At 41.3% G+C, this 52,327-nt stretch overlaps 3 protein-coding genes across 7 annotated transcripts; all 3 read right to left on the reverse strand.

Annotated features, from left to right (window-relative positions):
• Positions 1-22,098: 22,098 nt before the first annotated feature.
• Positions 22,099-34,656, reverse strand: smek1 (SMEK homolog 1, suppressor of mek1 (Dictyostelium)). Of its 3 annotated transcripts, none has more exons than XM_075458449.1 (15): positions 33,531-34,656; positions 33,371-33,426; positions 33,156-33,254; positions 32,412-33,029; positions 31,400-31,477; positions 31,181-31,297; positions 27,736-27,852; positions 27,511-27,642; positions 27,005-27,107; positions 26,755-26,913; positions 26,479-26,648; positions 26,106-26,245; positions 24,922-25,112; positions 24,049-24,260; positions 22,099-23,528 (listed from the first exon to the last, which is right to left on the reverse strand). In XM_075458449.1, the coding sequence occupies exons 1-15, from the start codon at positions 33,670-33,672 to the stop codon at positions 23,403-23,405; spliced, it is 2,460 nt and encodes an 819-aa protein (XP_075314564.1). In that variant the 5' UTR covers positions 33,673-34,656; the 3' UTR covers positions 22,099-23,402. The 3 variants fall into 3 exon arrangements, with proteins under 3 accessions (XP_075314564.1, XP_075314565.1, XP_075314563.1); XM_075458450.1 differs by having other exon boundaries at positions 25,009-25,112; positions 26,106-26,248; XM_075458448.1 differs by having other exon boundaries at positions 26,106-26,248.
• Positions 34,657-35,199: 543 nt separating this feature from the next.
• erh (ERH mRNA splicing and mitosis factor) lies at positions 35,200-40,093 on the reverse strand. The gene is made up of 4 exons (XM_075458948.1): positions 39,958-40,093; positions 39,399-39,486; positions 36,004-36,124; positions 35,200-35,922 (listed from the first exon to the last, which is right to left on the reverse strand). The coding sequence occupies exons 1-4, from the start codon at positions 39,958-39,960 to the stop codon at positions 35,820-35,822; spliced, it is 315 nt and encodes a 104-aa protein (XP_075315063.1). The 5' UTR covers positions 39,961-40,093; the 3' UTR covers positions 35,200-35,819.
• Positions 40,094-40,664: 571 nt separating this feature from the next.
• On the reverse strand, positions 40,665-50,367 carry paplnb (papilin b, proteoglycan-like sulfated glycoprotein). 3 transcript variants are annotated; one of them, XM_075459023.1, is made up of 19 exons: positions 49,602-50,367; positions 49,295-49,403; positions 48,001-48,110; positions 47,723-47,783; positions 47,527-47,629; positions 47,118-47,248; positions 46,275-46,592; positions 45,920-46,096; positions 45,680-45,830; positions 45,523-45,600; positions 44,836-44,992; positions 44,664-44,742; positions 43,862-44,086; positions 43,370-43,546; positions 43,130-43,280; positions 42,968-43,048; positions 42,306-42,453; positions 42,121-42,199; positions 40,665-41,698 (listed from the first exon to the last, which is right to left on the reverse strand). In XM_075459023.1, the coding sequence occupies exons 2-19, from the start codon at positions 49,349-49,351 to the stop codon at positions 41,363-41,365; spliced, it is 2,619 nt and encodes an 872-aa protein (XP_075315138.1). In that variant the 5' UTR covers positions 49,352-49,403; positions 49,602-50,367; the 3' UTR covers positions 40,665-41,362. The 3 variants fall into 3 exon arrangements, with proteins under 3 accessions (XP_075315138.1, XP_075315137.1, XP_075315139.1); XM_075459022.1 differs by having other exon boundaries at positions 49,295-50,367; XM_075459024.1 differs by having other exon boundaries at positions 47,723-47,746; positions 48,001-50,367.
• Positions 50,368-52,327: the final 1,960 nt, after the last annotated feature.

Here is a 52,327-nt window from a genome sequence, read left to right on the forward strand (position 1 = left end):
TGTTTTTACAATCAAACCTGAATAAACCATACACGCCACACCCACACACCCATACTTGCTTATCAAGGACAGCTGTTGTGAGAATTGTGTTATTGTGCTCTGCATTGCAGATCATTTTTAATTTCCCAGCAATACAAAACTTGAATTTTTTTTAGAGTCTATTGGTGACTGATTACATCGTCTCCATCTTTGCTTTCTTCACCTTTTTTGCTTACTTCTCTTGCTTCCTTCCAATGGTGCCCCTAATTTTTCTTTCTGTAAGCCACTTGTCTATGTTTTCCCATTTTATTCTCTTTGTTCCTTTTTTCTCTTTCCATTCCCTTTCTTAAATAATTTTCCTAAACCCATCAATATCCCAGAGCATCCCATTGTTTTTCTTTATCCTTCTCACTTACTTCATCATTCCATACATTACTTCCTCCTCCTCCTCCTTTCTGCATTAAATTTTCCTTCTCTCCTTTTTCTTTGTCCTTTTTCCCGCAGTCTCTCTCCTTCCCCTCCCTCCCTCAAACTCCTTCTCTTTCTCTCTCTTCCTCCCTTGTGTGTGTTGGTGTTAGCCAGTGCCAGACTGTTGTACAGAGAGACTGCAGGCGGTTGATGTTTCTGCCAGCCGTTAGACACACACACACACACGCTCACAGAGTCAATGAGGACAATGTGTCTGGGTTGAGAAGAGTAAAAAAAAAAAAAAAAGAAATGCATGGCTGGGCTGCCACCCTGAGGCGATGACGGGTATAGCGACGGGGGAGGTCAGCGAAGGGGAGACAAGAGAGGATGATGAAATACTGGTAGCTTTTCAGTAACGGTTGAGCCCAGTCGGAGCCGGGTGGGCGGGGCAAGCGGCTGTGAGCTCACTGGTACTAGCTCACGGCAGCTATTATGCAAGAGAAAGAAGGGAAGGGAGGGAGAGGGGAGCGATGTGAACAACAGAAGGTTCAATAGGGATGGAGCACTCGGTGAGATGATGTACAGAATGTCATCAGCATCTGTGCCATAAATCCCTCAGACTCATGCACACCCTTGAATTTTTCACAGCTCTTTTGTCTCCAAAAGTGCCGGCTTTTTTTCTTTTAGGTGGCAATCCAGTGAAGTCCAGTGAGCTTCTCCTTTCTGCCACAAACGGTAATCATCACAAAGACGAATGGTGATGTCCTGAGGCACAGCGGGGACCTTTAGCAGATAAATGGCTTTAATTAATCTCAGTGAACACAACTCCCAGATATGTTAATCAATGAAATATGATGAAAAACATCTTTAGCTGAATACATATGCAAATAGTCAACTGCGAGGCAAATTCATTCAAATTTGTATCATTTCTCAGTGTGGGTTCAAAGGTGGACAATTTTCTCGCATGCAAAGGAACACTTAAGGAAACGCAAGGTGATCCAAAGACGGTAACTCACAATTTATTCAAGGCTGTGCTTAAGTAACAGCTTCTCACTCGGTATCCATATTCAAAGAGTCATGAGAATGACAGTCAAGTGCGAGCCAAAGCTGTCAGGGTCAGCCCTGCAGAGACACTGATGGTAGGTTGGAGGGCTCAACAACGTGCGTCTCTGTGACAGTTTCTTCCGTCTCAGATGCACACAGCATCACAATGACACTCCTCTTAGGTCAGTATTGTTCTTCAGCTTTTAGATATCTGAAGAACAATCTGACATTACTGACATTCTTCCTCTGGTGAGATGCCATTTGAATTGTAAAACTGATGTGTGGAAAAATGTATTGACCCTGGAGTTGTTCCTGCACTCCTGTATCCTTTGTTTGTGCTTACTCTTCATTTCTATCGAATCGCTTTGCTCTTTAGCATTCCCCAACCTCCACCCCCTCCTGCACACACCTGCTTGGATACATAGAGTGCTGAGGTGACCTTCAGGAAAAAGAAAGTGGTGCACATGCAAATATTTATTTCCATGCAGAAAAGCAAGCAGGAGATGTTTTACATTTCACTTCTGCTTTTTTTTTGTAAAACTCGTAGTTTTCGTAGTAACTCGGTAATTTTCCTGCATATATAAGTTGTATTATCTCTTAAGTTGGTGTGAAGTAAGTTTAACATTTGTTTGTGTCAGCACCTTCCCAGAGTCCTGTCCGTCCAATCAGCACATAGCCTGTGAGGAGCATGGGAAAATCAGTGATGAATATGAACCTCAAAGGACCATCAATTACAATACAATCAAGGACTGAGAGGACAAAAGGGCAAAGACAAAAAAAGAAGAGACATTTTTCTTTTCACAGCCCTCTGAGAAGACGGTTTAGATGTGTAAAATTTTGTGCAATTGAGGCCGACAGGCCTCTTCAAGCCCAGTGGGGTACTTATAATTTGTTGGGGGAGTAAGGGAGGGAAGGAGTTACAGAACAATGGCATTGTCCCTGTTGCACTGGAAGCCTGAGCTGTCGCCACTGCCTGCCTGCCTGCCTGCCTGCAGATTGTTAGTAGTAATTTGCTTTATGTAGAGTGGAAGTAGGATTAAGGATGAATTGAGGCGTGTATTAATTCCTCTGCGGGGATCACATGCTCTTATCAGTCTCCAATCACAACTCCATCAGTGGGGGTTACATAACCCTTATGGACCATCACAGCGACCACCCAGGGCTGGTTTGCACTTTTGCCAAGTTGTTGAAATCACAAGCAGCTGCCATTATACATGGTAACGTCCCCGAAGAAACACAAGATCAATATGTTGTGGAGGAACAGATTGGGTCAAATCTAGTCCTGGTTAGTTCTCCTGAAATGTTAAAATGACTTATTTGCCTTTACCACAAAAACAGGAGTACAAGGAGTGAGTATGGTTCACTGGGATAAATAGCAGACAAACAACCATCTCAGCCTGAGCAAAGCAAAAACTTGATCCTGCATTCGGTTGGGAAGAGTTTGCACGCATTGCAAATAAATTCCCACAAGATCAATAACCGACGCTGTGTCCACATGTGTCCAGTTAACTGACATCCACCAGCTTCATTCAGTACGACAGCAGCAAGGGGAGAAAGAGATCGAGAGAGCAAGCAAAATAAAAATTAGACACAGCTAATGCAGCAGGACAGTAGCTTTGTATTAGTCATTGTGCGGTCCGCTGTGTGATAGCTTCCCTCAGGCCCCTGTGCCCTTCGTTGGCGGTAATTTGCTGTTGTCAAATTCAGTTCATATCAAGACTGTTTTACAGGCCACAACACTGAAAAGACTTCTACAGTTTCCCTATGCTTCCCGTGGCTCCTGGTCAGAGGCCCTGTGGAGGGGCTCAGGATGAGGCAACCTGGGGTGACAGCTTGGGGAGGGCAGCTTAGAGGAGCCCCAAAAGGTTCTCAAGCCAGAGCCCTGTGGTACAGCCAGCTGTGAGGGGCCTTGAGACAAGAAGGGAAAGGGAGTAGAGGTGCATATTTCGATGAAGGGTGCATTGTCACCAGCCATCATTTCTCATTGCCCCGTTGAGAGATAAGGGCTCGACTCACGTTTCTCTTTTCAGTTAGTGAAAACTGGTGTTGTAGACCTGATAATATCTGAAATATACTGCCAGACACACACAGCAAGTGCTCAGAAATGGGCTCATCAACTGCATCTTTTAAGAACATATTTGAGGAATCAGAACCTATGGGGATTTTCTTGTGTCTTGAAACATTAATACTTCAGGCCAGACGCACTTAGACTCATCTGTCCATTCCCCTGCATCCGGTCAACTTTGATCTTCCATTTTCTCCTCTGCTGGGATAGATATTTACATTGCATTACCAGTGAAACATACACTCATGGGGACCCATTTGCACATATACACCCCCCCCTCCCAATCACAGAGTGGTACTGAGACCTCCCAGTGGGGTCGTAGTGGTGGAAGACATCCTGCACAGCAGACCGCAGGGTCATCGTTATGATGCTCTATGTGGAAAAGAGCAGGCCTCATCACTCAAATTCAACTTACTGCGAGCAGACACAGGAAGATGAGAGTGATGTGTGTGCACAGGAGCAGAGGGATTAAGAGACCAAGGTCGAGGGGGGATATAAAATAAAAAGAGAAGGAGATGGTGGGAAATAAATAAAGAAGTGTGACAGAAAAAGAAACAAAAAGAAACAAAAGACAGAGGCCAAGACGGGTAGCAAAGAAAGGTGAGTTGCAAGAAATTGTGAGAAAGAGAGATGGGGTTAAGACATTAAAAGTCAGACAAAGGGAGATGATCCACTACCTATGCAGACTACAGCAGCAGGATCCATCTGGGGCCCCCTCCCCAAGCAGAGCACGCAAGGCTATTACTGTAATGTGTGCAACTGCCTGAATGACGTCATGCATCTATAGCACGTGCTGATGTATAGGACAAAGAGTGTGAAAGAGATAAACCAAGGATAGAAAGGGAGGCAGTGAGGGAGGCATAGAGAAGAGCTGAGAGAGGGGGGTTGGAGAACAAGAGAACGCACAATACAAATGAAGGAAAAGCATATGAGAGGGTTAAAGACAAAGAAAACAGCAAAGGGAAATTCATTTTTACGCAGGCTCCACCCTCAATTTACTCTGCTGCTTTGTTTACACCTGCAGGTGGAAAAGTCAAAAGTCATGTAATTTGGTGCTATATAAATAAAACTGAATTGAATCGAACTGAATTGAATCTTGAACACATTTAAAATCAGCACCCTTACTGTCCTCCCTCTCTCCCTCATCACACACATAATTCCTCTCCACAGTCCAGTTCAAAAAAACAACAATACACTTATCGCACATATATGCAAGTTGCTGCCTCCTCCACCTGATATGATTAGGATAATGAAGGCAGTGACAAAATGAGACTGCCAATTATCTGTGTCTTTAATCCTAATTGACTGGAGATCAGTATCACTCCCTAATGTGATACACAACACTGCTAAACTGGAGCACAAGCTTCAAATAAAAGCTTGTAGTTGAGGAATTTGGTGCAGAAATCATGTGGCAATCAAGCTTATCCTGTTTTTATGTATGGGAAGTCAATGAAGCAGTCTAGTGCACATTCCCATAGTTCTATAAGCACTGACAACTAGGACCTGTCCTATGCAAGCAATCTTAATTTATTGGCCACTGAGCAGCTCTGAACAGCTGGTGGTGAAGTGCCTTGTTCAAGGGCACCTTGATGGCACACTGCAGAAAACATATCACCTCTTCAATTAAGCAAAATATTGTGGAAGTTTAAAAAGATGCACAAAATAAGAGTCAGGATTTGCTTGACCTCAAAACTTAATTAATTAAATACACAACTATTTACAGACGGATATTCCGTATTTACTTTATCTTGCTAAAAAAAAAGAAAAAAAAATTAAGAAAAGCAAAAATCATTAACTGTATAAATCACTGAAACAGGACCAAAGTCATCTGGCTTATTAAATATGAGGGATACATAGTCCCTCAAATAAAAAACAACAACATGTAAGTTGTCTACACTTACACTATAATTTCTTTGGCAAAATCACTGTGAAACTTATTTGACTGATTGAAGATTCTCTTTATTTAATAGACCGATTAGTTTTCTAATCTGTGCATAATTAATTTAACGCTCAAATGTCTAAAGTTTTTAACTGTTGTGACAGTAAGTCACAAGATCAGGCGTGCAATCAGTCAGCAGGGATTTGATTGGCTGCTGCTTGTACTGAATAGCTGAACTGTTACTGAACGGCTTCTTTCTTCTTTCCTAAGTTGAGAACATATTGCTCACAAAGAACATTATCAGGGCAAAGCTAGTGCCAAAGTGGTTCTTTAAACTGGCAACAAGTTCTGAGCACAACTTCCTGTTAAGCTATTAAGCAGATAACATATGAAGCATAAATGATCAAAATGATCTAGCTAGATTGCAAAGTAGCCACATCTGTAACACTATCTGGATTTCCATCCAGATGCATCAAACATTATAACCACATGTGCTGGCATTTCCATTCAATGTTGATTATTAAGGGATAGTTCATCGATAACCAGAGAATAAGCGGCAGGTGGCACTAACTCTTCAGGCAGAACTTCATAAGAGGACACTGGCATAATCAAAAGAAATACAACCTGCGAATAAAGTCAAATGACGGAAAGCCAGGTGACAGACAATATAGGGCCTAAGGAATTTAGATTTTTGACCAACTAAAATTGCAACTGTGTTCTCTAGAAAGAGTACTCGTTACAGTCTGGCGTGCACTTATAATTCATGAATTCTTTATGTCATAATTTACACGCTGTATTTTGAAAATTTTCATTAAGAATATTTTTCAGATATCTATTATTTATAGGTATCAACTAAATCGATTCAAATTTGCAGTCAAACTAAAGAACTTTTAAAAATAGAAGTACGTCTCTCTACAATTAAGTCTTATGATCATTGTCTGTGTTAGCAGATGATACACAAACTAACTGGATGAAGTATATCATTGACATGTCTACAGCACACAGACACCGAAGCTCTTCATTTTGGGCAGGCATGGCAGGGGGCGACCTGAAGAGCCATGAAAAAGGGGGCCTCTTCAGTGCGACCACCCCAAAGAAAGCCCCGCTGCCTGCGCTGACACTGTGAGAGCTGCACAGGAATTTACCGTGACAGCGGAAACAGCCTCTCCTCAGGTGGACGTTTATAAAGACAGAGCCAGGGCGCGCACACACACAGATGCAGACCTTAGCAGTGAACCCTGCCAAGGCTCACCTCCCTCTAACCTTGGTGGCAGGATTCTGTAGAAATGTAAGCCTTTCCTCACCTTTTGATCCTCAGAATGTTCACAGTCTGCCTTGCACAGGACCGCCCTGTCAGCACAGTGTCAGATTAACTCACACACATTATCATATTTCTAATAGGGTGAACATGCACACTTATTTTTTAATCTGAAGTTTGGCTTCTTAAAAATGTGAAAAATGTAAGAAAACATTTTTGCAATGTGTTGTATGAAAGCAACTACTTGGTTTCGAGATGCCGTGTTTCTCGTGGGCACAATTAGTGGGGAGGAGACCCTTCCTATTGCAAGAGTAAGTATTTCAAGTCAAGGAATTGGACAGCCCCGTGACCCCTGAATTGGATGAAGTGTGTAGAGAAAATGGATGGATGGAATTGGAAAGCTTGGTACGGAACAGGATGGAGCCATTTAAATGCTGTTACCATCGCTTTTTAGAGACTACAAAAAAATGTCACAAAGCATTATAATATCCAGTTGCTGTTGTCAAACTACAGACGGAGGGTAGCAGCAGGGCCCCCTCGGCAGGACTCTAACCAGAGCACACCAGGTTGTATATTAGTCACAAAGTTGATCTGGTGTACATAAGGGTAGGACCACTCTTTGGTTCCAATCCAGATCAATCAGGAAGGCATGTCTGTGAAGAAAGCCTGAACTCCTGTGACCTGGCAGCGCTGGATAAAACAAAATGCATCCCGGGTCCACTTTCAGGTATTTCCGGAGCGTACCTTGCATTTAACGGTGAACCCACATATCAGCTTTCAGATTTTACGTAAGTGAATTTGTGTGCGTAAGATCACATGCATGCATACGTGTATACATACATGGATGCTTATGCACGATCCTCACATATGCACGCATGTCGCCAACATGTGTTTCTGATGAGTCAATATAGATCTGCATTTCAAATAAAGATAATGGGAAGCAGAGCAGGAGTGAATGAAAGAGAGAGCGGGCAAGGAGGGGGGCAGAGTATGGTATCTATAGGTGGGAGGGGGGGGACATTCCTCAGGCCTGAAGTAGTAGGTAAATTAAAAATATCCCCGGCTGCTTGGAGGGGGTCCAGGCTGGCTGATACACACCGCTCAGTCAGGGAGCTCGCTGCCGATCCAGTAAGCACTCACTCATGGCCAATTATGCTTCCTGTGATGTGTGTTCAACCCCCCCCTACACGGCCCCGCCACCCCACCTTTACCCCTCTAGCAACACCAGCCAGAGAGAGAAAGCTGTCAGAGAGTGGGGATCAAACCTCCAATCAAACACTGGCTGTCACACACCCAGGTGATGATTAATGGCTTATATTCTCTGACCCAGAGAAGAAAGGAGAACAGAGAGCAAGCTACAGATGGGAGTTTTCAACTCATTACAAAGCACAGTAACATGTGTTGAGAAGACCAAGCGTCCTCCCGGTGTTCGTGCAGCTCAGGAACTGGCACTGAATTTGGTGTTGGCAATTATGGTGTTGAGAGATGAAAGTTCAGTCCACTTAGAAAGCGAGGCTGTCAAGGTTTTCTTCGCTTCTGGGCAAATTAACAAATTAGATACATGGGGTTTGCCATTCACCTGTGTTCCGCTTTTTCAAAGAGGACCAGAGGTTCTCACTTCATCCCTCTCAAGCACACCAACACACACACACACACACTCACAGTAAGGGTCTTGCCACTGGCGTCCAACCGTGTTCTGCGGTGGAAACCAAACACTGGCCTGTTTTGACTGGAGGTGATCCTTGTTTCCGGGTAGAACACAGCCAGAAGCGGATTAATGGCTCTCACCCAGAGGGGGACGTTTACAGGAAAATCCTCCTGGCTAGAATTCGCCTTTTTCTCATAATGGATTTGAAAAGCAGAGTCACAGTCATGGCTGAGCCTGGGCAAAGCGTTCCCCAAGTGATAAAGAAGAGAATGTGGATGTGCATATCATCATCCACACATTTTAAAGTGCCTATTCTGGCCTCTAATCTTCACCATTACATATATATATGCCCAAAACCAATGTGACTATGACCAACACCTCAACCTGAAGTACAACAGAAGGCCTTTAAAACTTAGTTTTTGCTTTATTTGTTGTGTTGTTGTTGTTGTTTCTTGCAATGGTACTGCCAGTGACATTGGGTTTTAAAAATGTGAGGTCTACCATGTAGGAGGACCCGAAAATGTTGTCATTACATGAAACATTACTATACAATCTATTATCAAAAGAAGTCATTTGTTCTATTTCTAAATAAGTTTGTGCATAGCTGCACTCGCAGAAACTACTTCCAATGTAGGGTTTAGTATCTTGTCCAAGGACACTTTGGCATGTAGACAAGGGAAGTTGAGGATCCAATCAGCAACCCTCCAAATGAAGGACAAACCTCTTTGCCTCTGAGCTACAGAGGTACTACTAGCTTTCTAATTGTTGGTATCATCTTGGTTAATCTGCATTCACAGATTTTGTGCAGTTTCACTGTGATATCAACACGTATTAATCAACTAGAGCAAGAATGTCGATACTCATTTATTTACAAAAATAACATAAATCTTCCTGTCTCGGGAATATCTCTGTCAGATGATTATATCTTTGTTTTCAGTTTATATCATCAAAAGTAAGACTGCAAGCTCTGAATTAATAATCAAAACTCCCAAAACTGACTAACTAAGAAACAGTGGAGATGAACAAAGACCTGCTGTCTTGAAAACTAGCATCCATAAATTTGGGAAGAGGACCGCTGAAGCGAGGAGTGAGTTTGTTTAGCTTTTGCGTTAAAAAAAATAAATAAAAAAATCAACAGTCTGTCTTCAGAATGAGTTACTTCAGCTTTAATGTTCCAACAAATATATGACCCATGTCCAGTCATTATCCCCAGCATCAAGTCTTAAATCTCAAACGTATCTTTAAAAAAGTGCTGATAGTTCCAAAAGTTATGAACCTAAATCTCGCCCTGACTGACAGAAGTACAAAAAGAGATATATTACACACAAAAACACACATTTTAATAGAATCTACATTTGTACGCACAATCCTACTCTCTGACTCTCTGGCTTACACAACAGTACATGACTACAACATATACACATGTACTGCACCCTGCCATCGCATTATATTTCTTGCGTACCAGTGATATACAAACATGCACTAGTTGAATCTGTGTGACAGGTAAAGCTTTTATGCCACATTCCTCCTCTGTAGCGGGAAGACAGACCAGTTCCCTCTGTAGATAATCAATAGGGCAGAAACACTGATATTAAAGTTACACAGGATGAAAAAGAGAAAGGGAAAGATGAGAAGAAGAAGACTATAGGAAGAGGTGGGGCAGGATGTGGGGAGAACGATAGACGCAATAAAAGACATTCATATTCATTCATTTTTAATGTGATCTTACACTGTAATATCACATGTGGTACATAACAACAGCAGCCATTGATTTAAATGTGCTTGTAGGCCAATTTTTTTATGTTGCAAGTAAAGTGATGTTGCTTGTGTTTTAGTGATAACTGTTGGCAGTATCGGGAGAATGCACAGTAGATTAAAAGACTGAAAGAAGGGAGAAGAAACTCGGGAGGGAAACGAGTAAAGAAGAGATAGAGAGAGCAGACAGGGAGGAAGAGATGGAGACGGGGAGTGATGACAGTGATAGAGAATGAGCAAGCTCCTGGGACAGCACAAGAGGCGAGTCCATCGATCCAGGACAGTGAGCTGGCTCACATTTCACCTCCTCAGCATTAACACCGGCACTCTGCCACGGAACTGAGCCCTATATCCCGTCTGGACGGGGTCACCTCCACTCTATATGTGTCTGTTTTGTGTGTATGTCTGCAAATCTGCATCTGTGGGGAGACAGGAAAACAGATATAGATATATCTCTGATCTGTATTCTCAAATTTTTTTATCCCAGCAAGCGGCCCCTTTTTACTGCACTGCTGTACAACCAAATGGCCTCTATTTGTGTCATCCCCCAAGTCACATGCCGACCTCATCAGAGGGAACTGATAGCCTGAATGAATCATATCCATCCGTAAGTGGTGGGCTGTAAGGTTGGGCTTGGCTCAGCTCTCAAAGCCTTCCACTGTCATCTGAGAGGGGTAAACCATGTGACAGACGACCAAGCATGTGGCATCTCCATGACCCCTGACCCGGAAAACCTTTACCCTATCGGGTCCTGCTGTGGCTAACGGATGGCCCATAACCTCAGTGACCACTGACCACTGGGACTCTTTTGTGTGGGCGGTCAATCACATCAGAAAAGGCCACGCAAGGGTCAGATCCCAAACAGGTGAACTTTGACTCTACAGCAAGGGCTCTGGGTTGTGGTATTTGGGTTGTGTGTGTAGGGACACTGATAAGATTGAGACCTGCGGACCGATGACAGATAATGCTGATACAACAATAGCAATGAGTATATTTTTAAAAACAGACCAAACAGACAAGATAAAAGAAAACCAAACTACAAACTTGACCATGCAATTGTCTTCTGATAACCTCATATCAAACTCAGTGCTCGCTTGATATGCTAAACTTAGGACCAAAACTGCTTCACCAAAGAAAGGCAGAGATTTAACTATAAGGCAAACTCTTACCAGTGAGCCTTGAATATTGTAAAACACTTAAACAATATGTAGTTTTAAGACAACATAGGCATTCAGTCTTTTTTATTGATACATTTAACATTAGAGTCCAGAGTCAGTTGTATTTTAGTCCTTATTTGGTCCAGAAGCTCCAGGCTAAATGTTTGATGTTATTCACACTCCATGTGTTTATTTTGGCTCCCATTTTGAACTGGGCATTTAGTGTTAAAGTCACTAACAGAGAGGTTTTTGACTCCTAGTTTGATCACAAGCACTAGAAACCATTTTCCACGGCCTCTGAAGAGTTCACCGAGTTAGACAGAAGGCTTTTGTAGTATCAACATCAATTTCACAGCCATGCTGTTCGAAAGATCAAAGATATCGAAGAGTAGAAACTGACCATTATTAGACCACGCTATCACATCTAAAACAAAGTTAAAAAAATAAAAATAAAAAATTAAAGTTGAAGGATTTTACCTACATGTGCCAGACTGTCCTCGACTAAATTGATTTTGTAAAGAACCGTCGTGTTACTGACTGAATGTAACTGAATGTAAAAAACTCGATCTTGCTTGAAGGTGTACGGTCTCCATCCTCCATTCGCCTTATGAAGACTTTGTGGCATCTTAGATAAAAGACTTTTATGGGTTTATGGGATGCGATTATGGGTTGTACTTAAGTGTATGAACAAACAACCTATATTGAAGGACTTGTTGCCATGTGCTCATCTCCTGTCCTCCTTCAGTGTTTGTCATACTTATCAAACATTTTCAAGCTTGAATTAAGTCTTTTAAATGTCATTGTAATTTATAATAAAATCATAAATGAAAGCACTATACAGTTTGTAACAGCCAAAATACCATATTCTCATGATACAAAAGAGAGAAGCCAGAAGTTTTTTGTCAGAGCTAGAACTCCAGTCATCTGGGAAGTTGCTATTTAACCCTCATAGGGTCTTCGTGTGTGTGGGACCCATTTTCAGTTTTTAGCGTAATAAAAAGTATACAAATAATTATTTTTTCAAACTAAGATTCATTGGTCTTGGCTCATTTTCTGTGAGGAACATAGATCAGAAAAAAATTTCAATTACCCCTTCCTGTATACCCCCCCTTCACATTTATATTACATACAGGGTCATCGGGTCCACTGGACCCAGGGCAAGTGTGGAAATCATAGGTCCTGTGCACCCATATTTTCCCTTACTCCTCTCTGGGCCTCTGTGTGTGTGTGTGAGAGAGAGAGAGAGAGAGAGAGAGAGAGAGAGAGAGAGAGAGAGAGAGAGAGAGAGAAAATGGGCCCTTGGTGTGAGCACTCACAGGTGATAGACATCAGGTGCAAATTACCAATGTTGGTAATTTTGCAACATTGTTGCAAAATTAGAGCACCCAACACTGTCTGAACCCAGATTCCCACACATTTCACTTTGCACCCTTGGTTCACGCTTGTCTAGCGTGAACCAATCTTGAGGACCTGACACTATAAATAGCTCTGTCAGCGTGGTTCCATACCACAACTGATCAAGATGGCAAAGCGACTCTCTGTTCAGGCTGCCTTACAGTTGATAGTTGAAGAGACAGAGGGTTTTGATGGTGATGCAGAGGAAGCAGAACGTGAGGATCACCTGAAATGATCATGGACCATAATGCCACAAAGGGAGGGGTAGACAACCTCGATAAGCTGGTGACTGCTTACAGCTGCAAACGGAAGACCCTACGATGGCCTCTGGTGATATTCTTTGATATGTTGGATATCTCCTCGTACAACACCTTCGTCATTTGGATGTCACTGAGCCCAGAGTGGAATGGGGGAAAGCTGCAAAAGAGGCATCTCTTTCTTGAGGAATTGGGGGAAATGTTGGTGAGACCTCAGATTGAGAGAAGACGACATCTTCCAAGAACCCCAATCTCTGCAGCCATTGTGAGGAGGATTCAGGGTGAAGATGATGGTGCCACATCCTCCCAGATTACAGAACCACCATCTGCAGAGCCTGAGGTAAGTGTTTGATGGTGTTGCAGTATAATAATTCATGTTTCTGAGAGAGAGAAGTGTTAGTAAAGATCCTCATCTTTTCATTATTCTAGATGGCCGGCAACAACAAAAAGAAGCTCTGTGAAGTGTGTGGACCCAAGAAGTGAAAAACACAATATACATGCACCCAGTGCAAGAAGAACATATGCAATACACACACAGTGAAACTCTGCCCGTCATGTGTGGTATAGTCTGGTATGAAAATAGCCGTGTTCAATGGGGCTAATGTGTTGTTCAGACAGATGTTGTGTAAACTGACCTGACTAGGTTAAATTTCTAATGAAATTCAAATATATAATACTTGCCCCATTTGTACATTTGTTGATTACTTCCAGTTATGCCTGTTTTATGATGCATTTCCTTATTTTGTTACATTTTAATAAAAAAAATTAAAAAAAACGAGTGGCATTTTTATTCATAAATTGAATTTAACAAAGGTAAAAGGGAAAAAATGTAACATAATGTGTTGTTTTTAATACTTGCAATTGGGATGGAGTAATCATCTGCAGAGTATTTTAACAAAAAAAGGTTTGATTATGTTGAATTAAAAGCCCCAACATGCAATGGGTCCACCAGACCCAGCAGGACTCTCTGTGTAACAAAAAGACGAGGACCCTGTGAGGGTTAAGCAACTTTTGCATTGGCTTCATGTTTAAAACTTGGTTGTAACAACAATCTTTCATACACAATCTATGGTCAAGACATAAACTATATATATATATATATATATATATATATATATATATATTTTAAAAAAAACCATTCAAATTTGAAATCTTTAGCTTTCATTTCAAGTGACTGACTTTGCTTTGTGTTTAAATGTCTGAAAAAATGTTCTTGTGTCTTGAAAGTGTTGATGTGATATTCACTTTGACAGCTGAATTAGGCTCCAGACCCATGAGACCCTGAACGGGATTAGTGGGTAGAAACGCTGGATGGACAAACTCAAAGACCTGTTTGAGAGGTGTGCGATGAAAAAATGATCTTAAACTTTTGCTTATCTTAGTTAACGGTGTTTGTTTAACATACTGCACCTGGATGTTCTTTAAAACACTTAAATCTGCCACTACAGTGTCAAATGGGTTACCGAGAGATTAGAGAAAATCTACATTTGCCCCCGCCGATCTTTTCATTTCTTTCCAGGAGGAACCTGAGGACCAGCTAAGAACCTCTGGACTTTTCCCAAAACCGTTTGGGTTTATACCACCCCTGACAAACTTGACCACCCAGCCAGCCAGTGACATTTACAGTGAACAGTTTCAGACCATTAGCCAGCATCAGATCCTCAAGCTGCAGCACCTCCTGAGCAACATCAGCGATGGGGTCCAGGAATTTCACTGAACCCCAACGCTGGCACCATCACCTCCGCCTTTGCTGAAACAATAAATGCTTGGTACTGTAACAGGAAGAGGAATTATGGGTCCCCAAGGATTCTCTCTTGTTATTATTGCAACAAGTTCACATTAATTGACACAGGAAAAGAAATTAAGCCTGTTGAAATAATGGGAAACTGTGGTTGACAGTTCACATCCACTACCTGAGATTCTGTGTGTATGAGTGTGCAGGAAACAGCCAGATGTCTCAGCATGAAAACACAAACATAAAATTCATTTCATGTTTGTCTCGAAATGAGTCGCTGATTGAATCGTTTAAGAGGAGGGAAAAAAAAGGGCTCCTCGTGAAATTCAAAGACATCGTCCAAAAAATATCTTAATCCTCGTGACGTTACTAAGTCCTGGACAGCACAGAAGACAGTTTCATGGACTTATTGCTTCCACTCCACAGGCTGAACTTCTGAACTCGCACTGATCCAAAGTCAGAGAGTAAAACCACAAAGGACTCATCACACATGTACCCGAAACCTGCAGTCCTCTTGTACTGGGATGGCCTCAGAGCTCCAGGGACACATATTCAGCACTGCTAAACTAACATCTTACTGGTCCCGGGTCAGAAATTAAACACAAGAGAAAAGAGAAGCCACAGCAGGATTTCAGCCTGCGGCAGACGGCTTTCAGGGGAAGTTTATTTTTGTTCCGAGGCGCACGACTCCCTTACAATCAAAACAACTTTGCACAGAGCTAGACATGCGCACGCTGAAACATAAACACACACATTAGAAGTGAAAAAATACGTGCATTGTATACTTCATCTGAGAGCACGTGTTTGTATTTTTTGTCCTTTTTTTAAATTAAAACATGTTCATCAATTTCCTTCAGGATTCACAATTTCTAACTTTCTCTTGAGTGTCAAGTGTTTAAAAGACCATCTTTCTGTCATTTTCACCAACCATCTGGCTGGTCGAATGGACAGTAATCTCAAAGGTCACAGCAGTCACAGTTCGTCTGGACCCTGTCGATACCCCTGCTGCACTTATCTGTAATGGAAGACACTCTGTGAGGCTGACAGTCGTGTGGGGGGGTCGTGGAATCAGTGCTCCGAGAGAGTATGTTTTTGTATTTGTCTTTATATGCCGGAGAGGTGACTGCACTCAAATGACTGAAGTGTGATATGTGAGGATCACGGTTCGGGATTGTGCCCTTGAAACGCTAACTGGTCAAGGGTGCATCTGTCAGCGGTGCGCTGGTGTGAGTGTTTGAGTGCGCAATGAAAGACTATGTAAGTGTGTCACCTGGTTCTGGGAACTATTGCACCCCATGTCTTTGACACACTGACTAATTAACACAGTGTATACGGGAGTAGCATATCCTATAAAAAGCTTGCTGGAATGAGAGCAGGGTTGTCGTAGAAGTGATAGCATAGATGTTCCTGCTCTGGAGCCAGATAATAATGAAATGCTGGTGTCAGACGGGAGACGGGGGAATGAATTGGGCCTGTGGAACAGAGGGCTAATAATAGCAGCTGAAACTGTGCTATTCCCACCACTGACTGGGAAGCCATCATCAAACTTTTACACACATGCACACACACACAGAGGCTCGGGCAGACACACACCAGCTTGGCAAAGAGTTTGAACAGTAACCTGATCAAGCCACCGCAGAAACCAAAGCAATCAGAAATCAAAGCAAATCCAGCATGCGTACAGTATGTGCATGTATGTGCATGTGCAGAACAAATGTCAACGCGGAAAGATGTGTGTGTGTGTGTGTGTGTAGGGTGCAGGGCTAGTGAGCCAAAGATAAATGGAAGCAGAGTTTGGTGGAAACCACTTTTCCCTCAATAAAGCGAGGGAGCGCATGTCTCTAATGTGCCCTACCAGAGAGGATAGAGGGCCTTTCATTCAGCATGAGGAGATCTGTCTCTTCTCCTCCAGCCCCTCGTTTCCCCCCTCGTCTTCACTCGTAGAGAGCATCTGAAGCCCATTCTCTCCCTCTGCTCCCCTTTCCATCACCCACAAATATAACAAAATCTTTCTCCCCGACAAGACAAAAGGCTTTTTGCTCTTAATTGTACCCAGCTGTCACAGAGACGAAAGAGGTGCGGAGATTGGGAGAGGAGTGAATTTAGGGAAACGGAGTGTAGAGAAGAGGCGAAGAGGAGTAAGACGGGGAAGAGGAGCTGAAGCTGGAGAGAAAAAAGGAAGAAATGAAAGATGTGTTTGTTCAGTACCACAGGCTGACACATCTCTCTTATCTCTTGCCCAGCAAAACCATATGCCCCTTGGCCACAGAGGGAGGGCGGGAGGATAGAAGGATGAGGTGTAAGTGCGTGAGGAGGGAGTGGGGCAGTGAGTTGTGAGCTTATAATATGTCTTTGCAGGATACTGAAAATAATAAAAGAGGCACATGCCATGCGTAATATACAGAAGAGTTATTCAAGGTCAGCCAGGGATTGAGACAGAAATATAAAGATGAAAAGAAATGAAAGCATGAAGAGCGGACAGTGAACAGATACATGGCAGGGCACTGACTTGAACCAAAGGAGCTTCTGCCTCGACCCGCAGCCCTCGCGCTCCCCTACGGCTTCTCAGTTGCCCGTGGACCACACACGCCGCCTGGCACAACGTGGACGCCAACGCCACACGACAGAGAGCCACCGTCACAAGCCTCAGACACTCCAGCAGCAGGAGCCATCAGGCCCGCCTGCAGGAAAGGAGGAAGAAAATTGAATGATTGTGATCATACAGAGGCTTTTACCTCTCACAAACAAAAGTAGACACAAATTGAGAATGTCAAACACCGTTTTGACTGCTACTGTATTCGGGAACAGTTCTGTTTGGTTAGTTTTGTGTTACTGGCCAGAACCAAAGGCTTGCCAAGGCATTTACATATAGCTAGAGGTTTGATGTGTGAAGTTGAATAGTGAGTTTTATATACACAATAGTATCCTGACTGAGTGACTGGTCCCACATGTTCAACTCTCACTGAACCACACGTACGATCTCCCTTGTTTATTGGCTGGAAACTGATACCTTTAAGGGCTTCATTCATGCTACATTACGTGAGGTAAATTCAATCGCTCAGACATCATGGCTGGGTCATTCACCTTCCTGCCCTGGGTGATTTTTCACCTCACAGAAGACATTGTGTTTCCCAGCACTCTGTTGCTCGGCAAAGTTTATCAGCAACACCTCCAGTTATAAGTGCCCAGAGGGCCGGTGAGGTTGGTTTTATTTTATTCAGTGTGAGTTTTACGTGCTTTTAATAGGGGCAGAAATTTATGCGTGCGGGGATTTTATCTGCTAGATTCCGATGTGTGAGTTCACATTACTGGGGCACCATTAAATGTAAACTCCTGGAAAGTACTCTGCTCCTAGGAATAGATCCAAGTGTGTGTGCATGTGTGGGAGCAGCTATCTGCAGCTCATGGTGTGGATTTACAGCGTGTGCCCCCTGAGTACACCTCCAACCCATCTCACTCACATACACAAACAAGCACAAACACACATGCTACTCGCTGCGGAAGGTGCGCTCTTTATCACTCTGACATTTCCATTTAACCCGCAGTCCAAGAGCTCTTAGATCCCCATCCATGTTTCCTGCGCCCCATGCTGCGGTACAATACCAGCCACTTAACATTTAGCAATAGCAGATCCGTCCCATATTCTTCCACTTCCCACTGCTTCCATGGGAAAGTTTGTTATTTATCTCTGATTTAGAGTGGCAAGAGTTATGAAGGGAACACGGGCTTGCAACCAAGACACAAAGGAAGTGCAGGCCTACTGCTGTTTTATGGTGCATATTTAGGACCAACTGTATCTTCCATGAGCTTATGAAAGGAACCAAAAGGAATAAGAGAAGTTCCCAACCTCAAGATCAGGAACCTGCAAGCGGTCCTTTGCAAAACTGATTCGAGTCACAGGATCATTAAAGGGTTAATGATGATACAAACACTTTGTTTTTCTGGCCTTTGTCCAAATTTTGGAAATCTACATCTGAAATGGTTTTACAGGAATCAAGATGAGAAGAAGCAGCCGGCCTTTGCATGGCGTTGAGCCACTGTGCACAGTGTTGCTTGTGTGGCTTGTGAAAAGGGGTCACAGATAGTGGCAGTGCTCATTACTTTATTACTTTGTGTTGACCAAGCATCGGGTACACAAATGCCATGAAAAAAAGCAAAAAAAAAAAAGTTAGTAAATTTAAAAAATATGGCAGATAAGGACACCTTGACATTCTAGGAGTTTTAAACCTGCACTTTTTATTTTTTTTGCTTGAAAAATATCTGACCCAAATGTCAAGGTTGCTTCAGCTGACTCTTCTGCTAATCAACAATGATTCAGTTCAGTTTAAGATTTGCATTCCGGGAACACGTGCCAAATTGGTTTAGAGTAACTCCACAAGACAATCAGTTTCAGATGCCTTCAGGAGGCAAAAAAAAAACTTTGCAGAGAGGAGTCGGATTCAAAGTTAAATGGATGTATCAATGGGCCTGCTGGGATGGCGTCAGCATCATGGCTTTCAAACCAGGGAAAAGATTTAACTTCTTTTTTGGTCGAGGCCCAATTTTTACGGGGCTTTATTGCATTTCTTTTATATTAAATCTATGGTCATAATATGTCATTCTGGAGACCTTTTGACTTCATCTGTCATTCACCACTTCCGTTTCCTAAAAGGAAATATCATGGAAAGTATGATGGACTTCTGTTCGTGACACCGTCTCACCTCTTGTCTAATGTGAACCAGATGGGACGGATGATGACTTTTCTCCACTCTTTCATTTGCCACCGACGGATGCTGACCCGGGGCGTCATGGCCGCCTCGGGGTCCCCGCCGCCCTCTCGCCGCCCCGGGGACGCCTCAGCTCCAGGGTTTAACGCGGTGATTAATCACACACCGCGGCGGGCGGGCTGCGCTGAACACGGCCAATCACCTCCATTAAGGCGGGGGAGCTCCGGCGGACACAGAGAGCACTTTGTGCCGGGAAACACAGGTCATTGTCTGCCGCGCCGCCCGGCCCGGTGAGGAGGCATGAAGGTGGACTTTGTGCGGCTGTTTTGACAACCTCGGCCTGGTTTCCGAAAACCGCATGTGTGCCACATTTCCTATTTCATATCCTGATTTGGTTAGCAGGATTACATGGGACTTAAATAATATTTTACAGCTTATGTCCCTCTGATCAGTAGGGGTTGCTTCACAAACTCCCATGCATTAATAATAATAAGCGGATAGGTCAATTTAAGCTCAGTTCACAGATAATTGCAAGCCCAGATTCATCAAGTTGCTCATTCTGCAGATCTCCCTATGCGGTGTCCATCGCCCCCTATAGAATGTCTGTTGTTACTGTCGACAGCTCAATACAATTCACATGTCTCAAAGGAGCAACATATGCTTACACAACTCACCAGCAAGAGCCAACAAGATCTTAATGTATTCAAAAAGCTCATGAGGCTGAGTTCTATCCCCAACCCTGAAAGTCATGCGCATATTTCAGAAAGTATGGAAAGGAACTGATGTAAAAAAAAAAAAAAAAACTTTTTCTACATTACAAACTCTGAGCTTTCATTGTTAGTCATTGTTGTGAGTGATATTTTAGATAATCAGAGTGGAAAAATCCACTGCAATGATAATCGTGGGCGCCAAACTAAAGCTGGAGCTGCTCATTTGTATGGATGCGTTAGAATTCTGTGTTTTTTTTATCATCCTCAAACTTTACTCCCGTCTCCGCCTACTAATTCATTCAAGGGTCTGGGTTGCATGATACGGACGGCGTCTGCAAGCCGAGTTTCCTTTGTGTTGATAAAAATGGTCAAAACAACGGAGCGATCCAGTGAGTAAGTGGAGCATGGGCTGGGGTCGCTTTTGTCAAACTCCTATTTCCAAAGCCCAAGAATGAAACTTCTCTACGCTTGCAATCACTGAAGGCCCAAAGGGTCTTTGTTCTCTGACTGCTGAGCATATACTTATGAGGACGACTTTGTGATATGGCCAGAAGCATTACGCGCGAACAAAGTGGATCAAATAAATTGCAATGTAAAATAGTTTATAACATAACATAGTCTGTCACTCTGTCTTGCAGCATAGGACAGGCATGGGATTGGACCTTAGGCCTAGTCTCCATACCACACCGTGCCGGTAAGCGCTGCGGCTGCCTGAGTGTTGACATTTGGATGGACATTTACTGATGCGATAAAGTTCATAACCAGCAGACCAAATGCTTCGGGAGCCGAGCCGATCAAGAGAACTGTCAAAGAGGCTTTTCATTTGCCCAGCAGGAAACTGGACAGCAGTGCCCCTGATGGGGACTCTTAAGCCTGGCAGACATACAGGCGAGCAGCGCAGGCTGAGCGACTTGGCACTGGAAACGGAGCCGGCATTCTGGTGGAGCAGTGGCTGGCACCAGGAGCAAGCTGGCCTCTCCAGTGGCAAAGACACAAGGCACAAACAAACACGCACAGACAGACTCTGCCACACTCCTGCTGAGGAGCAAACAGAGGCTGGCAGGGAGGGCTGCTCTTCAAAAGCTGCCCTTGTCTGGAGATGGCTTTCATGTGAATGGGTGCCTTAATAGGCGTTGTGTGATGGCTCTCATCGCACACTGGGCACCCAGTGATCCTCTTCTGTTTGATTTTAATTAATAAACAATGTTTGAAGGCCACAATGCACTTGGAGGGACAACACAGTGACTTCTTGGTGGCCTTGATCCTGTTTGTTTTGGAGATGTACTCTAACTCCCACTGAGTTGACCACATAAGCTGGGAGGTGCAGGCTTTTTTTTCAAACAATTTTTACTAAACAGGGGAAGAAAAACAAAAAACAAAAGGTCTTCCAGAGTGCTGCGGTTTTCAGTTATGACATAAAGTTTGCAGTGATGACAGCGTGTTATCCATACATGTTCTCTTACTGAAAAACAGCAATTACAACCAAATTTGTGTCATAAATCATACGCACTTGCAACAAAACTGTGAACCATCTAAAGAACAGACCTTTAATTGGAACCTTTCACTTCGATAGTCCTGTTTCTAGAAGAAAATGCAAGTAAAAACTGCAGTTAATGCAGTGATGTACAAGTTCCTCACAGCAGTAATCCAAGAGGATTATTAAAATCACCAACTTCCAGTCTACAAACAGACGCAAATGTCTTAGGCTGGATAGAAGTGTTAGAACGACAGTTAAGCAGTTGTGTGTGGAGAAGCTATTCAAGAACAACTGACTAAAATACACAAAATATTATTGAACTGCTTCAAGGTGAAGGTGGAATGACCAAAGTGGCGATGATTCAACTCTATAACAATTCCCCTGTGGAATTAGAGCACCACCTGGTGGACCGCGAGGACATCAGCTACCATGAGTTTTCAGTGACACATCTGTTTTGTTGGAATGTTACGGCATTTCTTTGTCCCATCGAGTAACTCCGTGAGATGGGAGTGAAATAAACCCAAAAAGCACTGAGAGTAAGTTGGAGCACATAGTTGCTGCATGCTGTGTGGCTTCACAAGACTACCAGACAATGTTAAAGTTGCAGAAAAAGTTAAACAAACAGTTTGGAAATTGAATACTGATTTATTTTGAAGTCACTACTCAAATGATAGCTGCTGGAATATCAGATCAGTCTTCAGTTTTCAGAGGCATTTGGCTGCCGTAGAGTCTGTGGCATCGTGCTGAACTCAAGAACACTGATTGTGCTACCAAAATTGGGTCATCTTCTTATGAAGGAAAGGAACCATGATTTATCAATGAGATGTTAGATGGAGCAAAGAAACATAGAAGTTATTAGGACAAAGGTAGTAGGACATCTTACAGCAAAGATCATTTTTAATGGTCCCAAATTTTCCAAACAACTAAGTGTACACTCATGAAAAAAGAAAAAAATGAGAAGATATGACAAAATTCATCACATCTAGAATTCCACTCAATCTTTAATCAAGATGGGATTACAAATTCTCCAAAAAATCTGCAGTTTCAAAGGGCAAAAAGGGTAAAACTAGCTCACCTACTGAGGTCTTTAAAAACCTGTTCAAGTGTGACTGAAAACGTCCTGAACATTTAAAGGCAGGTCTTTTTCTTGTAATTTACAAAAAACAGGTGAAAGATTGAGACAAAAAGAGAACAAAAAGAAAATGAACAAACTGCTGGCTTTTTGCTCTTCAGAGAAAGAACATCCGCTGAGGAACGACGACAATGATGACATCATCAAACGACAACAAGGACAGCTCTTTGCCACATGCTGCCTCCCATCTGGTCCTATATACTAACTTAAAAGGGGACGAAAAGCAACAGACAAAGAGGGGAACAAGAGCAGAGAAGAAAAGTAGAAAAGAACAGAGGGGAAGTGGACTCTCAGGAGGGGATGGGGGTGCGATTGGTGGTTCTGGGTCTGAATTGGCCGACCCATCTGGGCCGCTGTGATGTCCTTCCCTGAGTGGGGGGCAGGGGGAGGGGGCAGTGAGTTATGGTCCAAGCATGTGAGCTCTAAGAGATTTCAGTCTGCATGTACATGTGTATTAGTATGTGGTCTTTTCCCCCAGTTGCAAAATTACCAAACTCCAACCAGCCTCAAGCTTTCCGAGTCCACCGAGGATCTTAAAGAGATCTTCTTTTCCCCCAAAACTTTCTCCTGTCTGCTTCGCTTTTCAGACAGCATCTCCACTCCTGGACTCCTGATTGGCACTTGTATGAATACGATGAGTCTGAGGAGGCTTCATATTCATTAGCAGTCTGCTCCTCCTTTGGCCACCCGCTGACAGCGAGGGGCGGCTTTCATTCATTCAATTTGTGTACAAGTTTGATGTGAAAGTCTGTACTCTGAAACTGTTTGAGCAGAGCACAAGCTGCAAAAGCGATTCTTTACGAGCTCAGTTTGGACTTCTTCGAAGGTGGCAGAGGGTCCTCTTTACTCTCCCCGTCCTCTTCCTCATCCTCTTCCTCCTCCTCGTCATCGTCAGGATAGTCCACCAGTCCCACTAAACCTCCCTGAGGCAGACAAAAGAAATAACATTAATCCAGCAATCAAGAGCAGTTTGTGGAACATTTCAAGTATTGTTTGCTTGGGATTAAATTCATTACTTTAATGCCATGTTACACTGGAAAACCTTCGCTTTCCTCACTGTCTCTTTGTAATGCTGCTCGTAATCTGTCTATTAAAGATATGCAGATATGCTTTTTGTATGGGTCTTATGTGCATGTTTTATTCTGACTTTCCACCGTCTAAATAAAGCGTGCAAGTAAAGAGTGATTCCAGCCCAATAACACATTAGCTGCGATCACAACTGTATGCAATACAAAACAGGCTTGGTGTGAAAATCACAGCATAGGTGTGAGTGTCATGGCTAAAGCTCTGCTTTCACAATTCTTTATTTCTTTCATAAGCTTCTCAAAACAGCATAGAGATGACAACCAGTTTTGGACTTGATGCTTAAAACTCAAGTCTCCATGAGTGACTTTGTGGGACTTTACAGGGAGAGACTTCAAACTTCAAAAAGCTGACGGGTACCTTTGTGGTTACAGTTGTGGTGGGGGGTGAGCTCCGTGCCCCTGAGCCCGGAGAACCTGGTGATCCTGGAGAACCTGCGTTCAATGAGGCAGAAGGAGGGGGACTGGACAGGCTGGTTTTAGTGGATCCAGAGAAGGAAAGCTTGAAGCTTGGATTCTGCCTGCCTGAAAAGCTCGACTTCCCCATCACTTCTTTATCGTCGGTGTCTTTTACTGTGGGTTGAGATAGAAGGTGGACAAAATATATATATGTTCAACAATAACGTTTGTTACAGTAATTAATATCGTCCTCTGTAACCAGGACACATTTTTACAATTCTTGTTTCCTTTTTTTTGTTTGGAAGCCTGTAGAAAACAAAGCTTTCTGCAAGGAAAAGGGGACCACAGCTCAATTTATCAACATATCTCCATATCTAACCAGCATGTAAAAATGGTTCATTCAGAGATACTTAAAAATACAAATACACCTAACATTTTTGTACATGCTAGCACAAATCCAGATAAATGTATTTTAAAGTATATGAACTTACATATATGTTCTTCAGGTCAGTGGGGTTGGAGATAAACCACATACACTGGTAATTTACAATGACTAGACTTAAGAACAGCACTAGAACATGATCAGGTTTTCAATTTCATTCTAGCACTAAAAGTGTAAGAATTAAATTCAAGCCGACTGTATTTTAGTATAACATAGGTTTGGCTGTTTTTTTATATCCTTATTTTTCACTATAACTATCACAAAATCCTGCCATGTCATCACAAGTACAGAAATCCTCACTACTCATTGATAAAATTTCTGGTCCTACAACACATGCATTTCCCCGGCACATCAAACTAACACACTAAAAAAACAATGTGTTCCCAAACGTACATTTCTTTCTCTCCATGAACTTGCTAATAGGCTCCATGAGGTCTTCCTCACTCTTCATCTTGTCAGAAGGCGGAACAACTGCCTCACCGTCTTCAAGGTCATCTTCATCCGTATTAAACCACATCTCCTCTTCGTCCTCTAGCGTCCGCGCATCGCGACGGAAGCGGTGGTTCCGCAGGATAGAGCGCATGCTGCAGAAGATAATGTACAGCCGAGTGATTAAACAACAAAATACAGTATGTGTACATCATACAGGTCCTCTTAAGCCCCTTTTACCTCACTTTTAGACTTAATGTGTTTGTGCAATGTAATGGGAAACAGCTGGGAGCACTGGCATTCATTTATCATCTTGAGTGACCTGTTCAGCAGTTTCACTGATATTTCACAGTGTGTACCATCAATCAGAGAAGTAACTGGTACGTAACACAATCTCAATCATTAGTGAACTCATTGTGTAAATCTGAGAAACCTGAGGTGCTTGTTTTTATAACAAAACATTTACTGTCAAAAAAATACAGTAGATAACACACCAAAAACATGCTAAAAAAAGCATTCCCATTACTTAAATACTTATCAACGTGAGCTGTAAAACAAAGATATCACAGACTTTTTCACTATTTACTGTCGATACTTATCCGATAAGGACTTTTTTTCAGCGATAGTTATACGAGTCATTAAAAAAAATGTACTACTATAATTATTAAAACAAATCTAACAAAAATAACCCTGCAGAAACTCATAAATACAAACTCAGTTTCTCAGAGAAACCTAATTGTACAAACTGCAACAGGATGTTTTCATCATTTTCAAACCAATAAATTAGCAAAAAACAATGTAAAAGACTTTGTTCGACTAAGTTAATCCCTGTTACACTTATTGTAACATCACAGAGGTAAAACTGAGACATCTAAACACAGAAAAATCTAAAGCTTGCAATAAACACATAATTCCAAATGATAAACGATCAGTTATGACAATGAACTAAAGGTTTTTTGCCTTGATGACAGGGAATGCAGCATGTCTGGGCTACTGTTGTGTGCTTCACTGGAACATGCTACTGGGTCTGTCACTGATTCTGAGGTGAGTTGCAGATGATTTATTATCAGTGACATATTGAAAATCAATGATTACTTCAGCAGTGTCAGTGTAATAGAAGTAACAGTATTGTGTTTTGGTGTTCTCACCTATCCAGTTTGGGGTTGTCTTGTCTCTCTCGCTGCTGTTCATATCGTAGCTTTAGGCCCTTAAATGTCTGGACGTAGTCCACATCTTCGAGAGCCTTCCAGTAGTTCTCCACTATATGAGCCGTGAGAGACTTTACATCCTCCTGGGAGTAATGGGAGGTGGAAGCAAAGGATAGAAATGCAGTAGGAGTGGGAAAGTGGGAAAAGAGAAACAAGGGATATTTTACAGTTTAAGATAAAGACCATACAAAAGAAGAAGTAGAACGTGGTACAAAAGTTAATGAACGTGATCAAAAATATAGCACGTTTGTGTTATATAAAACTTCAAAAAGACAGTTCTGACAACTAATAACTGAGTTTAGGAGACACTCACCACACGGATATATTCAAACATCTCAATGATGGCCGAGTTCATTAGATTGTAGCGTGAGCCGTTATTGAGGAAGGCCTTGATAACAGGCTCAAAGAGGAAGTTTCTCATGATGTAGCGATTGTAGAATTCATCCTTCAGACCAATAATCCTCCGCATGAAGCGCAGGGCACCTACAGAAAGACAGACGTATACTGAGCTCCAAATTCCTGTCGTTATGTTCAAAATAACATACACAATAAGTTGTGTTCACGTTCAAAAGTAACATATGTCACTTACATAGTGCCAGGAAGGCATGCTGAGAGGCAGTGAGCACCAATACCCTCCTGAGAATGTCCTTGTTGATGATGTAGTTCTTGATGTGATATGTGTGGTGCTCAACACAAAATGTTAGCAGCTCCAAAATCAAGGCAAGCAACTGGGATGTCTGAAAATCATCTACAGGAGGGAGAAAAGGTAGTAAGCAAAACAAAAAGCACCTGAGAGAAAAAGAACTAACAGATGAACACAGCTCAAAGACATTCAGCACCTTTGCTAGGCTTTTCTTCTGTGGTGTTGGCCAGCAGCGGAGCTGAGAGGACATGCATACAATGCTTGTAGAAAAAGCTCAGGAACTCAGTCTTTTCAGTTTTCTGGAAAAAAAAAATAATAAAAAAAAAAATAGGAGGTTTTGCCAAATTGCAATATTTTGAAATGCAATGTGTAAATGGTTTTCCCAGTTCCCTGAAAACTAAAAACAAGGCCAAAAATAGTGCCATTCAGTCTGTAATAATATCTACTGGAATGATGATATTTCTCTCTCTTTTTTTTTTTATTCAAAGTGGTAAGTTGTGGAACCACAACACACCATTTCTCTGTTTTCTTCTCTTTTGCATCCTTATCAAGAGGTATAGGCCCATACTTGGTGTTTCTGCCCAATACCACTCGACTCAACAGAATTGAGCTGGCAACACGGGAAGTATCCTGCTGAGGCTTACGGACGAAACATCGTCCAAAAAAATAATAAATAAATAGTTGCATATTTGTGCAACTCACATTTGCAGTAGCCAACATGTTCTCTGGATCCACCAGAGTCCGTAGCAAGCCCATTAGCTGCACTGCTCCACCCAGCTCTGGGTCTGTATCACAGATCATGTGTTCTATGATCAGGTTGATCAGAAGGATGTCCTGAAAGGTGAAGAAATATTATTTTAGACCCACCTCTATGAGAAATTAGTACAATTTCCTTTTATTTCACTTTGTCTCTTTACATATACTCACGTCATCATTCTGCTGAGACTCCTGCATGACAAACTCTCGTACCATGGAGGGGTTGTACTCCACAAGATAAGAGAATATATCTGTGGCTGCACCACGCACCTGGACATCGTCCATTCCCTGTTTGACAAAAATTCATTTGTCAGCAAACTGCGAACCGAAAAGGTGTCATAATTTCCAAATTCCAAGATGCATCTCAATGCAGATATGAACTATTCTGCATCGATGCAATGACATAATACTCTCAACAGAGTGCATGGCATGCGACCGCTTACTATCGATTTTCTAGCATCAGCCCAACAATGAAGTTGCACTGCGACGTTGCAGAGTTACACAGAACTACTGTAAAACAGACATAAAAATAGAAGGAAAGGCCACATTATGTAGCTGTAACCCGAAACTAGATTAAATGTACACGGTGTGGAAAATCTTCCTTGCAAATAAAATACTTGGGTGAGACAACTAATGCAAGAAACCATATAAGCTGCTTTCACGTTGCCCTAATATCTGCAACCTCGAGGAATATATTCAGCACTACTCAGCCAACATTTTTAACACTGGAAGACTGTAGTTTGTAAAAGAAAAAAAGAAACAATGCCATAGAGAGCTGGTCTCTCTTGATTCGTGGTTATCTTTTGGATAGTTTCTTCACTCCTCATGGCCATGTTGGTGTGAAAAGTGAACCATTGTTTTGCAGAAATTAAGATAACAAATGAGAACAGACAATCTGTGTCATGTTCAGTTAGCAGCTTGCTTTCTCACCAACGCAATCCACAGTGATTCAGCACGTTGAATCATCTGAAAAAACATCAATGACATCTGACGGTGCCAATGGTGCATTATAAACAAAAAAATACAACAGACGTTCACAGACACTCCAAACATGCCCAACAGCTGACGGTAAACAAAGTGTATGTGTATGTAAGTGTATGTAAGTGTGAGGGAATGAGAAGAGAATCACCAAATGTGTGGTAACTTTTCAAGATAACGGCCCATGTACTTGTTCAGTAATGGAAAATCTCAGCTTTCCCCAGCTGCTGAAGACCTTGGAGCCACAGTGTTAGCTTTGGCTACACCTGTATTCTACAGCCAAACTAAATTCCAGGGAAAGAACTCTATAAGGTTCGTCAACAGTGTTCACTGGTGCCCAGAGAAGCGGGTATATCCCTCACTTCTACCCTTTTTTTTTTTTTTTTTTTTTAACCTAATCGACCTGTCCAGCAGAGACTTCACTGTGGCGTGTAAAAATGATACAACAGCCATATTAAGCTGAGCCAAGACTGGTAGCATTTGCACAATGTCACTACCTTATGCTGCTTCATATCAGTAAATAAGGATCGGTATGAAATTAGTGCCTCAACCTAAAGCTGGGCATACACTGTGCGATTTCTGGCCCGATTTCGAGTTTTGGCTCAATCGTGCGTCTCGCATCGTGTAGTATACATGGGGTAACGACAAACGATTAAGCCCTCCCGACCACCTCCCGATCGATCGGATGAAAATCAAACTTGTTTGAAATCCTGGTCGCTCCTCGTGAGGCTCTCGCACAGTTGAAGCAGCTGGACGAGCCGATTGACCTCATCCTGTCACACTACGCATGCGCAAACATAGGCACGGAAGAGAAAATTGTCAACAGAAGAAGAAAAAGACAACAGAACAGCATGGCAGCGACCGGCGACCGAGTCCGACGTGTCGTGTAGTGTGAGCAGCCAGATCGCATCAGACCATCGGGTCGTACAGTGTGAGAACAGGAATCGTGAGCTGTGACGTTTTAACCCTTGCGATTCACTCGTACAGTATGAGCAGCAGCTGAATCATGCGATTGAAAAAAATCGCACAGTGTATGCCCAGCTTAACCAAGCTATGTAATGAGGGTAACTAAAGGGCAAGTAAAACTAGTACTAGAGAGGAAGAGAAAAGCCTATCATGTCTGCTATATTTCAGTCAAAGAAAAGAAAAGACTTGCAGCAATCAACTGTGATGCACATCAGAGGAAATTTGGCAGTGAGTATACTCCACTACTCCACTCGTATGTAAGCTACAGCTTCTAGTGCTGAGGTGGGTCAAAAGTTGCCACTTAGATATTTTAGATAAATATTTTTACAATTTATATAAGCAGATTTTTTTATGCACTTAAAATGGTATTCAAATTGATCTGACTACTTGTATCAATGAAAATTCATTACATACGTGGTCTAAAACCGGATTAAATGATTAATAGGATAATCTTAATTTAATTGACTTTTAAGGGCAGTATAGACTCACAACTCTATTGAATGCAGATGTGACAGGAACATGGTGAATAAGTTATCACTTAACTTGCTTTTTCTGATAAAGCGTACAAAATCAGTTCTGAGGGACTGCAAGATAATTCCGTCTGTTTAGGCGGTGAACTTCACACCACACAACGACACACACTGCAGACAAATCTTCTGTATTCATGCAGCCTGTGTAGCGTGGGACAGCTACACCTCTACTCCGCCATGTTGTTGTGTGTGAAGGGTCACGGACCAAATTTGTGTTGGGGGGAGGGGATGTTTCACAAAAATTGCAAAAAGGCTGCTCAAGAGGGTTTGGTTTATCCCTTTTCAGCTACTGTAGTGACATGTCAGTGAGGCAAGTCACAGTGTTTTATAATATAAATAACTTGTTCTAAGAGGATGAAAAATACAATTATTGTTTTCATGTAAATCTACACAAATGAAATTATTTAAAAAGATGACTAAATGTTACACAGTGGAACTTTATCATGGCCAAGAGCTGATCTTTGTGACAGATAATAAAACCAAGCATTGTTAGCCACAACAGTTTAAAGGTATCAGACAAGAAATAGGAGGAGAATGAAGCTACTATACAACTAAGCCAGAAAATGCTCCTTCCTATGGTGTCTTTCTCAGCCCAGCAGCAGCAACACTGATGACCATCAGCATCCTTATTCATACTCAGCCACTATTGTCAATGCACTTCAAGCCTGAGCTTCACGTTTTACAGAGCAAACCAACGTTAGTAATGTTTCATTGTGGCAAAAGTTCTGACAAGTTCAAGAGAACAAATAGCTGAGTCATGGTTCGTAGGTGAAGGATGAAGCAGAATCAATATCCAAAACACCAAAAATCTTAAATAACATTCTCTTATAAGAGCTGCACTGAAATAATAAAAACTATTGCATTGCCTCCTCAGTCACAATTAAACACTATAAGGATGATATACAAATTCTCATACTTTTTCTCAAGGCGTTGTGTTGTCATGTGTGGCGCACAATGCCCGACAACATTTAACGAAGTCCATTAGTTCACTTTCAATTTATCATCATTGGAAGTATATTTTATGATCCCAATGCAAAAAGAGGAGCGTCAGTATCCAAGCCACTGACAGCAAGAGCCTATTTCTTCACGTCTGTGCTGGTAATGAACTTCATTTTCTGGATAATCAATCAAACGACACTCACCAGTATGACCTCTAGTGCAGGTAGAATGCCCATGTTTGACAATGTCTTGAAGAAGGCGTCTCTGTTTTGAGGTTGTAATGTTTGTGAGAATGCACAAAACTCCTTTAGGAAGTTTACCTGTAAGGAATAAAAAGACATGGCTCTATGAAACTAGGGACAAAAAGAATGGAGTATTGATTTATCACTTGATAAATAATCTCTAATAAAATGATGACATACCAGTTCATGTCTTTTGTCATCATCGGTAGCCTCATCTGTTAGCTGTGCAAATAGATCTGTGAGGAACTTCTCATCATCCTGACATCAAAAGGGAAGTAAAAATTATAAAAGGGTTATTACGAAATATATAATCAAGACATCAGGGTACAACTGACCCTCACACTTCATTGTGAGACTGCCAAATGTGTAACACAACAGCTGATTATCTACAATGGATTGGTGATACAACCGAATAGAAAAAAACAACACTAATCATAGATATCAAGTTCATTTAATAAATGTCTCTCTTTATATTTAATCCATAAAACAATCTAAAAACATATGTTTTTTAAAACACTTGCTGTCAATATGAATACACGTGTCTATAAAACAGTTGGGGAATTTATATTTTACACTGAAAACCCAGTGTCACCAAGTATTCTCAATAAAAAGTTTAAATGACTAAAACACTAGTTTAGTTTAGTGATATTAGTTTGAAAAGTTCAAGAGAGGAAGGAAAGGTTCATGTCAGCGGTGCTCGGGGTTAGAGCACCACACAGCACAGTGCATCAGAGTAAACAGTGTGCCCGTTTCGGTTTTCCTCTAGCGCAGCATAACTGATTTACACAACACTTTTCTATCTCTATGGAGACAGCCATACATAAACACTGCTGAGTTGACATAGTACAAAAACACAAAGGTCACGTGACCATAAAAGACTAACAGATCATCTGAGGCTGGGCAAAACAGAATAACCCAAAAATAAGACTTCTGTACAGTCCCCAAATTACTGATATTTTCATCTACTATTTAAACACCTATTAAAAAGGGAATCTCCTTCGCATGGATTTTTGATGTTCCAACAGGTTTGTCGACATCCAAAGACAGTTTGTAATGAGCTTACATACATTTGTATCATCTACTTTGAAATAATCTCTTTCAGTGAGAATGTTTTTGGTCACAAACAAAAACACACCCCAGCAAAATATTAAAGAACACATATCAATCACTAAAATAAATCCTTACACCTCACCTGTAGCATGCCCACAATCTCCACCTTGTTGAAGAAGATGAAGGAGTGCAGGGTGGACAGCATGTTCTCCTCAAAAACAGAGGGTGTTGGCAGCACCATGTCCTGAATATACTGCACGCGATACGTCTGGTGTATTTTCTGACGTAGTTCAGGATCAGAGATGGGGATCACCTCCTTAAAGCGGGCTGTCTTAGTGAGAAACTCTCGATGCCGCCGCGGGTGTGGTAATGCTGGGTCAAACTCCAGACAACCAATGACGTCCATGATGCACTCATCTGAGAACATAACCTCAAAGAGTGCAGTGCGATTCAGCAGGAAGATGCCTTTAATTATTTCATAGAGGTGGTGCAGTCCCTCTCTGTTGTCCAAATCCTCACACATATGAAACAGTTCCAGAAGCTTGCGAATGTAGCCTTCATTCTCCACAGCCAGTGCCAGCTTCTCTCGTCGCAGGGGAGATGGAAGTGAGGAGGCCACCAGCTCAGCAAGGTCCTCCAAGCGATTCAGTTCACATGGCGGCAACTCCAGACCTGGCGATGACATGTCATCAAAGCGTTCCTCCTCAGACTCGTCCACCACATCCTGCGTGATGTCCACTGATGGGTCCCTTCCCTGCACCTTAACAACAAGACAAACAGCAGTGAGGTAGAATAGAGCTAAATTTAGAGCATCTTACTAAAATAGCTCGAGATCAACGCGATAGATGGCACAGACAAATAAGCACATCCATTCAAGAACAGTTACCTGGCATATTTTCTCCCAGATTTCATCACATCCAGCCTTCTCTTGGAAGCTTAGTGCCAGATCATAATTTTCAGCCTCTGACCATACTATCAATGTATCCTTTGCAAAAAAAAATAAAATAAAAATAAACATCAGACCATTTCAAATTAATACACAGCAGAAAGTAAGCTGTTATTCTATACAAGTATACTTTATCATACTTGCACCACACTGACCTGTTGTTTCTGGTAGGCTGTGTTTGGGTTGATTTTGGACTCCAACAGTAGTGAACCTGTTAGATTAAAACACAGTTGATGGGTATGGTATCCGTAAGGATAGGTATGCATTACAAACAAGAGTATCTGTACCAATAGTAAAACTGGATTGTTTACTTACCATCACTCTCAGCTCGCACCAGCAGAGACATGCCTTTCAATCTCTCCACATAGCCCGAGGAGACGTGTCCTGTCCCACGGTCATCCCACTGTCTGTCCTCATTGAGGGTATAGACTTTAACTCGTCTACGAGTGTCAGTCATCCTGGCAGGTGATTGTATTCGGTATCCCCTCAAGGCCTTCTTGGCTCTTATATGGCGTCTGCCTCAACTAATAACGCCACAACTTCAATTCACTTTTGACACTTGTTCACTTCTTCAATGCAATGTTGACAACTTTTGGGAGGGATCAATCAGAACAGCTCTTTGAAACTGCTTGTGAAATACCTGCTGTAAGATTTCCCGATTGACTCTGCACCCACAACTATAATACGTGATTACATTTGACGATCACCCTGAAAGCTTATCTAACCAGGGATACGGGAAGAGCGCTGCGCAGACACAGAACACAAAACACTGAAGAAAGCTCAGGACAGTGTAATTAACATCGCGGAGGACACGGAGGTTGACGTTAATCGACAAAAACAGCGGCTGAAAGACGTGACAAAAGACCAAACACACAGCTGTGAGGCGAATATTTAGAAAAAAGTCCTCCGTTGCGATCACTGGCTTACAAAACACGCTGCCTGCTTATTAGTACAGTTTGTACGCTTGCAGGTAACGCTAGCCAGATACGTTAGCAACCAAACCTAGCGAGCTAGCTCGTACGCTAACTGTCTACGCTCCACATATTCAATGTAAAAACTACCAGTTGAAACAAACTGACTACAGTTGTGTATCGTTAACATGATATCATACTTGCGGACCACAGACACCGTTTTAATCAAGAATGTCGTTTATACTTTTCTTTAAATAATACGCCAGCTAACTAGCGTTAGCTGCTATTTCTTCCCCAAGTGTTCCGCCATGTTCTGGCTCGGGGCCGTAGAGAGAGCACTCTCTCCTTACTCATATTTAAGCATTCCAAAAAATATGCAAACCAATAAAATGTAGTTGTATAATTACTTCAAGTTTACGCTTTACATTATATTGCTATTTGCCATTCATTCCAGACGTCTTGCACAGATAATTGCTAAGTTCCCCCCGTGAGTATTCAGCCATCTTGGGTCCCTTCAGAGTCAATACGGGGTTTCCAGCACGGCAACAACGGGGCAGCCCGCCACATTTAAAGAGACAGTAAATGTAAAACAAAAAACAGTTCGGATGACTGCGCTGAGCAGACAATGCTCTTTCGTGAGTTGTAGCAATAAATCCTATTACCATCATATTCTGTGACCAAAACAATGTAAAGATTTCATAAGAAACTGTTGATTATTGTAGATATTTTGTGTCGGTTTTAGATTGTTGTCCTACATTTTAATATTACATCGAGGGTCACAGTTTCAACTTTTTAACAACAGAAACGTCTAAGTAACCAATTTAAACAGTTTTCCGTATTGTTTTTTGATGTAATAATGTATAATATAGTTCTCGCTGACAATCCAACTAAGTAAGAGCATAACAGGTCATTGAATTTGGAGCTACACAAATCATATTAACCAGTACTTTTGAATAGAACTTACCATTCAGCCGGTGTAATTTCAATCCTGAGACTAACCAGGAATAAAAAAATTTTTTAAAAAAAGTATACTTTGTTGTACTAACAGTTGTATTTTCAAGAAGAGCGGCCAGTCAGAAAACAACACTTTATTTTGTTTAAATCAAAGATAACAGGGTTAAAAATCAGATGCAACGCAAAACAAAGGGTTTACAAAAAAACAGAATTTCACATCATGACACTAAATCTATATGATAATAAGAACAACAGATGAAATGAGGAAATTAGACCTTCTGGGATGTGTTAGATAAATGGTAGCACAAGTCTCCATTTTGATCTAATCCTGAAGAAAACCGGCTGCATTGAATAGCCCACAGCACTTGCACAAATAAAAATAAAAAAAGTTGTAACCAAACTGTGGGGCATTTTTTTTCTTATGATCAAAAAGTTAGTGCTTGCGGCCATTATCCCCATTCTCATAACCATGTAACAAATTAGAAACAGATGAATGAGAATAAGAAAAGCTGCCAAGCGCTGAAATTGAAAAGCTATTTCAGTATAAAGCCCCAGACTTTTCCCCCATACCCCACCTTACAAACCTGCCCTTTTCACAATGTATAGTATAACAAATGTATACCATTATATGAAACCCCTCCCATGTCAGACTGACAATGTTGTCCTAATACACAGATCTAGAAGAGCAGCACCAACTCCATTCAAGTGTGTGTAGCAGGACAACACGTCAAAGATGTCTTTACTTTGCTGCTTGCTGAGCCTGACGCCGCAGCAGGACGTATATCTTCTCCTTAATCCAGTCTTTGTTGTATGGTTGGTATGTTTGAGTGTCAGCCCTGTACCTGTAGTAAAAGTTAAACAAATTTTAGAGGAAGTGATCAACACTGAATGCAAGGCTGGTTGTCAGTCAAATCCATACTTACACAAGACAGCTCAGATCTGCCAGGTCGTCAATGAAGTCAAACAACTGACTAATGTCATACGTAATGGAAGGACTGTTGGGATTCATCCTCTTCAGATGCTCTTCATACATTTTGCAAACACCTGGAAGAGAAGCGAAGGACATATCTACTGAGAACAAAATGATTCCAAGCACTTTGATTTAAGAGAAAACAGCTAAAATTCTACAGATGATTGAAAAGGAAGCAGATTGCATGTAATAATGTTATTAGGAACACTGAACATTTTACTAAAAGGGGAAGACAGGATGAATTGAAAAGGATTACTAAAAGGAATACAATAATGAAACCAAGGTCATTTCTCTAACAATCAAACAATTGTTTTGAAAACTGAGCATAAAAAAAGTACAAAAAACAGTGATCAACAGACTAGCATAGCCCTAACACTAGGGCTGAACGGTATACCGTTATTGTATCAATATCTAGATATGAACAGTCAAGATATTAATATCGCAAAGTCAACGATATAGATTTTCCCCGCATGTGCAGCTCAGGCAGTCGTAAACATTTTAACGCATGCCCTTATGTACAGCTGAACTCAGCCAATGACAAACATCCGAGGGAGGGAGCGAGGTAGACGGAGACACAAACTACATTCACAGCGGGGAAATTAAAAAGAGAAGCATGAGTGCGGAAGATAAGGCCAGCGCAGAATCTGCGCATTCGACGGATTTAGTGGCAAAAAATAAGTCATTCTCCATTATTTGGAGGTATTTTGGATTCAGAAAAGAGGATGTGAACCAGAGCGAGGTGTTGTGCAGGTCGTGCTCAGGCAAAAAATGCGACAAGGTAAGGCAGCACAACAAACATGTTTCACCACCTGAAACAACACCACCACGTAAAGAGTGTATTGCAATGAGAGAAACGGCAGAGAAGTGAAGCCCAAGCAAAGTTTGATTGCTGATGCGTTCAGTAGAGTTACGCCATCTGAGTACACCAGGCACAAAGACATTACAGATGCTGTAACATACCACATGCAAAAGACGTGGTGCCCTTGTACACCGTCACAAAAGAGGGCTTTCAGAATGGTTCAGACGCTGGACAAACGTTACAAAATACCATCCCGACCATATTTTAATGAAGTGGCCATTTCAAAAATCTACAACGAAAGTAAAATGAATATTGAATCCGAGCTCTGTGTATTTGAACGTTTTGCCACAACCACGGACCTGTGGTCGAGCCGGACGACTGAAACTTACATCAGTTTAACGGTCCATTTTATAACAACAAACTTCCAACTCAGGACCCGATGAATGCAGACGTCCTTCTTTTGCATTACGTTTTTTATTTTTCAGAAAAATGCTTAGTTTTCACTGAACCCAGTCACATCGTATCGATATTGAGATATCTGGCATGAATATCGAGATATGAAATTTTGTCCATATCGTTCAGCCCTGCCTAACACTTTTTAAATTTCTCATATTTCTTCTTTAAACATTAATGATAAGTAATGTGATGTGCCCATTTTACTTCCCACAACTATCAGGGAAGTGCTTTGTAGAAACCTGCCCATGTGTCGAGTAGGCTGCACAATATTCACCTACATCATCCATGTGGCCGATATAAACGCAACAGGTTTTTGATGCAATTTAGTCTTAAGTGGGTGAAAAATGAAAATAAATATGCAGCTTGAATATATTGGATTTTAAGCTGCACCAGTGGATGATTGCGAACAAGTTTTTTTTCCCCCCATGATGGACAATTATTTTTGACAAGATTAATTAATCTTAAGGGCTCAGACGGATCGTCCCTCGAGGTGATGCTCGCAGTGATACGAAGGGAGAGAAAATAGCGCCAAGCGATTGTGAGGTCTGACGTTTTCCTGGAGAACGATTTTGTGATGCAAATGTATTACTCTTTTGAACGCATATTGTTTTGAGAAGCAAAACGTTTTATTTTTTAAACTCCAGCCAACTAGCCGGACTACTTTCGGCAAACTATCCCTTTAAGTTTCTTTAGAAACTGAAAAATAAACTTTCATATTAGAAAAGGAAAATTTCTTTCAAGGATGCGTTTTGAGAGGCGGTTTCAAACAATAGTTTTTAAGACAGCTTTTTCTTTTAAATCTAAAATATTTTAGTCTATTTTTTTTGTACTGTTTTCGAAGACAGGTCTTGCTCTACTTCCATAAAGCTCACCGACTGAGCCACATATTGATATGTCATATTTAATCAACTGAAATTGTTTCTTCACGTTTATCTATAAAGCGCACGAAACAAACCAACAACTACTAAAAATCTACTTCCCATCAACCTGACAGTGACTTCTGTTGTAAGCAAGTAAACCCACTGCTATTTAAAGTGATGGTTCGGAGTAGATTCAACCTGGGGTCATTTGAACCGTGACATCCAGCCAAGTAGCCCACCCGAAGTTTTTCCGATCTTGGCTGAACATCAGCTGAGTTACTGAGTTATCCCGAATAGCTTAGTACGAGCGCTAATGGAACCTGGCAGTATCTCCAAAATTACCACACTAAAATCACATGCCATGACACCAAACTTCTACAGTAGTACAAATATGGTCTGTACTCACAAATCGATGCATTTGGAAGTTTGTACATAGTCCAGGAGTTTATTATTATCAACACAAGCCTAATAGCTTCTCTGCTGCTAAAGCTGCGTCGACGTCACTTCCTTGATCTGGGAGCTTCAAAGTAAGATGAGGGTTGATCTACTACTGTAGACAACAAAGTATATGCTATATTCTACATGAATTTTTATGTTGTAGAGTTGTGAATTTATTTTATCAATGGAGAAATTGAGCAGCCTTGCTTTGTTGTCTACAGTAGTAGATCAACCCTCATCTTACTTTGAAGCTCCCAGATCAAGAAAGTGACGTCGACGCAGCTTTAGCAGCAGAGATGCTATTAGGCTTGTGTTGATAATAATAAACTCCTGGACTATGTACAAACTTCCAAATGCATCGTTTTGGGAGTACAGACCATATTTGTACTACTGTAGAAGTTTGGTGTCATGGCATGTGATTTTAGTGTGGTAATTTTGGAGATACTGCCAGGTTCCATTAGCACTTGTACTAAGCTATTCGGGATAACTCAGTAACTCGGCTGATGTTCAGCCAAGATCGGAAAAACTTCGGGTGGGCTACTTGGCTGGATGTCACGGTTCAAATGACCCTAGGGTGAATCTACTCCGAACCATCACTTTAACTTAGCCGTTTCCTCCGAGAGATGCACATTTTTTTTCTCATTAGCTTCAAACTTTTTCAATGAGAACAGTGGCCTAATAGAAAAATGGTTCTCTATAAATGAGAGAAAAGATGATGAAATATCATAATTCAAATAATTATAACAAGAAAAGAGACAAAAAAAAGCCAGTATGATTTATGGATAAAAACCTTACCTTCCATGCATTCATTCACTGACTCGTAGTCAGCATATGTGCGTCCCTCTGGTCTCTTGGTCGGTTGAACAAGCAAAATTGTGTGAGACTGTAAAGTACACATTGATAATATTTAAGACAATATAATGCAGTTTACTCTCAAGCAAAGCAAGACATTTTTTATGAGTTCTGCTGTCGAGGAGACCGTCTCTTTGAAATAAAGAACAGCGGGAAACCTTTTTCCCTGTCGTTATCAAACTAGAACAACGTTGGTAATTTAGCTGGCCGCTTGACTTACACTAACGTCACTTGCTAATAAAATGCAAATATTACATTTTATCACAAGCATCCCGTCAGCAGACGTGACTTCAAACAAACAAATCCCTAAAAAATAGAAGTGATGTAGCAAGACGTTAATGTTAAAGCAAAATAATACAGCACCAGAAGAAATGGGACAGAATACATGTCGGAAAACAGCAATAAACGTTAGCCCCTACGCTTGTTAGCTTAGCTGTGACAGACTGCCATGAGCTAGTGTGGCTGATGTTATCTTTTTAAACTCTGAACAAAGCACACCTACCATATTTCTGCACCCCGCGGATCCTCTTTATTTTCAGCGGATGCAAAACTCAAACAAATTGCTCTTTTGTACTTCTCAAATCACCGTGCAAATTTAGTGGCTCTAGAAAAATACTAAGAGGAAATGACGTAGGCACTTTTCCGGTTGGAAAGATATTTGATTTCAAAGTAAATATTTTGATTCAAAATAAAAGTTAGAATGATACATCGATTTTTTTTTGTGTACACCACAAAAACAATATGTTTATCTCTCACTTCAGTTGGAGTGGCAAACCATTTAAGTAAAATCTCACGTTGGTAAATTATTCAAATTCTGTCAAAAGGGTTAGGATTAGGGTTAGGGTGTTATGTTGTTGTTGATAACCATAGTTAGGAAACAGGCTATGTTTTGTATATAAAATCAAATTTGCAAAGTAATATGACACTAAATTTGTGAATGAACAGTGGTGGAATAAGAACAATATTTGTCTTTGAGATGTAATAAGATATATGTGAGCCAAACTGGTGACCATATATATATATATATATATATATATATATATATATATATATATATATATATATATATATATATATATATATATATATATATTAAGTTAGATCATGTCTTGTAGTTGTAGTTGTTTTTCAAATAAATTGATAAAATCATGTCACATAAAACTGCACAATTAAAACATTGAAAGAAACAGATAAATGACAACATAACAGTTGCAAGGTAACCAGATGACATAAAGTTTATTTATTGGATTTCTTATTGAAGTGGAGTAGTCCCTCTGACAGTATTTGATAGAATTCTCACCCATGAGGAAAATTGTACAAGTTAATATAATAAGCTTCACAAAGACTTCCAAAGATAAAAAAAAAAATTATAATAATGGAAGAATCAGAGCTAAGAGCTGTAACTATATCAATCCTATTTGCAATCAAATTTATTCTAACTGTTAGTCAGATGTTTATTTAAAACACAAAATGTGGCTAGTTTTACATGACATGTTTATGTCCATATTATTTTCTCAACACTGCACATGACAGAGGCCACAATATCATTAATTGTAGAAGTTGGTGAAACTCCACTGAGAGGATGTAAAACCATTTGTCCAAAAGATGTTCCCTAATTTAATGTCTTAATTGTCAAACAGGTTAGTCTAAAATCTAAATCTAATTTGGGTTGAGATCTTGTGACTGTATGATTTACATGCCTCTTATTTGGTCCCCCTCATGCCCTATGGCCTAAAATGATGGGACCCAAACCATACCAATAAAAATAACCTCTACAGGATAGCATATACTATAATAAATTCCTTCCCTGTAGGGCTCAACCTTCAGTTTGTTTCTTAAATTTATTATCCATCTATGCATATGTGTGCAAGTATTGAGTGATTTGCTTCATAGAGGAGGTGTGTCGGCTATGCCCTGTGCTGGAGACGTGATCGCTGAGCCCTTGCTCTCGCCATGCCACCGAGGGACCCTCTCACTGGGGTTGCCCTGCCACCGAGGGACCCTCTCACTGGGGTCGCCCTGCCAGGTGTGGATGCAGGCGCCCTCATTGCACCCCCACACTCCGTCTGGCATGCTTCCATAGTCATAAAGTTATTGGCATTGCCATGGCAGCCTCCATACCAGAACTCTGTACATTTTCCCATGACAGAGTCATAGGTGAACCGCACCATCCAGGTATCACAAGGACCCTCATCTCGAGACAGGGAGCACACATTGCCAGTCGATGAGTGTGATGGGTGTTGCTGTTTTAAGAAAAGAAAAAGCGAACAAGTCAATTTTTAGTACTTTTGCTCAGGGAAAGTGATGCCAATTAGAGGGTCATCTCTTCTTCACATTTTTACAATTTCCAAAATGTAAAGTAACTTGCAAGAAACAGATTGAACAAAAAATTGCCATCTTTTTGACAATTTTTTAGGTCATGCACTATACCCCCAATACCTTAAATAGGCCTACCTATTAAAAATTACAACATCATGAAGTTATTACATCTTGCCTAAACCTTTTACAGGACCACAGAAGGGCATTGTTAAAACTGTTTAAATAGGTCGAGATATATATTCTTTAGTGGTTCATTTTAAACTTGTAAAGTCAGTTATTCATTTATGCTATTTAACAACTTGAATCAGTACAGTGTGTTGAGTTGAAAAGCAGATTTGCTTCATACCTCAGTTGTCTGATACTCAGGACATCCAGCCCTTCCAGCTTCTTGAGCCGGCGTCACTCCATCCAAACAACAGCCATACCTGAGGACAGTTTTGAGTGTTAGAAACCATTCAGGCATTAAGCCATTCATCAGTTTCAATAATGTCATCTTTTGGTTTGAACCATGAGATCAAGTAAGAATGTCACCTGCTGCGAAAACAGTCATCTTGTGAGCAGCCCTGGTTCCTGGGCCCAGTTGCAGAGGTATGGCCATCAGGACAGCACCCAAATAATGACTGTGCACAGCGAGGACCCGTTACACGAGGGTAGAGATCGTGTGATTCTGGCCTTGGAGCTACAGCAAGTAAACAAAGATAAACTCAAAAGTACTGCTGCTGTGCATATTATACACACGCAAAATACTGTGGGTAATTTGTTTATCCCTTTTTTTTTTTTTTTACCATGGTTTAGGAATTTTTTGGGTATAAGTTATGTTAATCTGCATTTTTTTAAGAATATGAATTTTTGTAATATTGTAGTTAAGACAAAGAATAATGCTTTTAGTTTTTCACTGAAAAACAAGAAAGGAACGAAAATGCAGTCCAATCAACGTCGAGACAGCAACAATTACAACATAGTTTGAGTGTACTTTTCTCTGTTGCCTGCAGAGACATTCACAAATAAATTATTGGCCAACAACTGAAATAAAAGAACTAACTACACATCATTTTTCACATTGTTTGTGCATCCTTTAATGCTGCTTTTGCTACACATAATATACATATGGAATAATTGCATGCTAAAGTTTCATAATTGCAGGCTAGGAACATTTCCACAAAACACTGCACAGAACAAGGCACTCTACATACCTGAAGATTCTCTTGAAGCATGAGGCACAAATCTTCTCATGGGGCTCCCATCTGGTCCTGGCTCCTGAACACTTGGAACCACTAGAGAGAAAGAGGGTTATAATTCCAAAAAGAGGAAAAGATAATTAAACCAAAACAGAAATGGTCAACAGTTTGGCTCACTTTGTGTTCTATGGCAGGGCTGGGGGTTGCATGTTTCCACAGATGTGGGTTTGATAGCTAATCCACACTGGTCTTCAGGGTAAGGGTTAAGATCTGCATCAAAACAGCCAACCCTCCTCTCCCTCACACCACCACCACAGCTTCTAGAGCACTGCAGACACAAAAGGGGATAGCACGATGGATATACTGCAACACTGAAAAGGGGTTTTGCAAGCCAGCTGACATTTTCTCTTCACTTACAAGTCCATACTCTGTCACATGCCAGGTTATGTGTGTGTGACAGGCAGGTCTGCGGCAGGCCTGCACAGAGGGAGGCCGTGCCAGACCTCTACAGGCATGGTCAGGCATATGTTCCCCACTTGATCCCACACAGACCACCTCCCTTGTCTGCTGTCCTTCCCCACAAGTTACTGAACACTGACAATCAGAGGGAACAAGATATTGCAGGTATTAATTCATTTGTTTTCACCAAATCAATTTGGATGCCACATCTTAATGATTAGAGATGACAGGGCTGAATGCCAGCTGATGGTGTCCTGTTGTGCTGTTGTAAAGAGCTTGTACCCATTCAAATCACATCAAAAGAGGATACTGATTACTATACCTTTGTTAAATTCTGGGCACTTTAAAGGACACCTTTAGTTATATAAAACACAAGTAATCATGTAACTTTGTCTCCATTCTGTTGAAAGCTGCATGCTATATGAAAGTTCCCTGTGGTTAGATACAGACCACACTGAAGCTAGAGACACTGTACTCCGCAGCACAGGAATGCGTGTTGCAGGCTTGCTGACTCGCTGGCCTCTGCAGACTCTGGGCGATGCAGTAAGACTCATCCACCACGCGGGGGTTTGATGGGTCCTGAACAAAACAATCCACACTGCGATACTGCATGCCTCCACTGCAGGTAGCAGAGCACTCGCCATAGACACCAGTCCTGTAGATGTATGTGAATGTCTGTTTTGGAAGAGGGGCAACAGGAATAGTGGAATAAACAGGGATTGTATCATTACATATGCCCATAAACTATCTGTGGAATGATACCTTAAGGAAAAGATGATAGAAATTTGTGTGATTTAGTCATGAAAATACCTTAAATCAAATTTTTGCATAGGAATTATAAATGTCCTAAACATTCCCAAGTAAGGGACACATTTATGAATATTCTGCACTGAAGGATTTGTGTCCTTTGCAGCCCCTCATGTGCAGTACATATCACCAGTAGATGAGAGTAGGGGGGGATAAGAGCTGCTGTGTGAAACAAAGAGGGGGATTGTAAATCTATACACACACACAAAGCCAATTTGTGCAAGTAAGGTCCAGATTTCCTTTTAGTTTTATCAATTGTAAAGGTCCAAGACCATTGGAACATAAACAAGATAATCTCAACTATGAAAATGCTCCGAGACCCTCCCATTCTTGGAAAACTCACATCTTTCAAACTGAGCAAGCTTAAATTTGTAACCTGGCTTTCTATTTAGATGCAAAACAATATTTTCAAAGCTTAAGCCAACAAAGAAAATCAGATTCCTACCCCAGTTGTTTGGTAATCAGGACATCCAGCCCGTCCAGATCCTCGAGCTGGTGTGACTCCATCCAAACAACAGCCATACCTTAGAAAGAGAGACATTATATCTTAAGAAACACTTTCATTTCATTTTCTGTTATGTCATTCATTGGTTTCAAGGATTTGGGAAGCATGTTACCTGCTGCGAATACAGTCATCCGGTGCACAGCCCTGGTTCCTGGGTCCAGTTGCAGAGGTTTGGCCATCAGGACAACAGCCGTGTACTGACTGTGAACAGGGAGGAACCGTCACACGGGGGTAGGAGCCATGCACGCTGTTTGGGTCCATCCTTGAAGCTAAAGCAAGAAAACACATCATCGTTTCTGCTCATGTTGCAGTCCTGTCAAAGTACTGAATGGAGGACAATTTACAATAAAACAGAAAAATACTCAATTTATCCCCAAAGGGAAATTGTATAGTTGAATTTAATATTCATCTTAAGAAAATAAATGTAAAAATATGCTGTGATTTTAGGCATGATATTTTTTTTGTAAATAGCTTTCTGTTAGAACATGGATATCACTGAAGTAAACTGTATGGGCATTGTGTTTATGAATGAGGGATGCAAATTAAATGAAAAATTGGTGCAGCCATGGTCCCGACAGCAATAATTACAACATATACCTTTTATACATTGTCTTTATTGCCTAAAGATACATTCATTCAAAAATTACCTTTAAGACATAAAAAGTTTGTCACATTCTTTGTACAATTTTACTGCTTCTGCAGCTGTACATAGCAACTATTGCATGTTCAAGCATGCAAATATGAAAACAAAAAAGTAAATAACGTTTCCACCAAACTCTCTTTAATGTACTGTACATACATGTATGTTCTCCTGAATGAGGCACAAATCTTCTCATGGGGCTCCCATCTGGTCCTGGCTCCTGAACACTTGGAACCACTAGAGAGAAAGGGTTATAATTCCAAAAAGAGTAAATAATGATTAAACCAATAGAGAAATGGTCAACAGTTTGGCTCACTTTGTGTTCTATGGCAGGGCTGGGAGTTGCATGTTTCCACAGATGTGGGTTTGATAGCTAATCCACACTGGTCTTCAGGGTAGGGGTTAAGATCTGCATCAAAACAGCCAACCCTCCTCTCCCTCACACCACCACCACAGCTTCTAGAGCACTGCAGACACAAAAGGGGATAGCACGATGGATATACTGCAACACTGAAAAGGGTTTTTTCAAGCCAGGTGACATTTTCTCTTCACTTACGAGTCCATACTCTGTCACATGCCAGGTTATGTGTGTGTGACAGGCAGGTCTGCGGCAGGCCTGCACAGAGGGAGGCCGTGCCAGACCTCTACAGGCATGGTCAGGCATATGTTCCCCACTTGATCCCACACAGACCACCTCCCTTGTCTGCTGTCCTTCCCCACAAGTTACTGAACACTGACAATCAGAGGCAACAAGATATTGCAGGTATTAATTGATTTGTTTTCACCAAATCAATTTGGATGCCACATCTTAATGATTAGAGATGACAGGGCTGAATGCCAGCTGATGGTGTCCTGCTGTGCATTAAAAACACAAGTTCAAATATAAAAGTTCTGTGCTCTAAGATACAGACCACACTGAAGCTGGAGACACTGTACTCTGAAGCACAGGGATGTGTGTTGCAGGCTTGCTGACTCGCTGGCCTCTGCAGACTCTGGGCGATGCAGTAAGACTCATCCACCACGCGGGGGTTTGATGGGTCCTGAACAAAACAATCCACACTGCGATACTGCATGCCTCCACTGCAGGTAGCAGAGCACTCGCCATAGACACCAGTCCTGTAGATGTATGTGAACGTCTGTCTTGGATGAGGAGCAACGGCAACAGGAGTAGTGGAGTGAACAGAGTTTGTATCGTTATCTAAGCCCATAAACTCTCCGTGGGTTAATAGCTGTAAAGGGACAAATCATAGAAATGTGTGTGATTTAATCGTGAAAACACCTTAAATCAAATCTTTGCACAGGAATTACATAATAACACTGTGTGGGATTTAATCTGTAAAACAATGTATCATGAGAGTCTTAAACATCTCCAACAAAAAAGATCACACATGTTGTTATTCAGGATTTATTATGCAGTGTCTTCTGTTTCAGACATTTGGAAAATAAAGGATTCTTCAAAACCCATTCATAGGGCAAAAAAGATACAAAATAGTAGGTGTTTAATTGATATGAATAAGACCAATTTTGAGCATTTTATGTCCAGATGTAAAACAGATATTCAAAGTGTATCAGTGAAAAACTAATGTGACAAATCAATTTTAACACACGCTTGCATTAGTGTGTAAATGTACAGAAAATCCGCAAATGTGGTCAATTTACTGTGTGAATTATAGCTGTAATTTCCTAAATAAAATATGAAGGCAACAATGACACTCTCTAATCGCACAGTTCTAATTCTTAAAATCCAGTCTCACCCTGCAGACACCATCCACGCAGATATCAGTGCGTCCCACATAGCACGGAGTCCCATCCACCACTGCAGGTCTGTGTCGGTAGAAGAAATTTTGTCCCCTTGGTACACAGTTCAGCTCACATGGATTGGTTGCTAGAATATCACAAAACATAGTCAGATGCTTTCTGCACACAGTTAATTTTAATTAGTCATGTTTGAAATGACAGCACTATTCATCATGGCAGGGTTTCATATATAGGCTAAAATGCAGTACAAAACTCTTAAATTCAGAAAGAGCGGACACCCTCACTGTCACTCTCTGATTGAGTTTATCATTTAAATGTAACTGATTCAATTCGTAACCTGCTAAACTTTGATATTTCCCCTTGATTCAGGTGATGTGGTTGAACAGTCTCAAACAGATAATATACCTCCGTAGTATGGCACCCACACGTGATGTTTTCCTTGAAAATATATTCTATCAAATTCAGAGCACTGCTCTTCCCGAAAATCCCTTGATCCGACAGGGCATGCCTGCCAAAACAGAAAATGTAATGTCATGTCTACTCAGTAAACGACACATCATTGCTGTGTGCTATGATTATAAAAAGGATCAAGGCCACTTACATGTGTGTTACAGGTGCGGAAAGACTTGGAGGATCCTACACAGTTGGATCCTCCATCTGTCCTGCAGGCGAGTTTAGAATTCACATAAAATCAATGCTTTGGAAAAATATGGGGGTTATCATTTGTAGATTAACGAGAGTGTCAGATGGATAATACAAATGATATGATATTTAAAACTATTACTGTGCCATAGATGGGCGTTCAAATCACCAGTGCCAACCATAGATAGTAGATAATATTATTTTTTAGATACATATAGTCTATATGTAATGTTCTACCTTGAAGTAATACATTTCCTGGTTCTCATTGCCACTCCTGTGCCACAGGTACGGCTACAGGGCCCATAGGCCCCAAACTCTCCCCAGTAGTCATTGACAGGCTGTGTCAGCTAAAGAAAACAAAATCAAATGTAAAAGAAAGAAAGACAATTATAAAATGTAAAATATTCCCTTTGGAACACAAAGTGCTGTCATGTGCGAAGCCATACCATCACCACCAACCACTAAGAAGCAGTAAGGGCATGCAAGAGACGCTGGGAGCTTAGAGAAGCTGGAACTTGTAGCCGCAAACCAACCAACCCCGTTTTGTTGCGTAACAAGTTAAAACCAAAACTCCTTCACGTTTGAACAGCTTCACCTCTGGCACATTCGTAAGGACACTATAAAACTTTAATGCAGATTTACAGTAAATATCATCCTGCTTTCATTGTCATACACAAAGTTCATTGCAGTTTACGATGCATGAACTTTCTGTAAATCCTACTGTGAATACTTCAGCATTTTGGTCATTTGACAGTCAATTGGGGGATCTAAAAATTTCACAAGTTAGCTCAACCAATAAGACTTTTTAAAATGTCTTTGAATCTCAGCAAGGGTGGAATGGGGCTTTGGTTTGCCCCGTGTGACCCTGTGTGTGTATGTTAGGTTACCTATGATTGCAAGTATGAGTATAACTTGCATGGTTGCCTGTCTCTCATCATTTGTTCTTTAAAAAAAAGAAAACTACGTTGTTTGTGAAATTGTCACTGAATTCATTCAAATTTACAGTGAAAAGCTTTGCAGTGCATATCTTGCAATTTTTGTTGTGTCCACATAGTCTTTTCTTCTAGCAGAAAAGTGCTGGTGAGGAGCTTGAGTATCGGGTCAAAAAAGCACTCCGTCTACATTTGTGTTGATGACACAGTACACCACAAGCTTCATATAAGCACAACACTCGGCAGCAACATTCAGTGTCCAAACAGAGCTTTTTTTTTAGCAACCACATTGGCTGCAAAACAAAGGCAAACATACTGACATGCTGAGTCTGTGTACTGTCTGCTCACTGGGAAAATAACTGCGAAAAGATGCTGAAGCTCAGAATAAAATGTAAACACAAGCCTTGATAGACTGGTTTGATGATAGAAAACTGGAAGTATTGTGGTGTAATTCACAGGAATGCAGCAATAAACAGCACATTTATTTCTCGTGGTTATACAGTAGATATTGAGTCTGAAATGTTGCAGGAAACTGTAAAAAAGTGGTGAACTGACATGGATGTGCAATGATATTAACAATGCTAAAAAGTAAGACTCACATTAAAAGCAGGAACAGCCAGCAGATGCAGGAGGCCCAGGACTTGCAGGATGTTCATGTTCACCAAAAGCTGCTGAACTACTGACGGTGATCACTGTTAAATGACTCAACTTTCGTTGCAAAAAAATTCAATATAACACACACATATAATTAGCAATAATCAGCCCATTAACACATTTATGTCTATCAAATGATCCCTGGAGTACTCAGTTATTTCTTTCCTGATGTTTGAATAGATGCAGCAAATGTGCAATAATGGATGAAAACATGCAAAAAACTAATCTTCTGAAATCTTGATGCTGCCTTACCTTCTTTCGGGGAATCCCGGGCTCGTACCTCAGCAGCACTGAGAGCTGTGAAACTCAGAGGAGAGGGTAGGCACTGACACCCTGCTTTCTATCTCCTCGCCCTCTTCCCGCACCGAAACCGCAAGTGTCAGATTTCAACCACGCATGGAGACGTGGGTTTGCTTTTCCCCAAAATAATTTTTACTTCTGTTTATCAACAATAGATGTACATTGAGAGAAGGGTATTTGCAGAGTGTTTCAAGGTAGTTATCAGGAAAAGAGAAAATGAGATTTTCTGCAGAAATGGAATGTAATCAGTGTTCAGTCTGTTGAATAATACAGAAGAAGAGGAGAATCGTAGCTTTTCAGGGCAATATATTTAATGGTAACTCTAGCAAGTTGCAAATGTTAAAATAATCATGAAGCATTGCATTAAAAGAATCAAATAAATTGAGATTCAGGGCGAAAGAAAGCCTTAAGCTCTCCATTGATTGTTTTTATTTTTTTCTGTTTTATTTTTACAGGCTACTGACCATTGATTGTCCCTGTCGCACATCCCATAACCACTAAATACAGACCAGTAAGTCACAGCAGAGGAGCTGGTGGGAGGTAAACACCGCCTTTAGGCTCTGGTTGGGTTAATTTTAGGAAGCAACCGCAGTGGAGCATGTCTGGATGTGAGAAGAGCGTGGATGATTTACCAAGGGTAGCCAGGCAAGAGCAACATACTTGTGCCAGAATTTCAGCAAGCCAGAGGAGCCATGCAGGCTGACAAGAGAAGACATTTCTATCGTAGTCTAACTATTAATCCCTGAGTGACAGAAAAAATAATCACACAGCACAAGCTCAACCTTTTTGGGTTCATTATTTACATCATGTTTAAGATTTGATCACATGGCAAACGCGACAGTGCTATTGGTTTTGTTTCTTTGTTGAATTTGCTATTCTTTTTTTTAAAAAAAGCATTTCTTTGTTAACTGTAATTCAATATTACATTTAGTGATACAGAATCAATTATAATACAAATGTGTTTTCAGTAAACGGGGGTTACCAGATAAATATGTCTACAAATAACGATCTGCAAAACAAATACCATTCAAAAATCTCACTAAAGCTTTGCTTCAGACCACAACTCCAAAAACTCATCCTGTCAAAATTGTACCTCGCACACCCAAAGCCAAAACCACCACCCCACACAATGCTTTTGTCCAAAATTAGAAACAAAGTCAGCCTATTCCTCTGCCTTTCAGAGCTGTCGGTTCAGTTTCTGTGCTTGCTTCTCTTTGGCTTCAAAGGCGCTCTTGGTGCTGAACAGATCCTCCACTGAATCCACTATCTCCTGCATTTCTCTGGACAGTTCAGCGTAACTCTCTTTCAGCTCCTCCTGCTGCTCCCTCAGGCCCTCCGCCGCACTCATCAGCTCTTTGGCCTGGTAGCTGCAGTTGCTCCGTAGCTGCTCCACGTCTGACAGCAGCACCTCCATGCTTTTCATCAGCTGCTCCAGACGGTCTGTCGTCACCTCAAACCCTGAAGTGTCTAGACCCTCATACACGGTGTTGTCTGGTGTCTGATCTTCAGCTTCAGCTTCATCTTTAGCTTTAACTTCTGCCTCTGCCACTGCCTCTGCTTCTGCCTTTGTAGGTGTCTCCATCATCCTGATGTAGACAGTCTCAGCCGCCTTATATTGTCGTCAGACTTCAGTGAAACAGAAATCTGAAAGTAAAGGGGAACGTTTAGCTGCAGCCAATGACTGTTAAAGTACCAAATTAATCAAATACTGAGAAAATTACTGGAAAAAATGTCAAAATTGTAGCGCAGCTCCTACTCCTTTTGTCTCTGAGCTAGTGAGGAGTTTAATCCCCCTGCAGGGGGGGACACGCACGTCTGACTAATCTCCTTCCCTTGAGCACCTGCGCATATAGTTTATATGTGCATGGGTGAGTGTGTGTGTGTGCGTGTGTGTGTATTTGTGCCCAGGTGCCCTTTCACTGTGCTGTCCTGTAATCCAGTTTTGGCAGCTACCCAAAGCAACACCCTCCTAAATGCAGACCATTGCTGGCTCAGATGAGCAGCAGGCGGGACATCAGATTACGTGGCTCTTCTCTCCTGCCTAACCCGTTCACTGCTTTGGCTGTCTGAATAGACAGATTAACCCTGTCCTTGTCAATCTATCTGTGAGTGGCTTTGAGACATACGCAAAATACAGGCACCGTGTCCTGAACTGATGTAAACTGTAAGGGAATTAAATTTACACCAGTTAGTCTGGGATAATGCTATTTTTGGGGTGTCAAGGATTTATTTCTACAGAGAGACAACCCCACGTCCATGTAATGTAATAACATTCCCCCGCTTTTCTGGAGTCAGAAATGCATTTCAGAAACAGCAGAGAGATAAATAAAGGGGTCTGAAAATATTAGTGCTGCACAAAATTCATAAAGAAATAGGATGGCTTTCATTATGCAATATTCAGAATAATAGAGACTTGTAGAACATGACTGACCAATGTTTTATAGTGATTGTTGATAAGATAGGACTGAAATAATGGGCAGTGTAAATGTTGGGAAAATTGAGATTTAGTTTTGCTTGCAGTGATACTGGTATTCAGTTTAAATTGCTCTTGTTGTCTCTTTCTAAACTTGTTTTAAACTTGCTTTGAATCATGCTTTATCTCTCATATGAAACGTGCAGGATATATTTTCATGGATAAAGATGATACTCTGCTACATCTGCCTGAAGTTCAGACACAT

This window comes from Odontesthes bonariensis, chromosome 24 (genome assembly GCF_027942865.1).
Source record: "Odontesthes bonariensis isolate fOdoBon6 chromosome 24, fOdoBon6.hap1, whole genome shotgun sequence".
NCBI classification, from domain to species: domain Eukaryota; kingdom Metazoa; phylum Chordata; class Actinopteri; order Atheriniformes; family Atherinopsidae; genus Odontesthes; species Odontesthes bonariensis.

Coding starts and splice junctions, on each gene's coding strand:
- smek1 (XM_075458448.1), bottom strand. CDS start 33,672: ATGACTGACACTCGTAGACGAGTTAAAGTCTATACCCTCAATGAGGAC. Junction 33,427..33,530: donor GGTGCGAGCTGAGAGTGATG/GTAAGTAAACAA, acceptor TTAATCTAACAG/GTTCACTACTGTTGGAGTCC. Junction 26,649..26,754: donor GCATGCCTTCCTGGCACTAT/GTAAGTGACATA, acceptor GTCTTTCTGTAG/GTGCCCTGCGCTTCATGCGG.
- erh (XM_075458948.1), bottom strand. Junction 36,125..39,398: donor AGTGAATGAATGCATGGAAG/GTAAGGTTTTTA, acceptor CTTCTCTTCCAG/GTGTTTGCAAAATGTATGAA. Junction 35,923..36,003: donor GCAGATCTGAGCTGTCTTGT/GTAAGTATGGAT, acceptor CTTTTACTACAG/GTACAGGGCTGACACTCAAA.
- paplnb (XM_075459023.1), bottom strand. CDS start 49,351: ATGAACATCCTGCAAGTCCTGGGCCTCCTGCATCTGCTGGCTGTTCCT. Junction 46,593..47,117: donor GCGTGGATGGTGTCTGCAGG/GTGAGACTGGAT, acceptor GTCCCTTTACAG/CTATTAACCCACGGAGAGTT. Junction 42,200..42,305: donor GATGACTGTTTTCGCAGCAG/GTGACATTCTTA, acceptor AACTGTCCTCAG/GTATGGCTGTTGTTTGGATG.